The sequence below is a fragment of the Bos grunniens genome, chromosome 3 (assembly GCF_055505025.1).
Source record: "Bos grunniens cultivar Pamir isolate PY7600 chromosome 3, Bosgru_T2T1.0, whole genome shotgun sequence".
NCBI lineage: Eukaryota > Metazoa > Chordata > Mammalia > Artiodactyla > Bovidae > Bos > Bos grunniens.
This window is the reverse complement of record NC_141167.1, coordinates 30417650-30489738: the sequence shown is the minus strand read 5'-3', so window position 1 is coordinate 30489738 and position 72089 is coordinate 30417650. Positions and strand designations below refer to the sequence as shown.

The window sequence follows — 72089 nt, the reverse complement described above, 5'->3', positions numbered from 1 at the left end:
ATTGATTCTTTGAATTGTGGTGCTGGAGAAGACCCTTGAAAGTGCATTGAACTGCAAGATAAAACCAGTCAATACTAAAGGAAATCAACCTTGAATATTCATTGGAAGGACCAATGCTGAAGCTAAAGCTCCAATACTTTGGCCACCTGATGCGAAGAACTCACTGGACTCATTGGAAAAGACCCTGATGCTGGGAAAGATTAGGGCAGGAAGAGAAGGTGATGACAGAGGATGACATGGTTGGATAGCATCATCGACTCAATGGACATGAGTTTTCACAAACTCCAGGAAATAATGAAGGACAGGGAAGCCTGGTGCGCTGCAGTCCATGGGGTCACAATGAGTCAGACATGACTTAGTTACTGAACAACAACAACAAATGGTGCTTGCTAGATGACACACACACTTGAAAGGTTGGAGTACTGTTCCAAACTTCCAGTTCATGTCTGATGCCATTTTCCCATAGCCAGAATGTGGGTGTGAGGACCAAGAAGGAGGAGGAGCTTCCTTCAGCATGAACTCTAATGACCCATTCACAAAAAGCTCATTTCCTTTCCTACGTACATGGGGCTCTGCTGGTTCTGAGGCCTCGGTTCCCAAGGAAGGAAAATGTCTACTAGGGAACACAACAGTGCTTCATTGAATTAGAAATCAACAGCACCACCTGGCTGACTGGTGCTCCTGCAACATGAACTAATGGGACTAGTGGTGAAATTAGTGGAAGGCCCTAGCAACTCAACACACCCAAATCTACTACAGGATTTGACCTTCTAGCAACGAGGGTAGCAGTCACACAGTCAAGATCCATGATTAAGTAAGGTTGTGAATGAGGCAAAGGGAACACGAATTTAGCAGTGGAATAAGCAAGCTCTTACTATAACTATGCACTTGCAATATGTTACAGATATGAAGAAGGTTGTAGCTGTGCAACCAGTCATCCTCAGTATCCCCACTTCCTCCCTAGCTTCTAAAGAAAGTCTAGGTGATTTTGTCTGGCTGGCAAAAACTAGATGCAAAGAACACTGGGAAAGTGATTTGTCTTATCTTTTCATCTCCTCTGGTGGGAGCCAACTCTGCCATCTAAAGAATGGTAAGACAGAGAAGGAAGAAGATTAAAACCAAGAAAAATAATAAATATCTCCTATAAGGAAACACATCAAACACCACCATGAATCAGATATCGTTGGAACTGAGACTTGAAAATTAGGTTAGAATGGCCAGAGGGAAATAGCATTTCATAGAGAACCACATACGATTAAGGCTGTCTTGAGCACGGCAATCATTCCATGGATTAGGGATGTAGAGTAGGCGCGGAAGATCACTGTCTACGGCGAAGAAGTTAAGCGACTCGGCCAACATCACATATTCTGGTATACAGTGGGACAGTAACTCAAATTCAGTCACTCAGAGACCCTCCCCAGTTCCACCACTACCAGTACCCACCCTCCAACTCTCCCCTTTGCTCCTGGCTCATGAGATGTTAAACACACAACCAGAGGGCAAGGGATTGAATATTCTGGGCCAGGATCATCATCAACCTAAATAAGCCATGCTTATTTATTAATCTAGAGTTGAATGCTAAGGTTTTTCTCCAAGATGCAGGAACGGAAAGATCCCAGCATGCTCACTGGAAGGAAACTCTCAGTTCTACAAAAGCAGGTTTTCCAAAATATTCAGCCCCCATCTAAATGCAAGCAAGCCCATGCCACATTCCTCTGCTAAGTCCAGAACCAAAATTTTAATTTCTTTTGTGGGAATAAGGAGTAGCCCCTGTGAGAATAAAATACACTACTGACCAAAGGGGAGGGGATGAAAAGGGAGTCAATTTGGTCATTGCTAAAATAAAACCAGGGAGCAAGGCCCACAGCTGCCTCCCCAGGAAGTCCTATTACTACGGACAATGGCCCAACTGTTCTCCCCTGCCCAAAGAAACCATGCAGTCTCGAACCTGGGGGCCACTGACTGTCTTTTTCTATTTCTTTCCTTGAAACACAATTTATTGGAAATACTTCCAGATCTCCAGGGGGAAAACAAAAGGCTGGCAGTAAAATGAAACACCTAATTAACAGAGAGAACTGCTCCACTGTTTCCAGAGAACTTTCTGCAAGACTCCTGGCTTCCTGAAGAGAGAATTAGGGGAGGGGAACCCAAGCAGCACTGAGCCCCTCTTATTGTGCACACCATAGTGCCAGAAGGTAGCATAGAGTAATGATGATGAGCACTGGCTTTAGAGTCAGGCTGCCTGGGTTCAAATCCCACCTTTGCCACTTACTAGGACAAAGCCCATAACCTCCCTGGGCTTATGAAATGAGGATAATTGTTGTCCTTCTTAAGGTTATTGCAAAAGTCAAGTGAGCTAATTCATTGAAGTGATTAGCATACCTAGTACTGTGAGCTAAATATTAGCTATTATAGTTATATGTCAGGTGAGTTCATTATCTAAGTCTGGATGCTGCTGCTAAGTCGCTTCAGTCATATCCGACTCTGTGCGACCCCATAGACAGCAGCCCACCAGGCTCCTCCGTCCCTGGGACTCTCCAGGCAAGAACACTGGAGTGGGTTGCCATTTCCTTCTCCAATGCATGAAAGTGAAAAGTGAGGTCGTGTCTGACTCTCAGCAACCCCGTGGACTGCAGCCTACCGGGCTCCTCCGTGCATGGAATTTTCCAGCAAGAGTACTGAAGTGGGTTGCCATTGCCTTCTCCAAGTCTGGATGAGGGATCATTATATCCAATTCACAAGTTCATGGTGAGATTAGGCTGGAAAGTTAAGCTGTCTGCCTACATGGTCAAACTAGGACTAAATTCATAGTTGTGCAATTTTAAAGCTTGAGATATTTCCAGAATATCATGCTGCCTACTTCCCCTATGAGAGAGCTTTCTCGTCACTGCCTTCACTGGTAGCCTGAGAAGTTTCACCATTGGCCTCAGAGTCTCCTGCCTCTGCTCGTGAACAAATACCCACCATGGGGACTATGATCAGAGGACTCAGGGACAAACAACCCTCTGCAGACCATATCTGGACTGTTAGCATAAAGAGGGGATTAAAGACATGAGGAAAGCAAGAGGGGGGAAAAGGGGGCGATAACAGGAAACAATCTGCTCTGATTGCATGTTTGTTTCTATGCTTGTGTCCAGCCTTTATGTTCAGATACTAGATAGCAGGATAAAGCTGAGTCTCACTTGGGACAACAAATTTCTAATGAGTGTCCTTGAAGTCTCATCCCAGTGACTTTTTCAACTTTCATTTATCATTTTTCAAATCAATTTAAGGCCTTGGTAACCAGCCTACTTCCTTCTCCAGTATTCCCCCCACCTGCCTTCTGCAGAAAACCATCAAGTAAAGCATCTGACAAGATGCTTAGTGCTCAGTCGGTGTCCGGCATTGTAAGATGGCTCCAAGACCAGCAGGGCACTTCCAACCAGTCCCAATGGTTTTATCCAGCGTCCAAAACAGCTGTTCCCCTGGGGCTTGAGAAGAACGCATTTGGACAACCCTTTCCCGTCCTTCCTCACCTCCCCCTAGGAAGTCCTCTCCTCAGCCAAATTGGCCAGGACCACAGGCCTGCTGCATTTGCGTGTGTGTTTGTGTGTGTATGAGTGTCTTCCCACTGGGAAGCTGGCTCATGAAGTCTCACCCCTTCCCCCTGCCCCAAATTAAAACAAGCTGGTTGCAATTGTGAGCAAACTCAGCTCACACCAGCTGGGCCCTGCTTGCAGCATGAAAATGCTGTTTCATGTTCAGATGCAAATAACTATTTCCTCTCTAGAGCGTGCCTGGACTGTGTTCTAATCTGAATGGGGAGCAACAGGGAACAGAGGCTCTGGAAGAACATGAGGCTGGGACGGGTCAGCAGTGATTCTGCTGTCCTAAACTTTCTCTGAATTCAGGGAGTGGTCAATGCCCCACAGGAAGTGTGGAGGACAGAAGGGTGATGTTTCCAGCATTTCCCGCAGCTGTGCCTACCCATCCCATTGCCAGCCCCTGAGGACCAGCACTTGTGGCCTCTGAACAGGTTCTCCTGCCTCCTGGCATGTCCTCTAAAAATGCCTGCTGCCATAGTGATTCCATCACTCATTCACTCAAATGTCAGTTCCTGGACACTAAACTGTACCGGATACTGCTGCAGGCATGATCAGAATCACACAGCGGGTGGAAGGATCCGTCCTTAGGAGGCCTGTGTTCTAATGGTCATTCTCATGAGTAGTTCTTAACTTACCTCTATGCTCAAAAGTCCTCAATGGCTCCCTATGGCCAACTGAATGAAAATTAAACTTCTTAACACAGGCGGGGCCCTCCAGGCTCACACCCAAACCCATTTACCCAGTCCTGAATTTCATTGTTCACCAGTCCTGAGTGTTGACAGGCCTGCATTCAGGACAGAAGAGAGAGCCTGGAAACAGAAGAAAGAGTCTGGAGTGGGTGATAGAGACACCTACGGTTTAGTGGATGGGGAAGCTGAGCTGTCGGAAGCAAGGTCCTAGAGCAACACCCCACCATGTGTGGCAGATGGTGGCCATCTCCACTTCCGGGGGAGAGGGGGAGGTTACCAGTTATAGGGGAAATGACATCAGGTGGGCTCATTTGTTACCAGGAAAACTGGCGGAGAGGCATGGCCCTCATGGTCCCTTTGATAAGCTCTCATGGTGGAGATTTCTGATGAGACGTTCTGATATTCTGATCAGAACAACTAAAACAGTCCCCAGCTGGGGAAAGTGTGTGGGCTGGTCAATCAATGAAGGTGCACCAGGGAAGTACAGGGAGCAAGAGTCGAGTCATCCTGGGTGGCTGACCGTACAATGAGCCTGTTGAATATCCACCCACCCTGCAAGATCCAGCTCCAGTGTCATCTCCTTGAAACCATCCAGGATCCCCCAGTAGGAATGAACCCCTCCTTCCTCTACATCCTCACAGCAAGATCCCAGCAACTAACAGTAAGGGTAAATCGCGGAGATCATCCAAAACTCCAAGGCAACCCTTCAATAGTCCCTTCCTTCCCAAACCGAAGTGTGTGTTAAGACTAATTAATTCATATTGTGGTGAACATGACTCAGATTCCTTGATGTGTGACTTTACTAAAATCTACTGAGGGCCTGATATGAAGAGCTGACTCATTGGAAAAGATCCTGATGCTGGGAAAGATTGAAAGCAGGAGGAGACAAGGACAACAGAGAATGAGATAGTTGGATGGCACCACTGACTCAATGGATGTGAGTGAGCAAACTCCAGGAGATGGTGAAGGACAGGGAAACCTGGTGTGCTGCAGTCCATGGGATCACAAAGTGTCAGACACGACTGAGTGACTGAACAACAACAGTTGAGGGCCTAATGTGTGCCAGGGACTGTGCCACATGCTTTATTTCTTCTTGTCTTCTCTGCTTCTATATATGGATGAGGAAACCAAATTCAGACTGGAGAGGTTATTTACCTAATGTCACCCAGCTGGCATTTACCTCGCCATGTCTCCCACCTGTAGCACACACAGTCTCCAGGGCACAGAGGTGTATGGTACAGGGCAGAGGGCTGTGCAAAGTTACAGAATAAATACTGGACCTATACCTGGGGCATCCTTTTCACTTACTGGTAAGTAATTTGAATACTATTTGATTTAAGAATATCTTCAATTAATACAAGTGTTTCCCTGATACTTCAGTTGGTAAAGAATCTGCCTACAACGCAGGAGACCCTGGTTCGATTCCTGAGTCAGGCAGATCTGCTGGTGAAGGGATAGACTACCCACTCCATTATTCTTGGGCTTCCCTTGTGGCTCAGTTGGTAAAGAATCTGCCTGCAATGCAGGAGACCTGGGTTCAATCCCTGGGTTGGGAAGATTCCCTGGAAACAGGAAAAGCTACCCACTCCAGTATTCTGCCCTAGAGAATCCCATGGACTATATAGTCCATGGGGTCACAAAGAGTAGGACATGACTGAGCAACTCTCACTTGCTAATTAATACAAACCCAGATGTTGCATATTATAGAGTGGAATTTTAAGACTGCATAAATTTTAAGCATGAAATGCAAGTCTTCAGATCCATTTTGCACCAGAGAAGGGCACTTGGGGCTGCGCTCCAGGCCTCTCAGCTGGCACGCATTCAGGCTCCTGTGACATGAGGGCTACTTGGATGGAAAAGCTTTCTTTAATGTTACACTTTCCTGAAGGCAGAAACACTGATGGCAACAGATGAAGGCACATAGAAAGTGAAGAAGAAGGTGGGAGAAAGAAGCCTTTAAAAATACAGACATTCAAAGAAGTACTGAGGCCTGGGAGCACTGGGGCTGTGACCATGAGCCCTCCATGCATCTGAAGGAAGGACATGGTAAGAAATAATATTTCTGATAGTGGGCCATCCAAGAACAAAAAGGAGGGGCAGCTAATGATTTATTATATTCTGTATACTATTTTCAAAAGACAATGACATCAGGCATTTGAGGAAACGTTCCACTTAAAACAGTTCAAACTGTTAAAACACGGGTGCTTAAAATACTTAAGCATTTTCTTACTGAACAGTGCATGTCTTTGCCCCCCTAAGATGTGGGCCCTGCATGTGACGGGTAACTAACTGATGTGGCTGGCTGAATGATGTGCTCTTGATGAACTGATTCCTTTTACATAGCATCTTCTGTTCTGTAGAGACCTGAGCTGCCTGGCCCTAAAGAAAAGCATGATGGTGGAAATTCAGTCACTGTGTCAAGAAACAGGAGGAGTTTACATTGTGGAGGGCTGTGAAAAGGAGAGAGTCCTGTGTCCCTCAGGGACTCTACTTCTCATAATTTAGAATTGATTCTAGCAGCTATTGACTTGGCGCAATGCTGGGTTTCCTGAGTACAGGTGAGTTCTGAAAAACATGTGTTTTCATTTTCATTGTGCTAATTATCTGGAAAAAAACAACTCAAATTTAATATAGGCCACATGAGCCAACACATCCTCCCCTCCTACAGCTTCACGGCCATTCCTACCTTGGTTACCTAGTCACAAACTTCATTTCTCTATATCCCAGACTTGACTTCGGGATGTTCCTCAACACAGTACTCAGGCAGATGCTACTGATGGACCAGAGCTGGCAAGAGAAAAGAGCCTTTGTTTGACCTCCCTGATCTGGAGCCCAGACATTAGATGAAGGACGCTGATGGAGTGCCTTCTTTACATATGCCTTGCCTCACACTGACTGTAATGAGAAGTCTGACTATGCCTCTCCAAATGTCTTCTGTGGCTTCCCATCCCTACAATCCACACACCTCCATTGTCTGTACTGGCCAGACTCTGACGCTCCTCTGTGCCACAGTCACACAGTGGCCCTGCCGTCCAGCCCCTGAATGGTGTTCCCATCCATCATCCACCACCTCCCTGCCTTTGCACACCTGCTTCTTTGGCCTGGGACAACTTCCTCCTCTCTTACCTAGAGCAGTGGTTCTCAAATTTCATCAGACCTCAAGGACAGGTTAAAACACAGATGGTCAGGCTCCCATGGCCAGTTTCTGATTTTTTCTGACTGGGATGGGCCCTTAAGATAGACATGTCTCGTGATTTCCTAGGGAACGCTAGTGCTTCTAGACTAGAGAATACACTTGGAAAACTATGCAGGCCGATCAAGCTCAACTAAAGCTTCGCTTCTTCTAGGAAGCCCACCCTGACTGGCCTCCTCCCCAGCTGTTAGGTTCCCGCCTTGGACCCCCACATCCCCGTTACTTACTCTGTCCTTTCATAATGAAGCGTTATGAAGAAACCTGTTGATGTGTCCATATTCCCTCTCAACAGTAATCTCCCTGAGACTTGAGCTTAACCATGTCTTTGTCATCTCCATACCCCTAATGCCTCACACCTGAGTACACAGGACAGGCTCATTAAAAAATTTTAAATGAATACAAACCCTCAGGCAAGCAGATGGAGATATATTTAAGAAAAAGCATGATATAATCAGGAGGAATATTATCACTGTGGCTCATCCTCTCTTACCTGGAAGACTGCCTCAGTTTCCCCCCTGTTCTCTAGGCATCTAGTCTCAATACCTCCCTGTCATTGACCATACTAACTCTGCCACACTCCTGCCTAAAACTCTCTTATGACTCCACATGGCCATCAGGAAAGGGACCAAGTTCCTCATCCTAGCATTCAAAGTCCCCAGGTTTGGGCCCCAACATAATTTTCCAGCCTCATTCTCTTATACACTATGTTCTCAGTCTCCCAGACTTTATCCTTCTGTGCCATTTCCTCTCTAAATAATACTCTCCTCCTTTTTCTTCCTGGAAAACTCCTATTCATGCTTCAAGACTCAAATCAAATATTATCTTGTGTATGAAACCTTCATAGATTAGTCTGGGCCTAGTAACTTATTTTCATAACATGTAGTATTTAAAGCTAGGGCAGGTCTCCTTACAACCTGAAAAAAAATCTCATCCCTGCTTGTCCAATGCACAAGCCCAATGAGATCCAGAGCTCCTTTTCAGTGGGATCAAAACGTGTTTACATAATCAAATAATCAGAAAAGGAAAATCTTGCGAAATTGACTGAACAAATGGGGTGACTTCAGAGTCCCCTCATGGACTTGCATGAAAAGCAGAAATTCAAGAGGCCTTTGCAGCCTCCCACTTTGCGCATGCGCGCGAGCACGCACACACACACACACACACACACACACACACACACACACACAATCTGTAGAGAGAATCTGAGAGTAGATAGAGAAGGAGACAGACATACAAGCTCAGAGATGCAGGAAGAAACAAAGGTGAAACAGAGGGGGAAGCAAAAGACAGTGGAAAAATGAGAGAAACTAAACAGAAAAAGAAAGAGATGGACTTCCCTGGTAGTCCAGTGGTTAAGACTTAACCCTCCAATGCAGGGGCGTGACGGTTCAGTCCCTGGTCAGGGACCTAAGATCCCACATGCTTCGTGGCCAAAAAGCAAACACAAAACATAAAACAGAAGCAATATCCTAACAAATTCAATAAAGACTGTAAAAATGGTCCATATCCAAAATACCACAGAAAAGGAGAGAGCAAAAACAGCAAAAAATAAGGGAATGAAAACAGAGAAAGGTGTAGCAATACAAGAGAAGGAGGAAGAGGTGGGAAAGGAGAAGGAAAAAGGGGGAAGAAAAAGATAGACACTTTGACCAAAAAGCCCAGAGAGACACAAACACATGTGCAGATGAGAGCTGCAATGGGAAATGAAGACAAAGAAGTAGATTAAAGAAAGATGAAAGCCAACCATGTCTGCAAGACGCTACACTGTGATAAATGTTCCATAGGTACTAATAAGTATTTTGAATGAATATAGGATGGAATGGAGAGGAAAAGACCCAGATATGGCCAGGAAGGGAATAGGATCAAGCTCAAACTTGGTGCCTGCTGTTTTCCCACCACATACTCTATAAGCAATGGAAAAATTACAAGTCAGCCAAGATCACATATGAGTGTGAGATGTCCGATTTTGGCAATGGCCTCCAAAACCTTAAGGAAAGGACACAGTGTCTTCTAGCCCACTAAGGGCCAGGCCAGCTCTGGGAAGAGACTGAACAGATCATTAAAATTCTTCGCTGAGATCAACACAGTAATACGCTGTTTATCCCATCCTTGATTGATTCCATGGGGCATGAGGAAGCGGAACACGCAGGCAGTCTGGGCACCTGGCTTCTGGTCTGGGTCTTGCAGCTTGTTGGACAATCAGCTTGGACAGTCACCGTCCTTCTCTGGCCTCAGTCTTCCCAATTAGAAAGAGAATGTGGAGTTATAATTGGACCAGATCACTTTTTCCATCTTTTGCTTTTTTTTTTTTTTTTAGTAAAAGAAACTTTTGTTTCCTAATAAAATCATGGGCTAAAGTCCAATATAGAAAACTGATTAAAAATTTAAAATGAAATTTCTCTGGTTCGAGTTAGATGAAAGCTCAATAGCACACAGACAGCTCTGCTGAGCACAGAGAGAGCAAGGAATTTAGGAATCATCTTGACTGTTTTTTTTTTTAAGGGGCTGTACGGTTCTCTGTTTCTATATTTTCTGCTCTACAGAGCCTATGTGTGTACTGCTCGAGAGGCCTCAATGGGCTGGCTTGCCCAGAACCACCCTTAGTCCTGGTTAAGAGGGACCCTAGTCATGGGCTTGTGGGTTAGAGGATCTCTCTCTCTCACACACACACACACACACACACACTGAGGGTTGGGGCTTAGCACTGGCACAGTGCCACCTGTAACACTGCCGGTCCCTGCACTAACACTATACTAGGTCCAGGAAAAGGCATCCTCTCTTTCCTTCTGTCCCTGAATCAAAGAGCAGCTGGGTCCAAGTACTGTGAGAATTTGTGCTGCCAGTATCGGAAATGACCCTCCTTCTGAGAATGGAGAAAACTGAAGGGTCAAAGTGCCTAGAGAGGACAAAAAAACAGATTTAACTGTCATTCAGAGAGCCTGACTGCCGTCAATTCCTATATTGCAAAGTATTGGTTTCTAGGAATGCTGAGAGTTCATGTTCTTTTTTAACATTTGAATTCATAATTTCAAAGATATTTACAAATGAACACAATAGTCACAGTAGCTAAGGAAAACTTTGTAATATTAATTCAGTTGCTCATAAAAGTGTATCTTATACTTGTGTCTAGAAGAAACATGAGTGAAATGACAATAGCCCTAAAAAAGGGTAACTAAATGGCCATAGACTGTTCTATTTTTTGATAGTTTTGCTTTCATTAAAATATGTAAATATCCTTATTTAGAACTTCAAAAAATTTTACCTTTAAATATTTTATAGTTTGATATTCACTGAGTACAATTTGTAGTTTGCCTTTCAGTTTGACTATCTCACAAAAATAAATATTCTGAAAAACATATTGTTTTCATTTTTACATTTTAATGAGAATATTCAAATTATGTATACATTAAATACAATTACATTTTATTTTCAATCCTTTAGAATATATCATTGAGAATGAATAAAATTTGTGATCATGATAGAAATTTCAAAAAGCGAAATTCAGAAAATACAAAAGCTAAAAGGAACAAAGGAAAAGAAAAAAGAAAAACTCAAAGAGAAAGTCTTTCAGTTTTTTTATTGAAAATAGTGGGAAAAAACTGAAATTCCTAGATCTAAAAATAAGACTTAAACTCAATATCAGAAAAACAAACAACCTAATCAAAAACTGGGAAGAAGATCTAAAAAGACATTTCTTCAAAAAAGACATACAGGTGGCCCAAAAAGCACATGAAAAGATCCTCAACATTGCTAATTATTAGAAAAATACAAATCAAAACTACAGTGGGGTTATCACCTAACACCAGTCAGAATGGCCATCATTAAAAACGTCTACAAAAATAAATGCTCCTACACTGTTGGTACACATATGAATTAGTGCAGCCACATTGGAGAACAGTATGGAGGTTCCTTAAAAAATTAAAAACAGAGCTACCATATGATCCAGAATCCTACTCCTGGGCACACACCCAGAGAAAACCATAATTAGAAAAGATACACGCTCCCCAGTGTTCACTGCAGCACTATTTCCAATAGCCAAGATATGGAAGCAACCTAAGTGTCCATCAACAGAGGAATGGGTAAAGAAGATGCAGTATGTATATACAATGGAGTATTATCCAGTCGTGAAAAGAATGAAATAATGCCATTTGCAGCAATATGGATGGACCTAGAGGTTATCATACTTACGAAAGTAGGTCATACAAAGATAAATATCATATGATATCACTTACATGTAGAATCTCAAAAAATGATACAAATGAACTTAGTCATAAAACAGAATCAGACTCATAGACCTAGAAAACAAACTTATGGCTGCCAAAGGGGAAATGTTTGGGCAGAGGGATAAATTAAGAGTTTGGGATTAACATATACACACTACTGAGTATGAAATAATAAGAACCTACTGTACAGCACAAAGAATTCTACTCAATATTCTTTAATAACCTATATGGGAAAAAATTTGACAAAGAATGGACATATGAATATGTATAATTGAATCACTTTGCTGTACACGTGAAAATAATAGAAATTTTTAAAAACTCTGGCTTAGAAAATGTCCACACTTCTATGCTAATGCTAAATCACTTCAGTCGTTTCCGACTCTGTGCGACCCCATAGACGGCAGCCCACCAGGCTCCTCCGTCCCTGGGATTCTCCAGGCAAGAACACTTCTATAGCATCCATTAAAAAAAAAAGTGATCCTTTGTATTTCTGTCTTGCCTGTTGTGATCTCTCCATTTCATTTCTAATTTCATTGATTTGATTTTTCTCCCTTTGTTTCTTGATGAGTCTGGCTAATGGTTTGTCAATTTTATTTATCCTTTCAAAGAACCAGATTTTGGCTTTGTTGAGTTTTGCTATGGTCTCTTTTGTTTCTTTTACATTTATTTCTGCCCTAATTTTTAAGATTTCTTTCCTTCTACTAACCTTCTATCATATATGAAACGAGTCGCCAGTCCAGGTTCAATGCACGATACTGGATGTTTGGGGCTGGTGCACTGGGACGACCCAGAGAGATGGTACAGGGAGGGAGGAGGGAGGAGAGTTCAGGAAGGGGAACACGTGTATACCTGTGGCAGATTCATGTTGATATATGGCAAAACCAATACAATATTGTAAAGTTAAAAAATAAAATTCAAAAAAATAAAAATAAAAATTTCTGTTTATTAAAAAAATAATAAAAATTTTAAAAAAGTGACATTGGATATTTGAATGATATTTTGAAGAATAATATTCAATAACTGACTGCCTCCCTGGTGGCTCAAACCTAAAGTGTCTGCTTGCAATTCAGTAACTATCACTGCTTGGGTCACTCTTCTCTGGCTATATCTCTACTTGTGGGTTTCCTGCTTGTGTCACTCTTCTCTGGCTATATCTCTACTTGTGGGTTTCCTTCTAGACTCTGCTATGTTTCATTAACCCACATGTCTATCTTTGCAATAATACCACTCTGTCATGATTACCATGGTTTCATAATAAATCTTGGTATCAGGTTATGGCAACTTCTCCAACTTTGTTCTTTTTCCAGGGTCTCGGCTACTTTAGGTTTCTGCATTTACATGTAAGTTTTAGAATAATCTTGTCAATTTCTACAAAATATCTTCTGGAATTTTTATTGGGGTTTCATTACATCTATAGATTAATTTGAAAGAGAACTGATGTCTTGAAACTCATGAGTTTCTGATTCTTGAGCACAGTATATTACACTACTGGTTTAGGTCTTAATTTCTCTCACCAGTGTTTTACAGTTTTCACATATCTAAATAAACCTATTCTACTTCCTGTTTTTTGATGCTACTTTAAATTACAGTGGCTTTTTATTTCATTTTCAATTGTCTCTTGCTCTATATAGAAATACAATTGATTTTGGGCATATTGTACTTGTATCCAATGACCTTGCTAAATTAATTTAGTTCTAGGAGATTTTGTAGTTTTTGAGGGATTTTTCTACATGAATAATCATGTCATCCACAAATAAAATCAGTTTTACTTCTTTCTTTCCAATCTCCACTTTCCTGGTGGCTCAGACAGTAAAGAATCCACCTGCAATGTGGGAGACCCAGGTTCGATTCCTGGGTTGGGAAGATCCCCTGAAGAAAGGAACAGCTACCCACTCCAGTATTCTTACCTGGAGAATTTCATGGACAGAGGAGCCTGGCAGGCTACAGTCCATGGGGCCGCAAAAAGTCAGACACCCCTGAGTGACTTTCACTTTCCAATCTAAGTGCCTTTTTTCACCTTACATTATCGACTCTCTGGGGTCTCTGGTAAAATAATGAATATAACTGGTGAAAATGGACATCCTTGAGTGTATGGGACGGTATTCATTCTTAACTTCAAGTATGAGGTCTCAGTTGGAGGTTTTATTATAAATGACCTTCATCAGGTTAGGAAAGTTTCCTTCTGTTCCTAGTTTGCTGAGAAATTTTATCATGAATAGGTGTTGAATATTGTCAAATGCTTTTTCTGTGTCTATTGAAGTGCTCATATTCTTTTCTCCTTTATTTTATTAACATTATGAATTACATTAACTAAATTCAGATGTTGTACAAAATTTGTATTCCTGGAATAAATACAGGATATTGCTGGACATGATTTGCTAATTTTTTTGCTAATATTTTGCATCTGTATTCATAAGGGAAGTTAATATTGGATTTTCCTTTCTTGTAGTATCTATGGCTGGTTTTAGCGTCAGGGTAGGTAATGTTAGGTTCATAAAGTGGGTTGGAGAGTATTCCCTCTTCCTCTAGAAAGAATTTATGTAAGATTGCTACTATTTCTTTCTTAAATATTTGGTAGAACTTATCAGTGGAGCTATCTGGGCATTAAGATGTTTTTGTTGTTGTTGTTCTGTGGGGAAATTTATTTTCAACTTTTCATTTTAAGATAATTTTAGACTTACTGAATAATTGCAAAAAATAGTACAGTGAGTTCCTGTATATCCTTTACCCAGCATCTCCTAAGGTTAATAGGGGTACTGTCTTTTCCATTCAAGCATTTTTTTCCCTCTCTGTGCCTTAGTTTGGATACTGTTGTAGAATGAATTGTACCCCCTTAAAATGCATGTGTAGAAGCCCTAATCCCCAACATGACTTATTTGGAGATAAGGCCTTTAGTGGAGGGAATTAAGGTTAAATAAGGTCATAAGGATTGGTACTAATCCAAAGGACTCGTGTTCTTATAAGAAAGGAAGAGACATCACAGGTCATTTTCTCTTCCTCTCTTTCTCTCTCTGTCTCTTTTTCTTCTTCTGTGTGTACACAGAGAGAAGAGGGCATGCAAGGATACAGTAATAAAGCAGCTATCTGCAAGCTAGGAAGAGCAATTCTACCTAAAACCAACCTTGAAGGCACCTTGATCTTGGACTTCTATCCTCCAGGACTATGAGAAAATAAATTTCTGTTGTTTAAGCCACTTGGTCAATGATATTTCATTATGGCAGCCCACGTAAACTAAGGCAGATAATTTATTGTTTCAGAGATGTATCTTCCATAACATCCAATCTGTGTTATCCCACTAGATGTGGATTTTTTGTTTAAAACTCATTGTTTAACAAAATGTATTTTTCACCTATTTGTTCTATTTCACTGTTCTTTTAAAGTCTTCCATTTCCGTATTTATTGTGTCCATGTTTTTCCTTTAAATACCTAAACATAATTACAGCTCTTACAAAGATCTTGTCTGCTAATTCTTTTATCTGTCATTTTTGGACCTGTCTCTACTGGCTGATTTTTCTTTTTATTATCTCATTTTCTTCTTAACATGTCTAATAATTTCTAATTGAATCCTGTACATTGTTGTGAGCTGGATTTTGTTGTTGTCCTCCTATAAAGAGTGTCAGCTTTGTTCTGGTAGGCACCTAAATAACTTATGGATCACCCTGATCCTTTCAAGATTATACTTAAGCTTGTTAATTTGGGGCTTGTCTAGGACTTCTCATAGGAGATGATCCTTCTGGTGTTTACTGAATATCTTAGGCATTCAATGGGATCTCTCTGCTCTGGTTGCAGATCTCTCTTGGTACTATGAGAGCTTCGGGAATTGTTCTGCTTACAGCTCGCCAGTCATTCTTTTCATGGCTGCATAGTTTCCCCCTGTGTGCATGCAGCTTAATATTTAACAACAGACTCAAAAGAAACCCGTGCAGATTTCTGGAGCTTTTTCTCTGTGTAGGTCCTTCCCCTTTGGTCTTCTGCTCTGCAAATTCCAGCAAAGTCCACCTCCCTGAACTCTGACTCCTGAATTCAGTGAGACTATCATAGTCTGACTGGAATTCTCACCCCTTTATCATAGTACCAAAAGTTCCTCCGGGCAGAAAGCAAAATTATCATTGGCCTCATTTTATTTGTTTTCTTTCTCTTTTTTTCATTTATTTTGTGCATTTTTAAGCCATGCTATCAAAAGAAAGCAAGAGTAGCTATATTAATTTCAAATAGATCAGACTTGCAAGCAAGGAATATTATCAAAGATAAAAAAAGGCATTACATAATGAAGATTAAAAAGCATAATTGCTAATTTTGCAGAAGTAGAGGCAAGAAAATTAATTTTATGGAATAATAACATCAAAATTTATGAATTATGTATGTCTGTCACTCACCCAAACATTTTTGGCTCATCAACAGAACACTCAGATATATTCAATAACAATTAAATTCAGTCATATTTTATACTTTGCCAACTTTTACTCATTTAAAAACATTTTAAATGTAGTTTCAAGACTACATTCAAAAACATAACATATTGCTTTAATTTCAAAATATATTTTCAAAATATATTGCTTAATAGTTTATTGAGTTGATTTATAACTTTTAAATATTTAGACATATGGTGTACAGGTTCCATGTGAACTCCTGCTCCAGGCCCTGCAAGTGTGAGGGATGGGCCTGTCCTTGCCATTACACATTCTTCTGCCTCCAGGCTGCATCATCTGCCAAAGTCCCCACTCTCTATTGGCGGTGAACACTGATGCCCCCTATCCATCCTTGCAAAGGCCTGACTCTCTTCACAGTCTAAGAGGAGTCCTGTGTTCCTTTCATCCCTTGGATTGGTGGAATTCATATCCACCCCTTGAGGCTGCCATGGATATTGGCTGCTCCAGAATCCCCTTGCATCTCTGGACCCTTGGACCAGTGCTGCAATTGCCATCATCGCCACCAGTGAAGTTGGAGGTTTGGGACCTGCAAATGCGTGTCCTCTGCCTGGCCAAGGGCAGCTGACTATCCTCTAAGCCGCTGTATTAGTTTCTTATGGCTGTTATAACAAACTTTGTGGCTTTAGACCCACAGAATTGTATTTTCTCACAGTTCTGGAAGCCAGAAGTCCAAAATCAGTGTCACGGGACCAAAATGAAGGTGTAGGCAGAGCCATGTTCCCACCAGAGGTTTTTGGGGAGAAGGTGTTCCCCGTGATGTGTGGCTCCTTGAAGAAGGCCTCTTCCTTGATGTGCAGCTGCATCACTCCAGTCTCTGCCTTCCAGACCACGTTGCCTCCTCCTTTGCCGTTTGTCCTCAAATCTCCCTCTGCCTGCTCTTAGAAGAATACATGTTGTTGAATTTCAGAACCACCCTGATAATCCCAGATAATCTCCCCATCTCAAGAGATTTAGCTTAATCACAGCTGCAGAGACCCTTTTTCCAAGTAAGATAAGATCCACAGGTTAGAGGGATTAGGAATTGATATCTTTGGGGGCCATTATTCATCTTAATATGATCCCCCCCCCATTCTTGTTCATACCACTATCACAGTTGTCTCAATCCTCCATCCCCAGTTCAAGGTCTGAGCCAAAATCTTGACCCAGTTCAAAATTTTACCCATCTTCTCTCCCAGAAAAAACAATTCCCAGAATGACTGACAATGGAATCAATTATTCTCTTCAAAAGAAAACCCTACCCTGCTCACCAGAATATGGCCTTGCTTCTCCAAAACAAAATAACAAAATAACTTAATTTTGTATAATCAGATTTGGGGAAATACATGAGTCTTATCCATGCTCACTTTGTTATAATTTTACATTATAAAAGCCATTTGAATTTTTTTTAATTTTCTTTCTTCTGTTAATGTCCTCATGTACCACTAGACCTGGGGTCCTTTACAGACCGGCATGCGTCTAGCATGTTTCTCTCTCTTCCACACTCATCACCCCAACTTCTCATGGGATCTGATGTATTAGGCACTGAAGGGGTGCTTGTTAACTCAAATGCATCAAACAAATTGAAGAGTCTTGGGAAATGGAGGATGGAAATCCCCTTGCTTAAGACATATTCTACTGCACTTGACGGTTGTCATAATTACATTTAAGAGCAACAAAGTAGACGGAAGGAAGGAGGGCTGGGGCTAGTCCCAGCAGGGCTATTAACTAGTGATGTAGCCAGAGAGGCATTACTCACTCCCAGGCCTGGTTTTGCTCATGGGTCAGGTGGGGATTCACACCTTGACTGCTCAGGGCTCTTAGGGGATTTACAGTAACCATGTAGATGAAGGTCATGTGCAATACAAAGAGCTGGGCAAATGTGTGTTCTCCTTGTTAATAACTCTATGGAATGGATATTATTAGCACCATAAAATTGGTGTTATTACTTTTTCATAACAATTATTTCATTTTAAGGGCTTCCCTGGTGGCTCAGATGGTAAAGAATCTGCCTGCAAATATGAAAGACCCGGGTTCGATCCCTGGGTTGGGAAGATCCCCTGGAGAAGAGAATGGCAAACCAATCCAGTATTCTTGCCTAGAGAATTCCATGGATAGAGGAGCCAGGTGAGCTACAGTCCATGGGGTTGCAAAGAGTCAGACATGACTGAGCGACTACACTTTACTTCATTTTATTCTTTAAAATAAAAGAGGTTAGTGACATGCAACCCCAAATAACACTCTGCCAGTGAGGAGAAGAACCAGGGTCAAAGTCAGCTCTGATTCTACCATCAGCAGGAAGAGAACACTGATAACCTTTCAGTATCTGGCAGATAGAAATGCACAAACTTCTTCCTTTCCATATAGGAAGATTCTGTTACTTCTAATCCTCTGTGTATAACCTAAATGCTAAACATGTTGGAACCCTGTGTAACAGGAAAAAACAGGCTAGGAATGAGGGTCTAAAAGGATACACAATTTTTTAAAGTTGCTTTCTACTCACAGATTTTATTTGGTTTCTTTTTGGGGTGGGGGCCTACATTCCAATTTCTACCTATCCATTCTGAAAATACATATGCAATGAAAAAATATATATGCAATGAAAAAATATATATGCAATAATAAAAATACACATGCAATAATAATAATAATAACAATAGTAATTATTATTATTATTTTAACAATAACTCTCATTTATTGAACAGTTACTCTGTCCCAGGCATTATTATCTGTAGACCTCAGGGCAATAGAGAAAAATGTCATGGTTTCGCTAAAATTTTTGAAGGTAGAAATTACATTGTAGGCTATCAGATAATGACTGTCAAACAGGTCAGGAAGTAAATTAAATAAAAAGCAACACCTCTAAAAAACGAAGGCTGCCTATGTCCTAGATATTCACTTGTCACAAATTGCATAGGATAGAATCTTCAGAACCAGACTGTGGTCAGGGATCAAAGTTTATAAGCAACAGTCTCATCTAAAAGAAAAGGAGAGAGAAGTTTGGTTTGGAGAATTTAAAATACAGCACTCCCTGCTTTCAGTCTAGTGGATAAAATACCCAATGCTTGCTTTTTTCTTTTACTTGGTAAATAAAATACTTCTGTGATACACACGTTGTAAGGAAATGCTCACTGTAACTAGTAGAGGGTTGAAAAACTAGAAAACTAACTTAAATTTTATATAGATTGTAAATCTTTATATTTAACTTTTCCAATCTTATTTGGCTATTAATTTGCTTAAAGCCTCTGTTGCATATATTACGCAAAGAAAAATCTCACCCTGGCTATCACCCTCATACTATTTTGAATAATGCTCAGCTATCCATTGAAAAGGTTTAGACAGGTGATTGTTGGGGCTTTCCAGGGGGCACAGTGGTAAAAAATCCACCTGCCAATGCAGGAGATACAAGATACGCCAGTTCAATCCCTATGTCGGGAAGATCCCCTGGTGTAGGAAATGGCAAGCCACTCCAGTATTCTTGCTTGAAGAATCCTGTGGATAGAGAACCCATGGGGTTGCAAACAGTCAGACATGACTAAGCACACAGAACATGTTTGTTTGTTAATGAAAAACCAGCCTTTGGAGAGCTTCTTAATATTTATAAAGCCCTTCTTCATTCATGCTCTCAGCTGAGCCTCACATCAACCTCCTATTTTTACAGTTAAGGAAAATGAAACTTAGGGGGATTTTTTTAGTAGCAGTCCCTAGGAAGGCACCAGAATAAGGAGCATTATAAAACAAGGACACCACCAAAGCAGGAAAAGAAACCCAAAACAAGTCTGGGATTTGAAGGTTTCCACACTCTTGTTTCGGAGAAGGCAATGGCAACCCACTTCAGTACTCTTGCCTGGAAAATCCCATGGACAGAGGGGCCTGGTGGGCTGCAGTCCATGGGGTCGCCAAGGGTCAGACATGACTGAGTGACTTCCCTTTCGCTTTTCACTTTCATGCATTGGAGAAGGAAATGGCAACCCACACCAGTGTTCTTGCCTGGAGAATCCCAGGGATGGGGGAGCCTGGTGGGCTGTCATCTCTGGGGTCGCACAGAGTCGGACACGACTGAAGTGACTTAGCAGCAGCAGCAGCAGCAGCAGCACACTCTTGTTTAAATCCCAGCCCTGCCATTAGCAGCACAGAGTCACACTGCTTGGACATGTTTTATTTTCATCTACTTCATCCCTTTCTGCCTCAGCAGGGTATTAACTTCTCAAGGACCAACATCTATCACGCTTATCTACCTCTGAATTCTCAGCACGCAGCCCAGTGCCTGGCACATAGTAGCTGCTCACAAATATCTCTTGAATATGTTTCTCAAACATAGCGAGCTACTGCTCCTGTCTGAGACCCAGCTTCACCATTTGCAAAATGGTGTCCGAACTAACTTAAAGGGTAGTAAGGCTTCAGGTAAAACACAAATGTTGACTTCTCGGGACTTCCTTGGTGGTCCAGTGATTACGAATCCGCCTTGCAATGCAAGGGATGCAGATTCGAGCCCTGCTCAAGGAACTAAGATACCACACACCACCGAGGAACTGGGCCCATGCTCTGCAACCACTAAGCCAATGTGCTCCAGAGCCCAGAACTGCAATTAGAGAGTTAGAGTGCCACACAAAAGATCCCACATGACCCAGCTAAGACCCAACGCAGCCAAATAAATATTTTTTTAAAAAAGAAACAAATACTAACTTCTCAACAAAGGGTAATTTCCCCAGGCTGCCCTTTGCCTTTGTTCTCACACAGGTCCACTCCTAGAATGCCCATTCTCTGGAAGGCAGGCTGTCATACAGACGGGAATGGATATTTGGGTGCTGCCATCATTTCCGAGCTGTGTAAACACTATATGACACAGAAATGAAAAATGGCATTGCTGTTCAGAGCTAAAACCAACATCCCTCATTTCTAATGTTCTGCCAATGAACATCTCAGCCACTTTAAAGAACTGGGTCCCAATTTATATTGCCTCACTTAGCAGTTGTGTTTTTTAAAGGAATAAACATTTCTGCTTCCTGAGCAAAAGTGAAATGAGATTTAGTAAATACACAACTCATTTGATCAACATACTCCATGCAAGGCCCCGAGCTGATTGCTCAAGATAGATTTGTCAGGGCCAACAGCACAGCATACAGCTCATTCCTCATCTCTAACTGTCCAAAGTAAAGAGGCAGCAGATTGAAATGGAAGAGCCTAGGCTGTAGTGTCAGACCTAATTTCAATCCCAGTTAACTATGTGTACACATGTAACCTCAGAAAATATCCTCTCTCTGTTAGTCAGGGTTCTCCAGAGAAACAGAGCCAATAGGATACACATGAAGAGAGAGAGAGATTTAGTCTAAGGAACTGGTCCACATGACTGTGGAGGTTGGCAAGTCCAAAATCTGTAGAGCAGGTAGTAGGCTGTCAATTCAGTTAAAGGGGTTTCTCTGATGGCTCAAAGGTAAAGAATCCACCTGCAATGCAGGAAATACAGGAGACACACGTTCAATCTCTGGGTCAGAAAGAACCCCTGGAGAAGGAAATGGCAACCCACTCTAGTATTCTTGCATGGAATATCCCATGGACAGAGAAGCCTGGTGGGTTACAGTCCATGGGGTCGCAAAGAGTTAGGGTTAGAAGTTGTTGCTGCATTTGAGTCCAAAAGCCATCTAGAGGCAGAATTCCTTCTTCCTCAGGGGACTTCGGTCTTTTCTTTCTTTTTTTTTTTTTTTTTTTTTTTGAGGCCCTCAACTGATTGGATGAGGCCCACCCACATTATGGAGTTAAGCAGCTTTACTCAAAGTCAACTGATTTGTGTTAATTACATCTTTAAAAGCACCTTTATTATACATTGACTGATTTTTGACCAAGCAAACAGGCACAAAGCCTAGCCAAATGGACACATAAAATTAACCATCACACTCTCCAAGACTCACCTTCTTCATCCACAAATGAAAAACATACAAAGCTTGAAAAGTACCTAGCTTATAGTAAGCATCAGATCACGTCATGCTAAGGAACTGTACAGTTCTAGAAACATTGATAGGACATCTACCATGTACCAGGCATTGTTCTAGACCCTGGAGATGCAGAGGAAGACAGAACCTTGCCCTTCAGGATGTTATTATCTAGAAAGGGAAACAAATGCTTCAGCTATCTGTTATGATAATGTAGGAGTCCAAAGCAGGTGGACCCAACACAGCTGGGAGAGACAGGGGAGGTCTCCTGGAGAAAGTGATGCCCGAGGTGAATGTCTCAGAGTGACAAAACTTTAGTCAAGTCCAGTAAAGCAGAAAAGTTCTTCAAAACAATAAGAACATAGCCAAAGTCTTGGAAATATGAAAGACCATGGAATATGTGAGAACCAGAGCTTAAAGTGTGAGCTGGTGAGTGATGGGAGATGAATTCAGAAAGGTAGGTGCAGCCAGATCATGAAGAGCCTTGGTGCCATATCAGGAGGCAGGAGTTTTCTTAGGGCTGCCATAGAAATGAACCATAAACATGGTAGCTAAAACCAGTAGCTTATTCTCTCAGGGTTCTAGACTGCTGTGGCGGCTGCTGCTAAGTCGCTTCAGTCGTGTCCGACTCTGTGTGACCCCATAGATGGCAGCCCACCAGGCTCCCCGATCCCTGGGATTCTCCAGGCAAGAACACTGGAGTGGGTTGCCATTTCCTTCTCCAATGCATGAAAGTGAAAAGTGGAAGTGAAGTCGCTCAGTCGTGTCTGACTCCTAGCAACCCCATGGACTGCAGCCTACCAGGCTCCTCCATCCATGGGATTTGCCATGCCAGAGTACTGGAGTGGGGTGCCATTGCCTTCTCTGGGTTCTAGACTAGAAAGCTTAAATCAAGGCATCAGCCCTGTCAACAGGGTTGTTCTTTCTGGAGCCTCTGAGGGAGAATCTGTCCCAGATTCTAGAATCTATTCTAGTTTCTGGTGGTCGCACATCACCCCCACCTCTGCCTCCATCTTCACGTGGTGTGCCCCTGTGTGAGTTTCTGTGTCAGAAGTTCCCTCTTCCTACAAGGTCATCAGTCCCAGGGTAAGGGTGAGCCCGCCTTTTAATGCAGTTACCTCTGCAAAGACCCTCTTCCAAGTGAGGTCCCATTCATAGGTGTGAGGGGCTAGGACTTGAACTCACCTTTTGTGGGGACAAAATTCAATCCACAACACAAGTAATGGGAGTGATGGTGACTGTTTTATGAAGGAAGAGCCTTCAGGCTCTGGCATGAGGAAGAAATAGGACTAGAGGTCTCCTCCTCCAGTTCTTGCTTTGGTCACTGGGAAGGTCAGAGTCAAATGAGCCACACGTGTACACACGCACCTTTTGAGGGGAGCACATGTACAGGGCACCATGATTTGTACTTAATTTATGACCATTATTCCTGACTGCCTCTCATTTTCTACCTATCCTTATATATCAGCCAGAGTCCTAACAGGAAACAGATGGTCCACTGAAATTAGTGTAATTCAAGCAGGCTTTATTTACAGTGGGACTACTTACAGAGGTGTGGGCTGGAGGGAAGGGAAATACAGTGACCAGGGGCCAGTAAGAGTGGGGTTTCTCAGCCTTCCTCCTGAGGGACAGAGCAGTTACCTGTCTAGAAGCAGAAAGTCTTGTTGGAAAGGTTACCTTGAGAGGACTTGTGTCCCCCATGGAAGGATGCAGCCTGCCCAAAGAGCTCACCCTGTTCTCCTTCTGACCTCCTGCTGGTCATTCCCATGGCCAAACCCGTGGAGAATCTAGATACAGGTCACACAAGTCAGTTCCCAGAGCAGAAAGCAGGATGGAGAAGGGTGGAGAGTGGATCTGAAGGGTCAATATCCGCCCTCACCCCAAAAAACTTTATTTTTCCTTCATTCTGATTTCCTCATTTATTTTTCATTCTTTTACTACTCAGACTCTATGTTTAGGTCAGCTACTTCAAACCCTTTCTTTTTAGAGTCAAAAGAGAAATAACCATCATATATATATATATATATGTAAAGTTGGGACGGGCTTCCCCGATGGCTCTGACAATAAAAAGTCTGTGCAATGAGGGAGACCCGGGTTCTTTGATCTCTGGGTCAGAAAGATCCCCTGGAGAAGGAAATGGCAAACCAGCAGAATTTCCTGCCCTAGTCGCCAAGGTGCTCTGTCCTCTGGAGTTTTCATGCTGCATGAAGCCTGTTGTTGAGTCACCATGAGGGCTCTCAGAGCCCTTTGCTCACACTCTCCTGGCCACTCATTCAGTTACATAAACTCCCAGCAGACTCCCTATCGCCAGGGCTTTCCAAGGACATATTTGAGGCAAGAGTCATCTTGGCACCAAGTGCTTCTGACAGATGTTGCAGATTGCCATGCGAGAGAGGCCCAGATGGGGGTACATAGGGGGAGGAGCAAGCCCCAGAAGGGTCCACAGGCTCCTCATCTCACATGGAGAACACATCAAATAATCCTGGGCACAGGCTGGGAAGATCATCTTTCCTCCCTGAGCCCCAGCTCACTGCAGGAGTATTTAGACACAGGAACAGATGTCAGAGCTGGGAGGACTCTTGAGACCGACAATGCAAGCCCTTTGTTATACAGATGTGCAGACTAAGGGCCAGAGAAGGGCAGGCTAACAGGGTAACATGGCTAGGGCATGATGGGGCCCCGGCTCTTAGGCACATTGTGCTATGTGCCATGTTCATTCATTCATACTGTTATGCATCAAAGACCTGCTGTACCTGCTACGTGAAGGGCACCAGGCCAAAAAATGCAGGTCCATATGGGAACAAGGCTAGCATTACTCTGTCTTCGTGGAGTCTACAGAATAATCAGCTTTCTACCACCATCACTAATCCTCACACAAGCCTGCAAGGTGTGGGAAAGTCTGGGAAACCAAAAGCACCCAGCCCAGCATTGTTCATATGTGGAAAACTAAAGACAAGAAAGTCACCACCTGTAAGTTAAATATTAACCCTTTACAGAACATCACAGAGATGTGCACAGTCATAGAAGGAGGCAGAAAATGCTTCCAGACCTGGAGGCCTTGGCTTTAACCTAATTGAAGATACCGATATTCCTAAAGGAAGAGACTGTCCTTCTGCAGGGTATGGGTCAGGCATAGAGGCCTAGAAAATGAATAAACAGAAGCTTCTGTTTAGAAAAAGGTCAGGAAGTACTGCCTCCACTCTATTGTGGATTTTCTCCCTATTTTCCTTGAATAAAATAGAGAAAAACCTGTTTTCCTCAACTTCAGGGAAAATTGGATTTTCTCTTCAAATCAGTCTTCTGACTGCTAATTGATTCTAACAATCAAATGAGTTTGGACTCAGCATTGAGCCAACCCAAGACCGTGATTTATGTGGTCTTGTGATGCAGGCTCACTTTCGAAGGGCTGTCTTGTATTTCATGCTGTCCAGGAGGAAAGTGCCTTCACCAGTGGACTTCTAGTGAAGAAGAACAGGGTTCCTGGCATCAAACTAACTGATTTTAAGAGCTGGCTCCACCATTGAAAACTCTGTGACCCTGAGCAAGCCATTTACCCATTAGGAGTCTTGGTTTTCTCATCTATATAATGGGAAGGATTATAATCCTTCCTATAAGTCTGTTTTACAGGTAGCAATTGATACCATAAATAGAAATGTTTAAATGCTTTTCATGTAGTGAGTACTAAACAATTGCCATTATCAGTATTACTGCATATTAGTTTTATTAATTATTAGGGATTAAAAACAACCATTTACAAAGTTCACATGGTTCACAGTGGTAAAGTTGTGAAAGTTTTTGCTGGATAACATTTTTAAGTCAATTTTTTACTTTCTTTTTTTATTCTAAAGGGGAATACACATTCTTCATGGAAAAATAGAAAGTACAGAAAGATTTAAAAGAAAGTTTTATTTTTATCTACAATCCCACAATCTAGTGATAACCCCTCTTAAGTTGGTATATTTCTCTCCAATTTTCTTTTCTTCGCATATGTGTGTTAGAAAGAGAGGAATTTTACATAAATAAAACCATACTTTACGTATATGACTACTTTCCACAGAAAATGGTTCTGTGATATTACTTCTGTGCACTATAATTTACACAACCAGGCTCAGATGGTGAAGAATCTGCCCACAATGTGGGGGACCCAGGTTCTATTCCTGAGTCGGGAAGATCCTCTGGGAATGGCAATGCACTCCAGTATTCTTGCCTGGAGAATCCCATGGACAGAGGAGCCTTGTGGGCTACAGTCCATGGGGTCGCAGAGAGTCAGACACTATTGAGCGACTAACACTTTCACTTTCTCTCATTCTCTTACTGTTAGGCTTTTGAGGTTCCACCCCCCACCACAATATTTCGATTCTTATAGTTCATGCCGCAAAGAAATTGTTTGCATAGAAACCTTTTTATATCTCTCATAATTCCTTAGGAGAAGAATCTCTTGGAAATTTTGGATCAAAGGATATAAACTTTTTTAAGTCCATAACACCTTTTGTCAAGTTAATTTCTAACAGAATTATGTTAATCACTCTTTCAACAGAATATGAATATCCATTTTAAAATGTTTCATTTCATGAAAAAAAGTGAAAATACCTTTTCTTTATTTTCATTGCTTTGATTAGTAGTAAACTTGATAGTTATTGTTGGTTCTTTTACTAAGAAGTGTATGTTACACCTTTGACCCACTTTTCTACTATAGTTCATAATTTTTCTTATCACTAGCCATCATCTCTTTATATAATAAAGATACTTTAAAAATATGTGGCAAATAAATTGCACAGTCTATTTTTTGCCTTTTACTTCTTAATGATATTCTGACATGTATTTTTAATTTTACATAGTTTGAAATTTTACTATAAAATTTAATTTTGTTCCTATAAGTATAGTCAACTACAAACTCTTAAACCTCACAACAAGCAAAAATCTCAATATAGTTAGATCTTTTATATAATAATATAAAGCATATTATATTATATAATATATAATAATCATAAAGCATATGTGATATATGGTTTATATTATAAACATAAGTAATATATAGCATACTATATTCTTGTTGATTTGCTGGGGTGATGGGTGCACAGAGATTTATTACACTGTTCTCTTTCTGTGCATGTTTTAAATTTTCTCATGCATGCATGTTTAGTCATTCAGTCGTGTCTGACTCTTTGCAACCCCATGGACTGTAGCTGCCAGGCTCCTCTGTGTGCAGGATTATTCAAGCAAGAATATTGGAATGGGTTGCCATTTCCTCCTCCAAGAGATCTTCCCGACCCAGGGACCGAAACTGTGTCTCCTGAGTCTTCTTCATTGGCAGGTGGATTCTTGACCACTGAGCTACCTGGAAATTTTCTTACTGTTGTTCAGTCACCCAGTCGTGTCCAACTCTTTGTGACTCCATGGACTGCAGCACACCAGGCTACCCTGTCCTTCACCATCTCCCAGAGTGTGCTCAAACTGATGTCCCTTGAGTCAGTGATGACATCCAACCATCTCATCCTCTGTTGTCCCCTTCTCCTCCTGCCTTCAATCTTTCCCAGCATCAGGATCTTTTCTAATGAGTTGGCTCTTTGTATCAGGTGACCAAAGTATTGGAGCTTCAGCTTCAGCGTTGGTCCTTCCAATGAATATTCAGGACTGATTTCCTTTAGAATTGACTGGTTGGATCTCCTTGCAGTCCAAGGGACTCTCAAGAGTCCTCTACAACACCATAGTTCAAAAGCATCAGTACTTCAGCACTCAGCCTTCTTTCTGGTCCAATTCTCACAACCATACCTGACTACTGGAAAAACCATAGCTTTGACTACATAGACCTCTGTTGGAAAAGTGATGTCTCTGTTTTTTAAACAGAGCTAGGTTTGTCATAGCTTTTCTTCCAAGGAGCAAGCATCTTTTAATTTCATGGCTGCAGTCTCCATCTGCAGTGATTTTGGAGCCAAAGAAAATAAAATCTGTCACTGTTTCCATTGTTTCCCTACCTATTTGCCATGAAGTGATGGGACCAGATGCCATGATCTTTGTTTTTTGAATGTTGAGTTTTAAGCCAGCTTTTTCATTCTTCTCTTTCACCTTCAATCAAGAGGCTCTTTAGTTCCTCTTTGCTTTCTGCCAGAATGATGATGTCATCTGCATATCTGAGGTTATTAACGTTTCTCCTGGCAATCTTGATTCCAGCTTGTACTTCATCCAGCCTGGCATTTCACGTGATGTACTCTGTATATAAGTTAAATAAGCAGTGTGACAATATACAGACTTGACATGCTCCTTTCCCAATTTGGAACCAGTCCTGTTGTTCCATGCCCGGTTCTAACTGTTGCTTCTTGACCTGCATACAGGTTTCTCAGGTTTCTCATAACAAATCTTCTTATAACAAACCCTAAAACGTTATTTTCATAGTCTTGATTTATTTTCTGCTGCCATTCAAGTTTAATGAACATAAATTTCTAATTTGTCACTTCAGACAAATTTTGAAATCTCTCTAAGCTTTGGTTACCTCTGCTACTAAAAAGCAAAATCAAACAAGTAAAAATACACCAAAATGCTGAAAGGAGGAAATGAAATAATGCATTCCTAGTATATAATATTGGGCTTTACCAATAGTAAAGAATCCACCTAGCAATGCTGGAGACGTGGGTTTAATCCCTGGGTGAAGAAGATCCCCTGGAGAAGGAAATGGCTTCCCACTGTAGGCTTCCTATCTGGGAAAATCCCATGGACAGAGAAGCCTGGTGGGCTACAATTCATGGGGGTCACAAAGAGTCAGATACAACTTAGCGTCTGAACAGCAACAAAGTATAGGATACAGTGCCTGGATCCAGGAGTTTTTTTTTTTTTTAAATCCAAGGTTTTTTATTATTATTGTTATAGACTCTTTACCATCTGAGCCACCAGGGAAGCCCATTATTATGATTATTATGATTTTATTGTTATATTACTACTAATATTATTTCAATGTTTATGTCTCAGACTTCCTTGCTGCAAGAATCAGAAACTAAAGTTTATTTCAGAGATATTGGGAATGGCAGAGGACAAGTTCAAGGAAAGTTTAAGAGAGATGCTTAGAGACTTGGCCTCAGAAGAAACTTGCGGTGACTGCTGCAAGCCTGCCGAGCACAAGTGCAAACTACCCTGGCTACAGTTACCCTCATAGAACCGGTCCTGCCCCAGCCCGGGACGCCTACCCCGACATTGGCCCACGAATGTTTCTGAGCAAGCCCTGCTTCCTCTAGCTGCTCCTTTGGGTAGGTCTGACCAGTGAATCCTTGAGGAGTCAGACCCATAAAGCTTAAACTTCTGCAACCAGGAGTTCTAAAAATGCTGACAACCAGGCAGAAAACTTAATGATGTCCTATACAGTCTCCTTGCTAGCTGCCCAAATTTCACATAGATCTTCCTTCCATTCTGGAGCTTGACAATGGCAACAGTTATTATTACCCAACAACAAAAATCTAACACGACGAGGCTCTCCATACTTGGGAACATTCTCGCCCTCTGCATACAGGAAGCCAACCAAACACTCATCAATTATTATTCTGGGCAATGCATCTGGGGTCTCTAGGTAATGTTTCTCCTCCTCTAATTCCATCACAATTCTATCTGAATGTGCTACAGCCTGTAGACAAATCTGTAAAATTCACCACTGCCACTATGCACCAGTCAGACCATAAGAGAACAAAGGGAAAAAAGGGAAATTTATTATAATACAGCCAAAAAAAAAAAAACAAATCCTAGAGATATCTTCAATAACTTGTCATGAAATTATAGTTAGGAAGAGTGAGGGAGAAAGAGAAAATTAAATACTGTGTTTGTTCCGCTCTCAGCCAGCATCTCAGCTGGTCAGAACTCTTGACTTTGTGGGGTGACCCAAACCAAATCTTCATTCCTGAAGGATCTGAGCCATTGGTGGTCTTAGCAGTATGGAGACTTAGAAGTTGTGTTTGTTTGTTTTTTTTCAAACCCCTGAAGGTGAAAAAAAAAATTGTAGAATACTCCACAGAGGAACTTAATTCCAGATAGACCCTCCATGCCCAGTTTCATTAGCAGCAACCTATTTTCGCTTGGTCATCAAGACTAACTACCATAAAAGCACAGTAACCTCCTTTTCCACCTGTTCACTGAGGGTAAGAAGGAGTCTGAAAATATCCAGATGGTGATTCAGCTTCCAGCCCCAGGACCCATTGCTAAGCACCCTGATGAAAGAACACCTCCCTTGGCACAGAGACCTCTGAACACACAGAACCCAGACAGAGTCTCAGGGGTGGAGTACAATTCCATAATCAGAGTCATTAGGGATTGCTGCTCTGGCAGGTCCTGTCTGGGGAAACAGAAGCTCTACCAACTCAAACATCAGGGAACCTAATTCCAGACTGCTATGCATATAATTTAGAGTTTCAGGGTGGCTGGAGCTTGTCCCTTAAATCTAATTAATGTATGCCGTTGAGTTATCAAGGGTACACATGCCTCTAGAAAATGCTCTGGGTGGTCCTGCTTGATTTGGGGGAATCTGGGATTAAACAAAATGTGTTTGACCAGCAAATCCTCACCTGTTAACCTCAGGTGGAAATACATTCCAGGTAGAAAGGAATGTTGCAATAAATAGTTGGGGACATGCTGCTATAAAGAAATCCAGAGTTGGTTTTGCACCTCTCAGTGGCATGGAATTATTCTGAGGATTATATTAAATAACAGATGTAAAGTGTGTCACATAGTAGGTATTCCATAAAAATGAAAATGTGTCACCCCATGCTTCTAAACCATGCTAGGGGGGAGGAGGCTGGGTGTTCCATTTTATAGATTAAAAAGCTGGGACTCAGAAGAGATAGATTAATGAGGACACAGTTAGGAAGTGGGAGCAGCAATGGCAGGAACTGACCTTGGCCTCCTGGCTCCACTTGCAATTAATTAGACTCACCACTTCCCAAGACACACAGCCTCAATCTGGTCTTACTCACCCCACAAGTTAACGTTTCACAAATACTGAGTCACAGCTGCCCCTCCTCTTGGCTGCATGAGAATCCCAGCATGCTCCATCCCAGGCCTGGCAGCTTCCACCCTTTTCTGGGGCCTCTGATGGGGATGCTCGAGGCCCAGCCTGCCAGGAACTGAGGGAGTAAGTAAGGCATCTGTGCCTGGGGAGGGACTGACCTGTGTGAGCTGGCAGAATCTGAGATGCTGCCAAGGACCACATCAGAAAGATAATATTTGAAGAGTGAAATGTTCTCCAAAGAATGTAAAATCCTCCAAGCGAGTAAGAGCCTGAACTTCTCTGGGCATGACTCATGCTAGATGGGCCAGAACGTGAGCTGTAGACAGCAGGTGAAACAGGGCACGAGAGAGCAGGGTGTCCACACTGAAAGGGATTTAGGAGATTATCTGTCCCTTTAGCAAAGAAGAAACTGTGGTTCAAAGCAGACTGACATTTCCAAGGTCACACCACTGAGGCATAGCCCTAGAACCTAAAGCCAGACTTCCTCATTCATTTGTCCAATATTAACTGTGTGCTTCCAGGGTGCCTGGAGGGCTATTAGGTGGCACTAAGAATACAGAAGGAAACCAAACAAGCAGGATTTCTGTCTCCCCAGAACTGACTTTCTAGACACGAGGAGAAAGAATGTAACATGTCACTGTGGAGAATGAGAGGTGCTATGATGCTGGCAGGGAGAGGGGTACAGAATGCTGTGGGGGCACAGGGGAGGGTAGTCTCATCCAGTCTGTGGGGTCAAGAAAGGTCTCCTGGTCCAAACTGAGATCTAAGCCCTGAGGAGGCATGAATCAGGTGAATGGAGTTGGGGTGGAAGGAAGGAGAACACCCCAAGCAGGAGGGAGTTCTGCAAACAAGGCACAGAACTAGACCCTCGTTTTAAAGAAATGCATAAGCTATGGCTGCCCCACACTGAACAAGTACCCAGGCACAAAGAAAGCATGAGAAAAGACCACCTGTCTATCAAAAGGAGGCGATATTTGGATCTTGACGGATGGGTAGGACTTCAGCAGGTACAGAGAAAGCAGATGGCTAGTCCAAAGCCAAGGGATTAAGTGGGAAAAGGCACTGAAAGAGAACTTACAACAGGATATACCTGGCACAGGAACTGATCTTTATGTAGGAGGTCGATACATGTTTGTCAAATACTAAACCTCGGGACTAATGGTCATTGGTGGGGCTCAGAGAAGCACAGAGGGAGTCCTGGTCTCCCATGGCTGTGAGCAACCCCTCCCAGCCATAGACTTAGAACAGCTGCTGCTTACACACAACACAGACAAGGGGGTGGCCCAGCGTCACTGCCCACACCCAGGTCCCCATGCCGCTGCATGGTCTGTATGGCCACTGCAGCCCAACAAGCAGCTGGTGTCCATGGATCCCAGGCTTTCTCAGCCCCAAGGACCCCAGGTAGGCAAGGAGTAGTCAGAAGGAACAGTCTTTCAGCTAATCAGTTTTACTCTGATTATGGGATAAATCTTTTGTCTTTTCATACTTTCATGGGGTTCTCAAGGCAGGAGTGCTGAAGTGGTTTGCCATACCCTTTTCCAGTGGACCACGTTTTGCCACAGGATTGGAAAAGGTCAGTTTTCATTCCAGTCCCAAAGAAAGGCAATGCCAAAGAATGCTCAAACTACCAAACAATTACACTCATCTCACACACTAGCAAAGTAATGCTCAAAATTCTCCAAGCTAGGCTTCAACAGTTCATAAACCTAGAACTTCCAGATGTTAAAACTGGATTTTAAAAAGGTAGAGGAACTAAAGATCAAATTGCCAACATCCATTGGATCATAGAAACAACAAGAGAATTCCAGAAAAACGTCTACTTCTGTTTAATTAACTATACTGAAGCCTTCGACCCTGTGGATCACAACAAACTGTGGGAAATTTTTAAAGAGATGGGAATACCATCTTCTCTGGTAGCTCAGCTGGTAAAGAATCCACCTGCAATGCAGGAGACCCCAGTTCAATTCCTGGGTTGGGAAGATCCGCTGGAGAAGGGATAGGCTACCCACTCCAGTATTATTGGGTTTCCCTGGTGGCTCAGATGGTAAAGAATCCACCTGTAATGTGGGAGACCTGGGTTCGATCCCTGGGTTGGGAAGATCCACTGGAGAAGGGAACAGCTACCCACTCCAGTATTCTGGCCTGGAAAATTTCATGGACTGTATAGTCCATGGGGTCACAAAAAGTCGGACATGACTGAGCAAACTTTCACTTTCACTTTTTCACTTACCTGCCTCCTGAGAAACCTGTATGCAGGTCAAGAAGCAACAGTTAGAACTGGACATGAAACAACAGACTTGTTCCAAATTGCGAAAGGAGTACGTCAAGGCTGTATATTATTACCGCGCTTATTTAACTTGTATGCAGAGTACATCATGAGAAATGCCAGGCTGGATGAAGCACAAGCTGTCATCAATATTGTCAGGAGAAATGTCAATAACCTCAGATATGCAGATGACACCACCCTTATGGCAGAAAGTGAAGAGAAACTAAAGAGCCTCTTGATGAAGGTGGAAGAGGAGAGTGAAAAAGTTAGCTTAAAACTCAACATTCAAAAAACTAAGATCATGGCATCTGGTCCCAACACTTCATGCAAACAGATGAGGAAACAATGGAAACCATGACAGATTTTATTTTCTTTGGCTCCAAAATCACTGCAGATGGGGACTGCAGCCATGAAATTAAAAGACGCTTGCTCCTTGGAAGAAAAACTATGACAGAGACATTGATTTGCCAACAAGGGTCCATCTAGTCAAAGCTATGGTTTTTCCAGTAGTCAGGTATGAATGTAAGAGTTGGACTGTAAAGAAGGCTGAGTGCTGAAGAACTGATGCTTTTGAACTGTGGTGTTGGAAAAGACTCTTGAGAGTCCCTTGGACTGCAAAGAGATCAAACCAGTCAATCCTAAAGGAAATCAATCCTGAATATTCATAGGAAGAACTAATGCTGAAACTGAAGCTGCAGTATTTGGGCCACCTGATGCGAAGAGCCAACTCATTAGAAAAGACCCTAATGCTGGGAAAGATTGAAGGCAGGAGAAGGGGCCATGACAGAGGATGAGGTGGTTGGATGGCATTACCAACTCAATGGACATGAGTTTGAGCAAGCTCTGGGAGACAGTGAAGGACAGGGAAGCCTGGTGTGCTGCAGTGCCTGGGGTCGCAAAGAGTCAGACATGACCGAGTGACTGAACAACAACAATGGGATGAATGGAGCAGACAAAATGAAATAGAAAGACAAGAATCCCTAAGGTCCCATCCAAGAACACAGGTAGACACGTTAAAGAAAACAGTGCTAAAAATAGCCTCCCCATGCAAAATCTTTGTGGTGCAGGGTGGCAACGGAATAAAGATGGTGTTGCTTCCAGTTCATCACTTCACCACTTGCTTCCATGGGAACTGAGATGAAACAGCTGAGCTGGGTCACAGCTTCATCTTTGAGGTCTGGGGCATGGGAGCCTGGGACACAGCCCCTACACAACTCAGGCCTTTAAAAGGAACTCAGAAGGAGGACAGACTGCAGTGTCAGTACCCTGTGGCCTGTCCTTAAGTGCCTGACCCAGAAACAGAGTCTTTAAGGCTGTGCTTGACACAAGATATTGTGCCCAGATGCACTACCCGTGGGATGCTGAATGTTCAGACTTGTAAAAAACCTTTTCTAGATTGGTTTTCATGTATGATTCCCATGCATTTTTTGAATTTGAATGCCATGCTTATTTTACTGAAGGATTTACTTTAATTTTAAACAGAAATTGATGTTTTACTTTGAAAGTGAAAGTGAAGTCACTCAGTCGTGTCTGACTCTGCGACCCCATGAACTGTAGCCTACCAGGCTCCTCTGTCCATGGGATTTTCCAGGCAATAGTACTGGAGTGGATTGCCATTTCCTTCTCCAGGGGATCTTCCCAAACAAGGGATTGAACCCAGGTCTCCTGCATTGTAGACAGACACTTTACCATCTGAGCCAGCAAACAGTAATTACTAAGACGTTTGGAAGACTATGTTCGACTGATCTAGATGCAGCGTGACTACTGTTTACAATAACCCTGCAAGAGAGCCTCCCACATGTACAGGTGAGGCCTCGACAGGCGTGAGAACAGGTCTCTCTGACTCCAAAGCCCACGTTCTTTCCACGAGGCAGCACCAAACGAGGACACGTGGGTGGACTGCTTCCCAGGATCACAGTGGTCTGGTTAGTTGACATTTGAGGCACAGGATGGGGAGCAGTGAGGGATGCACTTAGGGAAACAGAGACTTGTCTCAGGCCTGCACAACCCCATGGAAGATACTGCAGGGACCAGAGAGAGAAAACACAGGGTCTCTCCCCAGGGAGCTCACAGACTCAAAGGAGATAGACAAGAAGACCAGCGTCGAGGCTGAGGCTGAAGGCTCCCTTCAGGAAGGACAAGCAGCCCTACTTCCTCAGCCAGGCAGAGCCAACCACAGTGCCAATGACTATGACCCACAGGCATTCCCTGTTCCATGCTGCTCATATCATCTGGAACCCTGGTCAAACCATACTGTAATCCTCTCTTTTCCTGTCCTGCAGGTCATTGCTCTTTCCCCCTGTCCCCACTCACCCAATATCAGGGAAAACCCAGGAAGCATGTGTGTGGTCCCATGGCCCTGACCACAGCTTCCACGTCAAATGTCAGCTGAGGACTTGCACACACCCCACCCCACCCCCAGTTCTGCAATAAGCACTTCAGCATGCTAAGCCTCTTGGTTTACATTTCTGCATCTGGTTCTGAGCGAACAGAACCTCTCTGTCTGGGATATAGGGGACAAGGCAGAGCAGCTGGTCCCAGTGGCCAGTCAACAGTCCCTAACCTGTGGAAAGTGACGATTTGAATTTTTTTTTTTTTGGGCCATACCAAGTGGCATGTGGAGTCTTAGTTCCCCAACCAGGACTGGAACCCACGCTCCCTACAGTGGAAGAGTGAAGTCTGAACCACTGGATCACCAGGGAAACCCTTAAAGGCACGGTGCACATCTTGTCTCTGCATGCTCAGTGACCAGTTCTAGGTTTGACATTCAGTAGGGGTCTAGAAAACATCTGTGGAATTGAATTAAAAATTCATCCTGGGACTTCCCTGGTGGTCCAGTGGTTAAGAATCCACCTGCCAATGCACAGGACATGGGTTTGATCCCTAGTCTGGGAAGATTCCACGTAGGGCAGAGCAACTAAGTCTGTGTACCACAGTCACTGAGTCCCTGAGCCACAACTACTGAAGCCCATGCTCTCAGAGTCTGTGCTCTGCAATGAGGGAAGCCACTGCAATGAGAAGCCTGTGTACCACAATTAGAGAGTAGTCCTCACTCACTGCAAATAGAGAAAGCCCATGCAACAACGAAGACCCAGCACAGACAAAAATGAATTAACATTTGTTTTTAATTTTTTTGTTTTTAATTTTTTTAATTAAAAAAAATTTTTTGAAGAGAAAATTCACCCTGACTCTCTTAAATCTCTAATTTTTAGACAGTAGGGACCACTTAACAAAATTGTTCCACATATCAGCTCTTTTTAGCAAAGGAAATGGGTGAGATGGGAATTAAGCATTTATTGAGCATTTGCTAAGTATCAGGACTACATGGTTTCCAAATGTGGCTTCATTTACTCCTCCAACAACTCTCTGAAGTAGTTGTTCTTTTTCTTTTTATAGAAGCAGGAATAAATCTTACAACAGCCCCCGGTTACGATCCTGACTCTACCATTTTTTAGCTGTGTGCCTCTGGGGATACTTCCAGCCTCTCTGGCCCTGTAATCATTCTAGTTCATCGCTTTGCCTCCTAGGGCTTTGAAGACAACAAGTGCATTCCCTCTGAGATTTTTCTTATCTCCAAGCAGCACATCACCAGCTATTTTCAATGTCTTTCATGGTACAGTGGTCAAGGGCATTGGCTCTAGCATTAGAAAAACCAGAGTTTGTCCCTAACCATGTCGTCTTGTGCACAAGAGACTTAACCTCTCTGAATGTTGGCTTTCCTATCTGTGTGACGTGGGATACTCATCATCCCACAGAGTTGTTGTGAAGATTAAATAATATCACAAGTGTAAGCACCTCACACCATGGCACACAGTAGGTCCTCATGAGATGCTGCTGCTTCTGGCTTTGAGTTCCTCCTCCCTCCACCATTTCAACTGAATTCAAGCCAGATTGCTGGTGTCTGATTCCCATCATGTGACATCAGAACTGGACATTCTCTGGACCACTTTGTTTTCCAGAGAACATCACAATCTGCCATGTCAGCCCAGATCCTGCCTCTTGAGGAGAAGGAAGGATCCGGAGCATGTGAATAGGACTAGGGTCATACCACTTCCAGGAACCCACACAAGATCTGCTGATAAATCATGACTCAAGAACTGGTGATAAATAAACTGATGTTTACTCTAAACACAAGAGCAAAGACAGTGATTTGATCTAAATAGTTGGATTTTTGTTACATTAACTGTTTAAGAGCAACCATTGGGGAAGCCTTCTCCATCCCAGGAGAATTAGTGAGCATAACACCAGGAAGCAGATCACCACCCTGGGGTACTTTCTTAAGTCTCAGAGGACATTTTTTCCCACATAAATGTTCTAAAATCACAATGCATCTGATAATCAATGGACAGTAATAATCATTTAAAATAGTGCCAAGTTCCTCCTTCCAAGAATTTATGATTAAATTGATGATGGGGCTCTCTTGGGCAGCACACATACTAAAATTGGAATGATATAGACAAGTTGACACAAGATTGCACAAGGATGGTATACAAATTTGTGAAATATTCCATATTTTTTAGAGAACAAACTTATGGTTGCCAAGGGGGTGGGGGGTGAGGGAGGAATAGATTGGGAGTTTGGGATTAGCAGGTGCAAACTATTTTGTGTAGAAAGGATCAATCACAAGATCCTACTGTATAGCACAGGGAATTATATTCAATATCCTACAACAGGCCATAATGGAAAAGAATATGAAAAAGAAGGTATAACTGAGTCACTTTGCTGTACACCAGAAACTAACACAACATTCTAAATCAACTGCACTTCAATAAAATAATTTTTAAAAAATAATAAAATAAATTGATGATGAACAGTAGAAGAGGCAACTGTTAACTGAGTACCCACTATCTACTAGATCCAATGCTGTGTTCCAGATCCTTTCATTTTCGTTGCTTTCTTTTATAAAATGCTCTTTCAGAATGTATTTTCCCTTTATAAAAATTAATAAACACTGAAGATAACTTTAAAAATACAGGCAACTCAAGTATCCTGGAGTTCCCCAGTAACGAGACATCTAAAGAGCTCCTTCAGAATCTAAGGGGCTGTAACACTGTGAAAATATCAACTTGCATAATTGTAGGAACAAAACCATACTCCACCCACATTACCACCAGCTATTTCTGAAGATCCCAGGATAACTTACATTCTTTTGGTAGTCCCCTCTCTCTGCAACCTCTGCTCCAAGCTTCTCTACCATTCAATTCTGCCCATTCAAGCTTCCCCAAGCTGCCACTGCACCTTCCCTGGCCTTCCCACACCTAAACATTGATCTTCCCTTAATTTCCCAAAGTACAGGTGATGCTATACCTGAGTGTTTGACCAACTCTACTCAAGCCCTGACGGGACTACAAGGGCACTACAACACTGAAAAGTAAAATAGAAAAATGAATCCCAGATGGCACTGAATCCAAAGACCAATGTCCTTAGTCTATATAAGGGACCACCATCCTCAACCAAAGCAGCGTGCCATTTTGCTCCATCTGGGCTAACCTCATGAAAGAGAATTCCCTCTTACCTCCTCTCCCCTGGGTTCCATGGCCCCAGTTCTCTCCCTCTGGATACTGCAGAAGAAGCCCAGAATATATTTCTATATTAGTTGAGATAACACTAGCTACTTTAATGGCAAAGCTCTGACATCCCAGGAGTTTAAAAGAAAAATTCTGTCTACCCTTACAAAGTCCAGCCAATGAGAGGCAGGGCTCACAGAGCTGTACTCCATAGAATCGTACACAGACCCAGGCTCAGAGGATCTGCTGTCTTCTACACAGCTTGCTCTGGACATCAACACCCAGTCTAAAGACAGGGCAAGCGAAGGAATCATGTGTAAATGATTTATTTATGTGGCCAGTGTTGCAAGTGGCATGTGAAATTTCCACCCATATTCCATTAACCAGAACACATGGCCGTGCTTTATTGCAAAAAAGGCTGGGAAACATAAAACAACTTGTGCCCAAAAGGAAAAGGAAGCAGATTTCTCAAACAATAGTCACTCTGCCACAGGCACTATTATCATGTGCCCCTTACCCAGAAAGCCAACAGCACCTTCTAGATGATGATGCAGAGCAATTTACCACCTATTCCTTTTGCTTCAGGGCTTCCCTGGTGGCTCAGACAGTAAAGAATCCATCTGCAATGTGAGAGACCTCGGTTCGATCCCCGGGTTGGGAAGATCCGCTAGAGGCGGGGCATGGCAACCCACTCCAGTATTCTTGCCTGGAGAGTCCCCATGGACAGAGGAGCCTGGCAGGTTACAGTCCATGGGGTCGCAGAGTCAGACACAACTGAGCAACTAAGCAGACACTCTACTTCAAGCTCTCCTGACAGACTGGTCTGGCCATGCTGCTCCAGAACCAAAAGCCGATTTCAGTGTTTTTCCTAAACAGTAAAGAAATCTCCCTCCTGAAAGAAATCAAAGAGGATACTAATAGATGGAGAAATACACCTTGTTCATGGATTGGAAGAATCAATATAGTGAAAATGAGTATACTACCCAAAGCAATTTATAGATTCAATGCAATCCCTATCAAGCTACCAAAGGTATTCTTCACAGAGCTAGAACAAATAATTTCACAATTTGTATGGAAATACAAAAAACCTCGAATAGCCAAAGCTATCTTGAGAAAGAAGAATGGAACTGGAGGAATCAACCTACCTGACTTCAGGCTCTACTACAAAGCCACAGTCATCAAGACAGTATGGTACTGGCACAAAGACAGAAATATAGATCAATGGAACAAAATAGAAAGCCCAGAGATAAATCCACACACATATGGACACCTTATCTTTGACAAAGGAGGCAAGAATATACAATGGATTAAAGACAATCTCTTTAACAAGTGGTGCTGGGGAAAATGGTCAACCACTTGTAAAAGAATGAAACTAGAACACTTTCTAACACCATACACAAAAATAAACTCAAAACGGATTAAAGATCTAAACATAAGACCAGAAACTATAAAACTCCTAGAGGAGAACATAGGCAAAACACTCTCCGACATACATCACAGCAGGATCCTTTATGACCCACCTCCCAGAATATTGGAAATAAATAAACAAATGGGACCTAATTACACTTAAAAGCTTCTGCACAACAAAGAAAACTATTAGCAAGGTGAAAAGGCAGCCTTCAGAATGGGAGAAAATAATAGCAAATGAAGCAACTGACAAACAACTAATCTCAAAAATATACAAGCAACTCCTACAGCTCAACTCCAGAAAAATAAATGACCCAATCAAAAAATGGGCCAAAGAACTAAATAGACATTTCTCCAAAGAAGACATACAGATGGCTAACAAACACATGAAAAGATGCTCAACATCACTCATTATCAGAGAAATGCAAATCAAAACCACTATGAGGTACCATTTCACGCCAGTCAGAATGGCTGTGATCCAAAAGTCTACAAGCAATAAATGCTGGAGAGGGTGTGGAGAAAAGGGAACCCTCTTACACTGTTGGTGGGAATGCAAACTAGTACAGCCACTATGGAGAACAGTGTGGAGATTCCTTAAGAATCTGGAAATAGAACTGCCTTATGATCCAGCAATCCCACTGCTGGGCATACACACTGAGGAAACCAGAAAGTAAAGAGACACGTGTACCCCAATGTTCATCGCAGCACAGTTTAAATAGCCAGAACATGGAAGCAACCTAGATGTCCATCAGCAGATGAATGGATAAGAAAGCTGTGGTACATATACACAATGGAGTATTACTCAGCCATTAAAAAGAATACATTTGAATCAGTTCTAATGAGGTGGATGAAACTGGAGCCTATTATACAGAGTGAAGTAAGCCAGAAAGAAAAACACCAATACAGTATACTAATGCATATATATGGAATTTAGAAAGATGGTAACAATAACCCTGTGTATGAGACAGCAAAAGAGACACTGATGTATAGAACAGTCTTATGGACTCTGTGGGAGAGGGAGAGGGTGGGAAGATTTGGGAGAATGGCATTGAAACATGTACAATATCATATATGAAACGAGTCGCCAGTCCAGGTTCGATGCACGATACTGGATGCTTGGGGCTGGTGCACTGGGATGACCCAGAGGGGTGGTATGGGGAGGGAGGAGGGAGGAGGGTTCAGGATGGGGAACACATGTATACCTGTGGCAGATTCATTTCAATATTTGGCAAAACTAATACAATATTGTAAAGTTTAAAAATAAAATAAAATTAAAAAAAAAAAAGAAATCTCCCTACAAAAATAAAAAATCAATTCTGCTGCCAACTCTAGAACTCAGAAATACTTCCTATTGTTTTCATGTGTGTTTGTCCCCCTACATAGAAAAAATGTTTAAAGAAATTACTCATAATCTTGTAACTCTAATAATTTTAATGTATTTCTTTCCTTAATATTTCTAGATGCTCAAATCTTGTATAAACTTCAAAGTCTTGTTCCAGTGATATATCTTTCTTGAGCCTGAGGCTCAGAGAGATTAAGTAACTTGCCAGAGGTCACACAGCTAGGAAACAGTAGAACCAGATTTTGAACCATGCTTTCACCCCAGAGTTGAGACTCTTGCCAATGCAGCATGCTGCCTCTGGATATTCCTTGTAACTGTCCCTGGCCTTTTACTCACTCATGTCTGCTGGATGGTAATTATCTGTGTCTAAAATTACCCCCAAATTTGTGAAGCATTCCATATATTATGGTTAGGGTTAGTGACTTCTGTAAAAAACCTTATCTTCCCAAATGTCACCTCCCAAAAGTACATAGCTGTATTTGATTCCTCTTTGCAACCACAGGCTTCCCTGATGGCTCAGTTGGTAAAGAATCCTCCTGCAATGCAGGAGACCCCAGTTCAATTCCTGGGTTGGGAAGATTCCCTGGAGAAGGGATAGGCTACCCACTCCAGTATTCTTGGACTTCCCTTGTGGCTGAGCTGGTAAAGAATCCTCCTGCAATGCGGGAAACCCGGGTTTGATCCCTGGGTTGGAAATATCCCCCAGAGAAGGGAAAGGCTACCCACTCCAGTATTATGGCATGGAGAATTCCATGGACTGTATGGGGTTGCAAAGAGTCGGACACGACTGAGTGACTTTCACAAGGCTTGGCTTATAATAGCTGTTTAATTCTCTACTGCCCAAAGAAGCAAACATCAAATTGGAAGCTACCTAAAAGGTTCTGCTCCAATCTACTGCCCAATTCACAGCCCTCCTTCTCATGTCACCCATGACCACAGCACAGACTTTGTTCATTTCCATCACCACAGATCCAATCCAAGTTCATTTTCCCCTCCACCACCGTGTGACTTTGGACAAGTTACTGAACTTCTCACTTTGTGAAACTCAAATGAGTTAACACACAGCACATTGATAAATGGTAATGATTGTATGATTGTTGTATTGGCCAAGAAGTTCATTCAGGTTTTCCATACATCTTATGGGAATAATATTACTTATTAATATTATTACTTGTTTTAATATTAATTTATTACTATTCATATTATTACTTATTATTAGCACCAGTATCCACCCTCTGATTTTTCCAAATTGCTTACCATAGAAAGAAGTGACTTAAAACTTTAAGGGTTGGCAACAAAAAGGAGGTGAGATTTTGAGTGGCTTCTCATGACCCTCGGAGAACAGAGTGGTGCAAGTACACTTTGGGGGAATTCTTGACCCTTCTAAAATCCCATTAAACCTAAACACACATCTGTTAGCACACACCAAGCATGCAGTATCTGCTTTCACCCAGCACTGAGTAGTACAAGAAGGAATATTATATCCAGTAACTCATATGGAACTATTTATCCCCAATCACTTTGTGCTTTTCCTTCAACTTTTCCATAGTCTTTAGTTTCAAAGGCCATTTTAGAATGACTAAATTTCCTTGCAAAGACCCCCCTGCCCCCACCAAAAAAAAAAAAAAAGAGAGAGAGAGATTGTTTTAGGAAAATCTCCTCGGGGTGTAGGGGCTATGAGTTTCCAAACTTGCTTTCTCCTGCTTTCCTTTTTTCTTTTAAATAAAAATTGCCCAGGAAACCAAGATTCATTAAGAGTGATGGGGAAAAATAAGACTGAACTGAAAGGCATCTGAGGCTTCGGGTTTAGCAGGGAACTCACAAGGCTCTTTTAGGAGAATCTTTTAAGACCAGAGGATATGGGGACAGGAAATGACTTCAGACATCGTATAGCTCCAACTCCTATTTTGGAAGTAGGAAAATTGAGGTCTAGAAGAGAAAAATTATCCAAAGTGACACAGCAAGTCAGCCAAACAACTGAGATTTGAACTCAGGTCTCCCATAATTCAGCCAAATTAGACCAACTTCTCTAGAAAGCAGAGCCTGATGCAAGGACTACATACAGGGTTGATGCTTTACTCAGGAGACACAAGTCCAGGCAGTGAAAGTGAAGAAAAAGGGAAATGAGACCAGAAAAGGTGGTCAGTCATGCAAGGTGATGCCGTGAGAAGCACTCTTGCGCCTGCACCAGTCAGTAGACTAGTTTACTCAGCACTCAGGACTTCTCAGGAGCTGTAAGGAGAAACCACCTCCCTGGGCTGGGCATCTAGAAACTGCATCATCCCTGACCAGTCAGATAGGAAATTGGTGGATTACGAACAGTTGGGTTTCCTCAACCTCAGTTGGGATAGTTTAGGCATATGTGCTACGCTGACTCCCAGACTGAGTGACTGATGTGTCTGAATTTGCCTGGGATTTCCCTGGATTCTGGTGGCTCAGAGAGTAAAGAATCTGCCTGCAATACAGGAGAGCCGGGTTCAATCCCTGGGTCAAGAATAGCCCCTGCAGAAGGTAATGGCAACCCACTCCAGTATTCTTGCCTGAAGAATTCCATGGACAGAGCAACCTGGTGGGCTACAGTCCATGGGGTCACAAAGAGTCAAAGAGCTGGACATAACACAACTGAGTGACTAACACTTTTCTCATACTTTCCCTCGATTTCTCACTGAAGGTTCCTCATCTTAGCAAACCCCTTAACCCCAGGTAAAGGGGGTCAGTCGTTCTCCTTCTCCCAGAGGATCCCTGTGTAACTTGGCTCCAGCTGTCCATAGTAACTCCCTACTGGTTTCCTTTCCTTTCCTATTCATTGTCCTGTGTGTGGTTCCTAGGATCATAACCCAGTTAAACTCTTTGCCTTTCAGTCTTCCTCTCAGGGGTGTCTGCTTCTAGGGGAACCCAAGTGTCTGGCACATAGCATGTGCTCAATAAATGTAATGAGAAATCATATTAAAGCAGCATACACTGTCTTCTCCCTTCCAGCTGCTGTGGGAACTCGAGCAATGCAGTCCTGTCACCCCTGGTCTGCTCCTCAGGCACCCCACAATAGTCTGCAGGAGAGCTTGACTCTGGTTTTGCCTGCTCCAGGCAGCAGAATGGTAATGGAGATTGTCAGGCAGGATCTAACCTGCCTGGGCACATATTTATATTCCACTGTAGTTGCACAACTGCTTTAACTAGGGACTTTTTATATAGCTAAGAATGACTAAACTAGGCTAGAACACTATATACAATTTATCATACAGTTAATTTAAGTCCCTTGTGTATATAATAATGCAGAATTCCCTACAGTGTGATCAGCAGTCCACTACCTACATCCTAAACATAGGGCTGGCTGGCTTGTTCAGAATGATGGTCCAAGGTCCTATGCAGACGTTCCCTACTGAATGCTGCCAGGTGCAGCCCGTCATCTCCAAGAGATACTGAGGCCCGGTAATCCTGGAGCTTCACCAGCCTGAACAACTAACTGATGGAGATTTTTTTCCTCCTCCTTGTGGGACCAGTGAACTTCCTCTCCAGGCTCAGTTTGGCCCCCATGGACTCCTCCCCTTGTACCACCTGATTTCTGAAGTTCCCCTTAGAGAAAGCCCCTTACTGCTCTTGACCAGTGATCCAGGCTGACACTGCCACTTCCTAGGGGATCTGTGTTTTCAATCTCTCCCTCAGAGCTTGTTCAAAGTTGACTGTAAGCACAAGCCTTTATCCATCATGGTGTCCAGAGTAAACGCCTACATCTTATGATGAATTAACCCAGCTGGTACTTGGCCAGTCCTTCCTGACCTGGGCCTCTGTGTCTTCCTGGCCTCAGGTGCAGAAAAGCATCAGCATACTTTGAGCCTCAGTTGTCATCATCAAAGAATGTTTTATTCTACTCCGTTTGCTGGCAAAATAATCTCATCTCTGGGACCCAAGATGGAAATGGATTTTCCCTGTTGGGTAGAGCCCAAAGATCCTGATATCCCCACATGATACCAAGGAGTATCCCACCACTGCCCACCCGCTCTCTCCCAGTTGAAACAGTGCCAATGTTCCTGATGAGCCACTTAGCTCCCATGGTGGGGTCTCCTTATATGTTTTCTTGTGTGTACATAGGTTCCCTCTACTACATTATGAATTTCTCAAGGGCAAGGATCATGCCTGAGGGAACTTGCAACAGATCTAAATGATCCCCAGCAAAATGCCTAAATCTTGGTTCAGATAAGGTGTTCCAAAAACATTTGCTGGAAAAAAAAATATTTATATATTTGTTAAAATATAGAGATAATACATAATGAGTGGCCAATTTCTATGCCATTATCTTGTTTTTATTTTCTTTACAATACTTATCATCTAAAATTACCAAGTTTGGGGACTTTCCTGGCAGTCTAGTGATTAAGAAGCTGCCTTTCAATGCAGAGGACATGAGTTTGATCCCTGGTTAGGGAACTAAGACCCCTCATGCTGCTGGGAAGCCCATGAGCTGCAACTACTGAGCCTCTGCACCACAGCGAAAGATCCTGCGTACTGCGACCAAGATCCAACGCAGCCAAAAATAAATAATAAATAAATAAATATTTTAAAATATTTTAAATAACATTACCTAGTTTGTTTATTTGTTTATTGGTATAGTCATTTGTTGCCCCTCAAACCTGACACAGTCTGTAAAGAATCTGTATTGCTTGTAATGCAGGAGACTTGGGTTCAATCCCCAGGTTCAATCCCTGGACAGGAAGATCCACTGGAGAAGGAAATGGCAACCCACTCCAGTATTCTTGCCTGGGAAATCCCATGGGCAGAGGAGCCTGTTGGGCTACAGTTTATGGGGTCTCAAGAGTTGGACACGACCAAACCACCCACCACCAAACCTGACACACACTAAAATGCAAATCCCCAGCAAGTGTAAGGGGCCAAATGGTGTAGCCCCCAAAATTCACATGTTGAATTCTACCACCAACAATTCTGAACGTGACTGTATTTGGAGACAGAATTCTGAAAGACATAATTAAGTTAAAATGAGGTCATTACAGTGGGCCCTAATGAGGCATGATGGTGTCTTTATAAGAGGAGTAATTAGGGTAAAGATAAATACTGAGAGAAGACCATAGGAGGATACAGAGGAAAAATGGCCATCTACTAGCCAAGGAGAGAGGCTGGAGAAGAAGCCAATCCTGGGACTTCCCTGATGGCTCAGTGATAAAGAATCCATCTGCCGTTCAGGAGACACGGGTTCAATCCCTGATCCAAGATGACCCCACATGCAAAGGAGCAACTAAGCCCCTGCATCACAAACGTTGAGCCTGTGCTCTAGAGTCTCGGAACCACAACTACGGAGCCCGTGTGCCACAACTTCTGAAGTCCGCACACCCGAGAGCCTGTGCTCGGCAGCAAGAGAAGCCGCCACAATGAGAAGCCTGCACACCGCAACTCGAGAGTAGCCCCACTCACCACAGCTAGAGAAAGCCCACACAGCAACAGACGCAGCACAGCCAAAAAAAGAAACCAATCCGCCTACACTTCCGTCTCAGACTTCTAGCCTCCAGATGTCAAGAAAATAATTTTTGTTTTTCAAGCCACCAGTCTATTGTACCTTATTGTGGCAGCCCTAACAAACTAGCACAGCAAGAAAGAAAGAAACCTGCCTTGATTACTCCTGCATCCTGAGCACCTGGAACAGTTTCTGCCACATAGTAGGTGCTTAAAAATAATCAGTGGGGACTTCCCTTCCAATGCAGGTGGTTAGGGTTCGATCCCTGGTCAGGGAACTAAGATCCCACATGCCTCAAGGCCAAAAAACCAAAACATAAAACAGAAGCAATATTGCAATATTGTAATAGATCGAGTAAAGACTTTAAAAATGGCCCACATCAAAAAAAAAGAAAACATTTTTTAAAAAAACAATAATCGTTGAACAAACACTCTGAAAAATACAAACTATTCAGTGTTCCCCCTCAAATGTACACACTCTTTCATACATCTGTGTCTTTGTTGTTCCTCAACCTAAAACCCCTTCTCCATCCAGCCAAAGAAGTCCTATTCTTTCTTCTAAATTCACTTCAGATTCATGTTCTCCTTGACCCCACCAGACAGAACTGACTACTCTCTTCTCTGCTTTTCTGAACTTTTTAGACATACATCTACATCACTGTAGCTGCCAGGCTGCGAGCCTGACTTCAGAAACCGTACTCAGTTCTGATCCCTGCCATCCACTTTGGGGCGTGGTCCAGAGGACATGATCCTTCATTAAACCCCCAAACCCTTTGAATCCTTCTTATCTGACTGCAAAGCAAACAGTCCTTGTCTGCTAGTAACTTTCTGCCTGATGTGGGACAGACCCATAAACTCACATGTCTGGCACATCAGATCAGATCAGTCGCTCAGTCGTGTCCGACTCTTTGCGACCCCATGAATCGCAGCACGCCAGGCCTCCCTGTCCATCACCAACTCCCGGAGTTCACTCAGACTCACATCCATCGAGTCAGTGATGCCATCCAGCCATCTCATCCTCTGTCGTCCCCTTCTCCTCTTGCCCCCAATCCCTCCCAGCATCAGAGTCTTTTCCAATGAGTCAACTCTTCGCGTGAGGTGGCCCAAGTACTGGTATAGAAATAACTTTCTAGGCCCAAGATGGAGCCCCTCCTGCCCAGGGTGCCACATCAGGAAACCAAAATGTGGATAGCTTTCATGTTCCTACAAATGCTCCACTTGCCAAGAAACACAGTATACCCGGTCAGCCTGTCCCCAGGTGCCAAGCCAGCTCTGGGCTCCCTACTTACTTCCTTGTTCCTTCTCACCACAAACAAGGTTGACAGGTGACCCCAGCCAATGAGATATTTTCTATTTTTCTCTTCCTTGTTCTTTATTCTTTACCCTATAAGCTTCCTGCCTACTGCCCCCATGTTGCAGTACTATGATTGGAGACTGTCCTGCTTCGTGAAGTTTGTTTATCACCTACATTGTCTTCTTGAATCACGTTTAACACTAGTGAGTAAAGTGAAAGTCGCTTAGTCAGGTCCAACTCTTGGTGACCCCATGGACTATAGTCCCTCAGTCTCCTCTGTCCATGGAATTCTCCAGGCAAGAATACTGGAGTGGGTAGCTGTTGGCAGATTCTTTACAGTCTGAGCTACCCGGGAAGCCCAAGAGTACTACAGTGGGTAGCCATTCCCTTCTCCAGGGAATCTTCCTGACCTAGGGACTGAACCTTTGTCTCCCATATTGGAGGCAGATTCTTCACCAGCTGAGATACCAGGGAAGCCCCATTTAACACTACATACTCAACAAATATTTGTTGGATTGAAATGTACCAAGTTGTTGGTAAATTTCACATTCCCCCTATGGTGTTTGCTTAGGATGTCCACCTTTATCCTCTCCTTCTGAACAAATCACCCCAATTTTTCAAGTCCTAACTCTTTGAGAGTTCCCTACCTGGCTTTTCTCGAATTTGCTGAGTTCTAAGAATTAGTTCTGAACATGATTCACGGTAAGAAACATGAACACAGCCCAGCTGTGAGGGAAGCACAATGCTTCCATCCTGGATCCCAGAGCACTTCTTAACTCTGAAGGCAGCAACAGGCAGGTCTCTTCCTGCCCTGCACTGACCCAGCCTGGGGTGGGGCCCCTCCATCCCCCAGGGACTGAGGCAAAACCAGCCTGGGTTGCACAGCCTGAGTTTTGCCTTAAGGAACAAAATCTGCATGGAAAGAAAACACTGACAGGAACCATCTGCCCTCCCCCAAAGCTTGAAAGAAGTTGCATGTGGACCCCTTAATCCTTCCTCTCTCTCCTCAGCCAGGAATGAATTTCATTTGGAAGGAAAATGAGGGGGGCTGTGAGGGAGAGGGAGCAGAGAGGTAGGCCAGACACATCTGGACAGCTTTGCTCTGTAAATTCAGAAGACTGCAGGGAATCACTTTCTCCCCTTGACAAAGGAAATGGGCCATGATCAGAAATTGATGACTTGCAAAATTCATGCAGGCGAAGAGGTTATTGTGCCTCAAGGTCTTTGGGGCTTAGAAAAAAAAAGGAAAGAGCAAATAATTTAAATGGGGCGGCTGTTTGTGTGACCAGAAACCCCACCACCAGCACCAGTCAGCAGAGAAAGTAGTCTAGGGTCCCCAGGGTCATTCCTCTGTTGATTTGTTCAGTTATTCAGCAAAAATATCTTAAAATATACTTGAGGTTTTTTGTTTTTTCTTTTTTCTTTTGCCAGGCAGGATGCTTGGTATTAGGGAAATAGTCACGGGCTGAGATTCATCTTCATCTCTAATACCCTCACAGGGGAAACAGTCATGTAAACAATGATACTCAGACCAACAGTCACAGGTGATCATCCAGAAACCAGGACAGACTGGGTGTGAAGTATTATAAACAAAATATCTGAAAAGATGATTCCCTTAACTAGTACCTATACTTGGGGAAAGTGAAAGAAAGTGAAAGTGAAGTCCCTCAGTCATGTCCGACTCTTTGCGACTCCATGTACTGTAGTCTACCAGGCTCTCCGTCCATGGGATTTTCCAGGCAAGAATACTGGAGTGGGTTGCCATTTCCTTCTCCAGGAGATCTTCCCAACCCAGGGATTGAACCCAGGTCTCCCGCATTGCAGGCAGATGCTTTACCGCCTGAGCCATCAGGGAAGTCATACTTGGGGAAGCGGTGACAAAGCTCTGGAAAACAGGGCACAAAGCTGGATTCTGAAGGCAATTCAGAAAGAAAAAAATTTACAAATGAGAGGGCAAAAAGCATAGTACTGTGAAAGTCAGTGCAAACTTGGGGAACAGGAGCAGTTGGGTATTGGGTGTGATCACAGCTGGGAACTGTTGTGGAAAGTGGTGGGAGACATGCCTGTAGAAGGAAGCAAGGACAACTTCCTGGGAGCCAGGCCGTACATCAGTACATCAATGCCGTGCAACCTTACTCATGAAAGTAATGATACATACTCCAGAAGAGAGACTGAAGGAAACAAGGAAGAGCTGAAATCCAAAGCAGCTTTTTATAAACATAAAATTTATTTGGAGCTATCATTTCTCCTTTCAAAAAAAAGCATCTGCATTTTGCAATCTGCTTCATAATTTTGGCTTTAATTGTTTTTAAATGTTTTCCTAATTCTTCAAGTAGAATGAATACCCAGCAGATGGTTTCATGTCTTCCAGCACATGGCCACGTAGCCCTAGGCATATGTAAACCCTAATCTGGGAAGCAGAGCTGGTTGAAGGTGGAGCCCCAGTCAAAGTTTTAATCAAAAGAAGATGAAAGAAGAAAATGAAGCCTCCATCCCTAGCTCTACCTTGCTCAATCCCAGAGCCCGCTCCTCCAACAAGCAAGAAAATAGCAGTAAAAGATACAGTTCTCTCTTCTGTGCACGTGTGCTAAGCCGCTTCAGTCGTGTCTGACTCTTTGTGACCCTGTGGACTATAGCCCCTCAGGCTCCTCTGTCCATGGGGATTCTCCAGGAAAGACTACTGGAGTGGATTGCCATGCTCCCTCCAGGTCTCTCTTCTGTAAGTGAACATAAATCCAGAGCAACATAAAGGAGGACCCCTATCCACCACGCAATGCACATTTCCCCTCTTCTGCCAGTACCACAACTTATGAGGGATCTTCTCTAACAAAGTGACCCAACTCTTCAGTCTCGAAACATCTCAGTCCTTGGTGGTCCTGTTCCTGTAAAGGTCTAACAGTCTAACAAGGGGGCATGGTAACACAACAAGAACAGAGGAATCATCAGAGTTCCCTCCATATTCCTCTCTGCCCTCTACTTTGTATTCAAATACAGTTTCTTTTCATTGGTCAAGATCAACCACATAAACCAAACTCTGTTTGTTTGTTTGTTTTCTGCATGGCTCCTAGAGTCCAAGTGGCCAGGGAACCCCCCCATAACTTCTAATTTAGTAGAAGAATGAGTGTTTTCCCAATGAGATTATTCCTTCCTTGGGTACTTTCTAAGGTTTAGCAAACCACAGAACCCCAAATTAAGAAGCAACATTCTGATCATGAATCATTCCTTTCAGTTATAAAAGGTACCACCCCATCTCCACCTCTCAGTTCCTGAGTCTATAGTCACCCATTCAGAATACGTATTACATTCTAAAAAAAAGCATCCTAAACTTGTCGTCGGTTAACTCCCACCTGTTGTCATATCCAAATCTTCAATATAATATTCACTGTCCTTTAAGTTCATCCAGAAAAGGAGATTATGATAAAACCAGTGATTGTCATAATAATCAGTCTACTGCCTTATTTCTTTCACCGTACATATCAGGGGCTTAGAGTTGGTCTGTGGGGCTGTAAAACTAGCTACTAGCAGTGGCAAGAGACATGGAGTGGAGAAGACATGAACCCTTGCACAGTATATCCATCATCTCTTTTGCTTGCTTCACATCCTCTCAGTTTATCTTCATCTCCACCTATTACTTTATTTTTCTGGGCTCCAAAATCACTGCAAATGGTGATTGCAGCCATGAAATTAAAAGACGCTTACTCCTTGGAAGAAAAGTTATGACCAAATTAGACAGCATATTAAAGAGCAGAGACATTACTTTGTCAACAAAGGTCCGCCTAGTCAAGGCTATGGTTTTTCCAGTGGTCATGTATGGATGTGAAAGTTGGACTATAAAGAAAGCTGACCACCGAAGAATTGATGCTTGTGAACTATGGTGTTGGAGAAGACTCTTGAGAGTCCCTTGGACTGCAAGGAGATCCAACCAGTCCATCGTAAAGGACATCAGTCCTGGGTGTTCATTGGAAGGACTGATGCTGAAGCTGAAACTCTAATACTTTGGCCACCTGATGCAAAGAGCTGACTCATTTAAAAAGACCCTGATGCTGGGAAAGATTGAGGGCAGGAGGAGAGGTTGGATGGCATCACCGGCTCAATGGACATGGGTTTGGGTGGACTCCAGGAGTTGGTGATGGACAGGGAGGCCTGGCATACTGCAGTTCATGGGATCACAAAGAGCTGGACACAACTGAGCAATTGAACTGAGCTGAACTGAACCACCTATTACTGCAGCAATAAGCCTGCAGACTTAGCCTGACAGATAATGGCCTCAACCCTGCCACTTACCTCAGGCATTTGCCCTGGCATTCTCTGACACTGTGGTGTAAGATGCCTACAGGGGCCCTTTCAGTTGGCAGGCATAGGCAAACCTAGAAATAAGAGGGTAGCAGCACTCCATGGAAGCAATAGACAAATGCTTCCTTTTTTTCATCACTTGGGTGGACAATTCTGAAGTTCTTAGAGGGTCCCAATGGAAAAGCCCCAATCACCCACCATGGTGATCAGCTCAATAACACAACCTGACATTGACCTTCCTTTCATCCCTGTTTTCCTCTTCCCAGACCCCCACCTATGTTTTCTGGAGCCACATCCCAATATCAATAACCTGCCCATAAACACTTGTCTCTAGATCTACTTTCAGGGATAACTTACTCTATGAAAGTTGCGATTAAGAAGCGGTCTTGGGGGCCTTCCCTGGTGGTCCAGTGGTTAAGACTTCACCTTCCAATGCAGAGGGTGCAGGTTTGATCCCTGGTCAGGGAGCTAAGATTCCACATGTTTTGTGGTCAAAAAAAAAAAAAAACATAAAAACAGAAGCAATATTGTAACAAATTCAATAAAGACTTTAAAAATGGTCTACAACAACAACCAAAAAAGTCTTCAAAAAAAAAATAAGATGTGGCCCTGGAAAGCAGGACTTCCAGGTGGGATTCTGGAACTGTAATACTCACTGGCCAGATGGTAAGAACCCACTGCTGGTGGTGGGTGGGGTGGTGATAATCCCCAGAAGTACAAAGTACCAAGACAGAGGTAGGTTGGAAGGAGTTAAAGAAAGCATGGGGACATTGAATGACATGACAGTGGTGGTAACTGTAAGGACTGTAGCTATGGCTACTTGTGGTCAACAGTTTTTGAAGCCCTGACAAAAAGAAAATGACAGCTCCATTAGCCAACCATCTATCCAAGACTTGCTATAAATAGTCAGGAGGCCTCGAAGGCAGTTGCGATGGCTCTTTGAAGCTTGGGCACAAATTTGGCCTATAGTATCAATACATGAGGAGGAGGTACCAAAACTGCCCCTGAAGAATACTGAAAGGGCTGGAGGCTCAGGAAGGTAAGAATATCAGAATGGTGTTCTCATACGAGACCATTTAGCACCTTTATTCACAGTAGACGCATGAAGCCCGTTGTATCCCCAGGTCAGAAGAGTTGATCAGAGAGCCACTCAGACTGCACTTTGGAAGAGCTCAGAGATCCTTTTTTCAATCTGGGCCCCTTTAAGGCTTCTAGTTTTTTCAGGTCACTTGGCAAATGGGTAAGAACAATATACCCAAATGTGACACTAACTGAATTCCAAATTTTTCAGAGACTCAGTTACCATCATGCCTCCTTCATAGTGGAAAGGAGACCAGGAAAGACCATTTTCTCCTTGGAGGAGCTATCTGACATGTCACAGATCAGGGAGGGGTCTGCAAACTAAGATCTACAAGCCAAATCAAGCCTGTTTTTGTAAATAAAGTTTGTGGGAACCCAGTCTTGCTTATTGTTTGCATATTGTCCATGGCTGCTTTATTACAATAGCAGAAACAAGTGGTTGCAAGAGACACTATGTGCCCAAAGCTAAAATTATTTCCTATCTGACCTTGTACAGATTACTGGAAATGTACAGGCACTCGGTTTCACAGAATGTACAACTCACCCTCTGCACAAATGGATCTTGCCAAACATCTAAGGAATCTGTTAGTTCGAGGTCTTACCCTCTGTAGGAGAGGAAAAAGTTTTCCTTGACCCTTTTAAGGTCCCTGACCGGGTCTGAAAATTAAACTGGCAAAGACAGATAACAGGAGAAAAGCATACAAGTTTTATTGAACTTCTTACATGTGCAAGGGAGCCTTCACAAGAAAATCAAGGCCCAAAGAAGTAACCATGGAAGGAAGCTTTTAAATCTTTTAAACAGAGGAACAATAAATTTGTGAAGAACTGAGAAGACAAAGGAAGTCCAAAAGTTAGGGGATATATGTATGGTTCATTTTGCTGCATGGCAGAAACGAACACAACATTGTAAAGCAACCAATAAAAATTAATTTTAAAAAGTTTTAACATTTAAATCTACAAAAGGGGAGGTGGTGCTGCGCTGGGGTAATAAATAGTGAAGAAGTAACTGGGAAAATAAGAGTGAGTTTAACAAGGTTTGACTGCACAGTTTTGTACAAATTTCTTCGCATCAAATCCCTCATCTCTTATGAATGTCTTCCTACCTTCTGGTATAGGAAGGGTACCTTTCACAGGAGAGCTTTATGACCTGTTTCAGGGAGAAGTAAGGGCAGGGGCGGGGGAAGAGGTCAGAATGGCCTTCCTGCTTCTGCCATTTTCTCAAACTCCTTCAGCTTAAGATATTCAATGTGCCAAGGTGCCATACTGTCACCAAGCTACTGGACAAACATGATGTTCTGTAAGATAATGAAGCCATCAAGATCCAGTAGAATAAACTGTAGAATGGCTTGGGAGAATTTACACATTCCTGAATCAGGATAGTAAACATGAGTGCTCTCCCTACTACTAAGTCGCTTCAATCGTGTCCGACTCTGTGCGACCCCAGAGATGGCAGCCCACCAGGCTCCCCCGTCCCTGGGATTCTCCAGGCAAGAACACTGGAGTGGGTTGCCATTTCCTTCTCCAATGTATCAAAGTGAAAAGTGAAAGTGAAGTCGCTCAGTCGTGTCCAACTCCTAGCGACCCCATGGACTGCAGCCTACCCGGCTCCTCCGTCCATGGGATTTTCCAGGCAAGAGGACTGGAGTGGGGTGCCATTGCCTTCTCCCTACTAGATGCAAGCAAATTGCCTCTGATGTTCACTGTGACTCAGAATGGGGGGAAATGTATCTGCCTGTTCACTGGCTGCACATCCAATGTCAGGGGTTGTATTCCTTAGTTCCAGGAGAAGACCACATCTGAAACAGCAGTTCAGTTGGGTTCTCCACCTAATCACATGTATAATAAACCATTATCAACTCAAGGATCCTTTAACCCTGGCAAATGGAAAAATTAAGTGGGGATGAGCTAGGAGGCAACTTGCCTGTATCTTTCAAGCCTCTGATAGTTCTGATAGTGTCTTCAGCTCTGCTCAAAAATGCGGTATGACTGAATTTGATGTCTCTCTTTTTTGTGTAACTGGTGAATATTAATGTCTTCTCTGTGATCCTTGCTCCATAGTAGGCCTTCCCATGGTTCAGGAAGCAGTGTGCAACTGCTGTCAGTTGCTGAAAATATCCATTCCAGCTATGTATCCAGATGTGGGTAATCATAACAAAGAGATTTAGTGCTCAGCTTTCCTCCTATGAAGAGAACTCAAGTGAGACCTCGATTTATCTCTTGGCCTGCAAAAGTCCTCCTCCACCCCCCAGTTTAAATGATAAACCACGGTACAGTTCTGAATTCCTAAGTTTAGCCTGGAATCAGTATCAAATAAAATTCCAGAAGGTTGGCTATATCTTTTTCCTTGGGATACAGTTACTGGGCTTAAATGGCAGCAGCTTCCTTTGGGAAAGACTGAGATGTTCACAGGGATATTATGTGCCTATGGAACAAGGGTCCATTGTCAATGGTTCAAGTGTTCCAGGCCTCCTGTTCAGCCCTGGAATTCAGGGACTGTCTACTGGGTCAGGTTCAGGGTTGGAGAGACATGTAGGCTGTGTTGGGAAGTGTTCATCTGCCTAAGTCATAGTCCAGCAGGAGAGCCAAAAATTATACTTGGAAATGTTTAATACCTAATTGCACTGTGATACAGCATGATATGAGCACGGGGTGCTGTCAGAGCATGCGCCCTGCTCCGGTCAAGAAAGCTGCCAAGGTAATAACATGTAAGCCAAAATCTGAAGGATAAATAGCTAAAGAATCAGAGTACAAAAAGCATGACATTATACTCCCAATTTTTGTCCCAATTATCTCTTATTTTAAAAGTTAGATGTTTAAATATATGATTGGAGTACCCCACTACTCAGTTTGGGGAACATCATTTCTATTCTGAGAACTGACCAAGTACAACGTGAATCTTTATATGCAACATATACACACACATGGGCTTCCGTGGGGCTCAGATGGTAAAGAATCTGCCTGCAATGCAAGAGACCCAGTTTAGATCCCTGGGTTGGGAAGATCCCCTGGAGAAGGGAATGGCCACCCCAGTATTCTTGGGGCTTCCCTGGTGGCTCAGATGGTAAAGAATCTACCTGCAATGCGGGAGTCCTGATAGCTGGATCAGGAAGATCCCTGGGAGAAGGGAATGACTACCCACCCCAGTATTCTTACATGGAGAATTTCATGGACAGAGGAGCCTGGCAGGCTACAGTCCATGGGGTTGCAAAGTCAGACACAACTGAGCAACTAACACTTTGACTTACCTTCACCAGAAATCAAATTGCCAACAGCCGCTGGATCATCAAAAAAGCAAGAGAGTTCCAGAAAAACATCTATTTCTGCTTTATTGACTATGCCAAATCCTTTGACTGTGTGGATCACAGTAAACTGTGGAAAATTCTGAAAGAGATGGGTATACCAGACCACCTGACCTGCCTCCTGAGAAATCTGTATACAGGTCAGGAAGCAACAGTTAGAACTGGACATGGAACAACAGACTGGTTCCAAATAGGAAAAGGAGTACGTCAAGGCTATATATTGTCACCCTGCTTATTTAACTTATATGCAGAGTACATCATGAGAAACGCTGGGCTGGAAGAAGCACAAGCTGGAATCAAGATTGCTGGGAGAAATATCAATAACCTCAGATATACAGATGACACCACCCTTATGGCAGAAAGTGAAGAACTAAAGAGCCTCTTGATGAAAGTGAAAGTGGAGAGTAAAAAAATTGGCTTAAAGCTCAACATTCAGAAAACTAAGATCATGGCATCCAGTCCCATCACTTCATGGGAAATAGATGGGGAAACAGTGGAAACAGTGGCTAACTTAATTTTTCTGAGCTCCAAAATTGCTGCAGATGGTGACTGCAGCCATGAAATTAAAAGACGCTTACTTCTTGGAAGGAAAATTATGACCAACCTAGACAGCAAATTAAAAAACAGAGACATTACTTTGCCAACAAAGGTCCATCTAGTCAAGGTTATGGTTTTTCCTGTGGTCATGTATGGATGTGAGAGTTGAACTATAAAGAAACCTGAGTGCAGAAGAATTGATGCTTTTCAACTGTGGTGTTGAACAAGACTCTTGAGAGTCCCTTGGACTGCAAGGAGATCCAACCAATCTATCCTAAAGGAGATCAATCCTGGGTGTTCATTGGAAGGACTGATGTTGAAGCTGAAACTCCAATACTTTGTCCACCTCATGCAAAGAGCCGACTCATTGGAAAAGACCCTGATGCCGGGAAAGATTGAGGGCATGAGGAGAAGGGGACGACAGAGAATGAGATGGTTGGATGGCATCACTGACTCAACTGACATAGGTTTGGGTGGGCTCTGGGAGTTGGTGATGGACAGGGAGGCCTGGCGTGCTGCGATTCATGGGTCGCAAAGAGTCGGACACGACTGAGTGACTGAACTGAACTGAACATACATACACATGCATAGAAAATGTCTAGAAAGCTATGTAATAAAGTGCTAATGTGGGTATCTCTGCAAGGTGGAATTATAAGCGGATTTCTTTCCCAAATAAATCGTTCTATGATTATTTTTCACATAACAGAAAAGCAGTTACTGTTTTTGTTATAAGAAAAAAAGAAATTCATTTGTTTTCTTAGTGAGAAGGCTGTGCATCAATTTTTAAGTCATGTGACCTCTTGACTCTCTCATCCAGCTGGGCCTGGCTGTACACCTGTCATCATGAACTTCCAGAACTGAAATATAAACCCTGGGAGCAGTGAGTGGTATCAGATTTGTCCCAAACTGCAGCATTTGGGATTCCAGTCCTGAGCCAAGGGCAGAAGCTCTGACGCTGGAAAGATGCTCAACATTCTGACTTTCTGGTCCATCTGGTACTGACTACTGCCCAGGCAGTGTGAATCCTGGGGTTAAGAAGAGACAAAACCTCAGTGTCCCTCTATGCATCTCCCACTTCACCTAGGAGACTGGGCAGGCTGCTGTGGTCCAAAACTTCACTGACTTCAGATACAATAAATGCCTAGGCCAACGGCTTAACCATTTTTGCATTGAGGATCATCAAAACATCTTGAACTCTTTCTCTAGTATTTTGAGTTTGTCAAAACTCTCAGTCATGCTTGGCTGATTAATTCTAAATGCATGCAGGTTAAAAAGAAGCAGGGAGAGAGCAAATGGGATCCTTATGGTTTTCATTCATTCACACCTAATACAGCCAGATGTGGGAGAATGGTGGGGGAGGGGCACCAGATGCCCTGGGTTTGTTCAGTCATGGAGTATTCTATCAAGGCAGGAGGCTGACAGGGGCCCCGTGGGCCAACAGGGAGCCAGAAAACCTGTATTCTTGTCCAGTCTTTTCTAAGTGCCTCCTCTTGTGCCAGGCCCTGTGCTGGATACTGCAGATACAAGGTGAGTCAGGCACATTTCCTGCTCTCCAAGGATTCAAAGTTCGATGTCAGAGATGAATATATAAGCAGCTAATTCCCTTAAAGAGTGTCAGAGATGCACAGGGTATAGTGGGACTTCAAGGAAGAGGCAGTCTGTTCTTCCCAGAGTTTAAAGAAAGGCTTCAGAGAGTATAATAAGGCTAAATTGTTGTATAGTCACTAAGTCATGTAATGTCTGACTCTTTGCAACCCCACCAGGCTCCTCTGTAGCCCACAAGGCTTCTCTGTCCATGAGATTTCCCAGGCAAGACTACTGGAGTGGCTAACCATTTCTTTCTCCAGGGGATCTTCCCAACCCAGGGATCGAACCCATGTCTCTTGCATTGGCAGGCAGTTCTTTACCACTGAGCCACCAGAGAAGCCCCGATAATGCTGATGCTTACCCTGTATTGAGTACTTATGTGTATTAGTTTCCCGGGGCTGCCTTCACAGACTGCCACCAACTGCATAGCTTAAAAGAACAGAAAAGTATTCTTGCAAGTTCAAGATTCTGGATATCAAGGTGTCAGCTGAGCTGGCTCCTCCTGAAGGGTCTAAGGAGAATCTGTTCCACACTTTCTTCTAGCTTCAGGTGGCTCCAAGCAACCTGGGTGTTCCTTAGCTTCTAACTGCTTCACTCCAACTACTGCCTCCTTCATCACACAGCTATCCGCTCTGATCTGTGTGTCTTTTGTTTCTATAAGATGCCAGTCTTCAGATCTAGAACATACCCTCAATCTGACATGATTTCATCTCAAAAGTCTTATTTCCAAATACATTGAAATTCACAGTATAGGGAGGTTAGGGCTTGAACGGCTTTTGGAGGACACAGGTATATTACACCACATTGCATCCCCTTACGTACATTATATGATTTCATTCTCACAACAGCCCTGTGAGACAGGTACTATCATTGGTTCCGTTTTATACGTGAGGAAACAGACATGCAAAGGTAAAGAACTGGGCATTCAGTAAACATGCTAAGTGAAACAAAAATTTGTTCAATCGACCAACCATATGACTTGCCCCAGCACACACAGCTGACCTGCTGCAGGGAGAGTATATGATACACACTGAGCTACCTATGTATGAAGATCAGAGGTTTAATCTGTATTTTGGAGGTGACATAATACTAATAAAACAATAATGCATTCCTGTAAAAAAAAAAAAACATATAACCAGTAAGACAAAAAGCATGGTTTGAACACAGGTCCGGCAGATCCCAAAGCCCTATCCTTAGTCAATGTGTTACTCTCTTAAGTTGAATCTTGAGTGGTGGCTAGATGTTTATCAGGGAGATGACAAAGTACCTGGGAGTTACTCTTTTCAAGGAGACAGAGCAGCTAGGGGGAACCAGCAACCTCAGGCTTCCAAAAGCAGGGCCAGAAACATGTGAGGTAATGAAGAAACATACAGCCTGAGCTCCCCTCCGGTCCAGTACACAGCTAAGGGGAGAGGCTTGCAAGGTCAGTGTGGAGCTCTGGGCTGGGCCAGGTGCCTGGATGCAAGTGATAATGAAGTTCCTTCAGCCTGGGTGTTTCTGACAGTGTTTTCTCCCAAAGCCATGGCTGCTGTGGACTCTGCTCATGGGGACCTCCATCTTTGCTCAGAGCCAGGACAATGGACCTCAGGTACACAGAGCCTGACATCCTCGTGGGTTCCCTTCTCCCTGCCCTCACTGCCCTCCTCCCTCTTTCCTTTATCTAGGCTTCTTGGAGAGCTTTTTATCAGCTCTCACTCAGAGGAAGCAGGGGCAGCACCAAGGAGAGGCATTGCTTCCAAAGCTCTTGGTTCCCATTCTAATTGAAGCCCATGCTTGGTCCTTCTATAATGAGACTCTGTTATCCCCAGTATGGCAGCCCTGTGGGCTCTTGCACTACACTGGCCACATCTTCCATACCTATACAATCCAGCTTCTTCCACTGACTACTGGGCTCCTCTGTGGTTGGCTGACAGAACCAATCATGCGAAGAAGCAAAAATCGCCTACTCCCATCAGGGGTTAGTATCTGCTGTTTCACAGCAGACAATGTGCTTGTGACTCTGCAAAAGGTAAATTCAGGTGCTGAGTCACCTGTCACTGTGTCTTCCTTTCCTTCTACCCCACGCCCCAAGAGTGCCCTATGTTCTTGACCCAATGAACCAACTTGACTTTGTTTTCTAGACAGGACATATCCAAGCATTCCTCTGGGCCTTTGCTTTTGCGATTTCTTCTGCCAGAAACACCTTGCTTCACCTTCAAGTTCCTCTGGTCCTTTAAGACCGAGCTGAAATGTTATCTCTCTGCAAATCTCTCCTAGATTTCCCAAAGTGACTCACCCAGGTTCTGGGTTTTAAGTCTTCCTTCTTATGTAAAGCACTTGCGTCACATCTGTTTCCATTCTCTTCTCCCCCAGATAGACTCATTCCTCCATTTCTATTTTCCCAGAAGAGAGCAGAGTGACTGGCACATAGTTGGTGCTCGGTACAAGTTTATGGTATGGGTGAACAGGCAGGAGGGAGTTAAATGTGATTTCACTCCAAGAGTATGGACACTGGCAGAGCAGATGGAAACCATTTAGGAAATGCAGCTCTTCCTCTCCAGCCCCACCCTCTCCAGCCTGGGCTCCACCTCCCCAGGGTCTCACCTGAGCTTGAAACACCCAACAAGGGCAGTGCCCACTTTAAAGCAGATGCTGTGGCCTCTCTCCTAGCAGCATGTTCTCTGAGCTCTTCTGCATGTTTCCCACTGTTGATCTCATTTCCAGCATGGACTGCCTCTAGGCTCATGACAGCCATTTAACTCCTGAATATCCGAGGCTGCTATCCCTCCAATAGAGATGGAAAATGGGGTGTTCACTTATCATCAGCCAACATCAGGGGGTGCTGGGCTGGACTGGACACAGAGATGAATGGGACTCGAGCTCTAGTTTTGGGGAGCTCTCCTTCAAGAGGGGTTGACAGCCTAGTGAACAAATATACATAACACAGTGTGGTTCACAGTGAAAAAGAAGAACCACCAGGGCAGGGAGCAGGGATGGGAAGGTGTATGTGGGAGAAACAAAGGAAAGAAAGGGCATCAGGCTTGAAGTGTTCAAGGAAGGCTTCTTGGCAGAGGCAATACCTAAGCTACAATTTTAACCACGCGCAAACACCGGACCTTAAATAATTTTAGATCCAGACTCTTGTGATGTCTAGAGAGTCCCCAAGGCAGTGTTAGGAATGGAAATATGATGCTGTCATCTACAGACCCTGGAGTCTGCCATTTCTACAGGTAGGGGAGACCCATGGCATAAAATTCTTCAACAGTTGCATGGGCTTATCTGTCCCCGCCACTGGTGTCCCTCAGGCCCCACAGCACAGAGCCTCAGGATTCAAAGCTTTCTAGTTCTTGGTCACAGGTCTCACTTTTAGTCTCTGTAAAAGGTCTTACCTTTTATCTGACAGAGGCCTTGTAAGATATGCTATTTTAGATTCAACATAGGCAGGGGAGTCAATTCACTGGGTTTAATTCATTGCTGGGTGTGTGACCTTGGGCAACCTGCTGAACCTAGCTCAGTTTCATGCTCTGTTAAAGAAAGGTAATAATTAATAATATCTCCCTTATGGTTGTTGAGGGGATGAAATGGAATAGAGGATGGAAACCTCGTCTTCCATGCCTCTTTGCTCCCTTGATCACATCACGCTCTTTTCTGCCCTTTTACCTGTTTCCCTCGGCGGGAAGGTTCTACCTCAGTTTAGTTGTTTAGCCCCTCCTGTCTTCTAGGACCCCCTTGAGGTCACTCCTCAGGACAGCTCTCCCTGACACCTCAGACCCAAGTACCTTATATCACAAAAGCTCATAGTCGTTGGCATTTCTTTTACACCAGACTCAATGACCTTGAACATCAAGCAGGTCATGACATCTTTGCCAGCCAACTGTAAGATCAAGGACATCGATCTCTCTTGTTCAATGCTGTATCTCCAACTAACTCACAGGGTCTGGCACACAGCAGGTACTCAGTAAACATCTACTGAATGAATGCATAGATAAACAAAAAATGAGAACTCAGTGATGATGGATATTACTAGTGATACTATAACCTCAGCCCACCACTTACTACCTATATGACTTAGTTGCATCACCTGTAAAATGAGCAGAGTGAATATTCAGAATGACCCTGCAAAATAGCTATTGACTTAATGTAGATAAAATGTTTATCTCATAGTGTTAAAAATGGAGTTAAACATGTCCAAAATGGAGTCATCTGTGCGAAGCCCCATGTCTTGATTTGGTGCACCAAACCAAGACTTAACTTACAGTTTTGGTTCTCCCAGAAGTAGAACCTCAGTCAATCAGAAATTACCTGACCAGCTCTAAGTAGGTAATCTGCCTGATATGCCCCTACCAGGTATAACTTCCTTGTTCCTGCTCCCTTCTACCTGTAAGTCTTTCGTTTCATACAACTCTTGGAGTTCATTTCCATCTGCCAGATTGGATGCTGTCTGGTTCAAAATGATTTTCGCTTAAATAAATTCAAAAGTTTTAACATGCCTCAGTTTATATTTAAACAGGAGGGAATCACCAACTGACAGTGACTCTTCTCATCATAAGGACAAAGGGGAACTAGGGCCTCTTCTTCAGAACCCAAAAGGATCCTTTCCCCATGTTTCCAAAGGTCAGAAGAATGCTGTGATCCTCACCCCTGTATAACCTAGCACTCTCCAGGAGAGCTTGAAAGGAAAAAGATGCCCATGGCCATGCCTAGTCTGCTGCCTTGACAACCGAGGCTGCCTCAGCATGGGGGCTACTGCAAATCTGCATGCTCCTGCTCCCGACCAGAGCAGAGAGGCAGACAGGGGATCATTGCCAATGGCTTCGTGCAGATTCATCATTTCAAATCCTCATTCTTAACATGTGTTTTCGATCGCACGCAAAACATGGCTTTCTGGTTTCCATTACCTTTGTTTCATTTTAGAATATAATGTTTTTTATAGCCTTGGGAAGGGAGGGAGTTGCAAGCAAGCCAGTAAGAGTGTGAGTATATGCTTTTTATGTTTCCATCAGAAGAAAGAGGGATGAGAGAGCCAAGAAACCAGCGATGGCAGGCTTGCCTCTGACTCCTTCAAGTCAATCACTGATTCCCCAGACATTTATTCAGCACCTACTCTGTGCTCAGAGAGAGAGGATAAAAAGATGACCCCCGTGTGGTCCCTGCAGTCTAGTAATTTGCAACTGAATGAAGCAAACTGGCTCACAGCACCACAATAGGAGACAGATTTTTCTTCTGGAAGGGAAGGGGAGGAAGTGGAGAGGGAGGAGAGGAAGGGAAAAAAAAAAAAAAGAAGAAGAATGAAGGAAGGGAGAGGTAGGAAGGGAAGGAGAGAAGAAAGGATGAAGGCAGAGTGCAGTAGGGGAAGGAAAGAAACTAACATGTATTTATGACTTCCTGTGTTCCAGGCACTGGGCTAAGTACCTTACATCTTGTATTCTATTTACTCCTCATAACAGCCTTCTAAAGTAAGTTCATTTACCATTTTACAGAAGAGAAAACAGAGACTGAGGTGATGCCCAAGGTTTCATAGCTGGTAGAACAATCTGAAGGTGTTTCACAGGCTCTGGAGCTGGTGGTGCCAGCCCAGCTCTGCTGTACAGACTGGAGCCTCCTTGAGTGCACAAGGCGCCCACAGCCTGAGAACCTCTGGCTCCTTGAAGTTCTCCCAGAAACACAGAAGGCTAGAATCGATGGAACTTAGAAATCATTAATCCAACCCACAGGAGGAGAAGCCGAGATCCAGAAACAGGTGGTGGTCACTTGCCTGGGGTCCTGTGGAAGGTTCATAGAAGATCTGGGGTCCGGTCCTTCCCACCAGAGCCCACGGGGAAGTCAGCAATGCCAACAGCATGGCATTTAACTGTTTCCAGACCATGGAAGATTGCAGTCCACCCTCCTCACTCTGTCCCATTCTGGCTCAAGCATTCCCAGGTCTGCTGAGCAGAAAGGTTTGTTTTGGCAGAAAGCTGGGTGCTGTCCAGCTCGATAATCACCCGTGTTAACACACCATTATGTGTGTCGTTAACAGACTTGGCAACTGGGATTTCACTTTTTTTTTCATTTTCTTTTTATTTTCAAAAAATAAAAAAATAAAATGCAACCCCCATGTGTGAATCAGAAGGACCAGTCACACAGGTGCATGTTGACTCTGCCTGGAAAAGGAGGCTTTTCCAAAAGCAGGTCTTTCTGCCTAGGACAGAGATTACAGCTTTGCTTTTGAAGGAGGCGCTGTCTGTCATCAGGAGTGGGATTTGCCACTCATAGCCGGGGCCCCCACGTCCAGTCTTTCCTCCCATGCCTTACCAGCACCTTCTCTATACCAGCCTAGCTGATAGAATGGAAAAGGTAAGGACTATGAGCTCAGACAGACTTGAGATTAAAGACTGGCTTCATTACCTTGTGGCTTGTGAGGACTTAATTGAGATTTAACCTCTCTGAACTTCAGTTTCCCCATCTAGAAAATGGAGTAACAATAAGATATCATATATCGTCCTTCCCTCCATTTATGTCGCGCTCAGAAACTCACCGATTTTAAAAAAGAAAGAAAAACATTTAAAAATAATATTGTACTCCTATGATTTGGCAGGCCTTGTTCTAAGTACTTCAAATAGAAAGATAAATCAGATACAGATCTTGCCTTCCAAAAGTTTACAAAAGGCTCACAGGGGAGCTAAAGAAATTTAATCATTATTCCACAAATACACACTAAGCCAATGTTAACCCATTTCCAATGCTAACACCCTGGTCCAAATCACATGTTCACTCACCTTGACCCCTGCAGTCACCCAACCAGCCTCGGGTTTCCTCCCTTGCTCCTTTACAGTCTGTTCTCAACAGAGCAGCCAGCATGAGCCCTTAAAATACCAGTAAGATCATGTCACTCTGCTGTTCACAACCTCTCAGTGGCTTCCTTAAATTCAGGGAGAAAACAACTTAAGTACTTAGACTGACCTAGAATGTCCTAGGATCCAGGCCCCTCATGTCTCACTGCCCACCTCGTTCACTCTGCCTCTGCCCCACCGGTCTGTCTGCTTGCTATTCACTGAGCGCTCTTGGAAGCTCCCACTTCCAATTCTTCATTCTTCCCAGAGATCGGAGGTCCCCTAGGTATCTGCACCTTCCATCACTTCACTCAGGCTGCCGCTCAAATGTCACCTCATCAGAGAGACACTAGATTCACACGAGCATCCGGGTGTCTGCCTTGTCCTTACTCTGTTTTACTTTCCTCCATAGACTTATCGCTTCCTGAATGATTGTGTTTATCAATTTGTTTGTTTTCTGCTCTTCTCATCAGAACACAAACTCGCAAAGGGCAGAGATTTCGGAGCAGCACCCTTCTCATACTATGTCCTTGATAAACATCTATTGGGTAGAAAAATGATACAAAACAAAACATACTACCTAACAGACAACTGCACCAAGCAGTAGAGAGACCAGATGGACAGACAGACGCCACCTTTCCTAGTCTGAGTGGGGAGGACGACAGAGGGAGCTCCATGGGTCTTCTGAGGAGGTACTTGACCCAGCTGTGGAAGGTCGGAATCAGGGAATTCTTTCAGAAGGAAAATATCTCTAAACCTGGCCTTGAAGAATGAGTTAGGGTACAGAGAAAAATAGGAAAGTTGGAGATAGGGGAAGGGTATTTCAGATAGAGGAAACAATATGAGAAAAGGAATACAGGAAAGAAACAGGTTGGCATGTTTTGAGACCCACAAAGATTTCAGTTTTGCAGAAGCTAAACCTGTGTGTGTGTGTGTGTGTGTGTGTGTTGGAGGAGGTGTAGAATAAAAAGAGATGGAGCTGGAGATACAGAAAGGAATGGTTCGTGGAAGGATGTCTATGTCAGTTGAAGATATGTGATCTTATCTTACCCGCTAGGGAAAGCCATTGAAGAAGAGTGTCAGGGTCAGATTTGGGTTTTAGAAAGATCTTCTGACCAGAGGATAGAAGACAGAATCAGGGGATCTCAGGGTGAGAATAACAGAGGTGAATTAGCTAGAATTAAAAAAATTGTTTTGCTTTCTGTAACTTCAGCTATCATCTAAAGAGGACAGATCCCACTAAATGGGAACAAGATCTTATTTCAGCTAAGACTTTCTATAAGTTGGGTTATATAGTTTTGCGGACAAGATCTGGAGAGAGCTAAATTCTCTGTATCATATGAGGAAAGAATTTGGAGTTTCCCCAAAGGATCTCAATGGGAAAAAATAGGAGCAAAGGAAAGAGGAACCAGTAAGACAATGTGATGTTAACTACTGAGCAGAGTAAATTTTCTATAGAAAAACCCAGTAGCGATGGAGAGTTTTAAAAAACAAGAGCTTGTAATTTGTGGTTTTAAGTTGCTTGCTAATTAATGAGGGTAGTAGTATAAGTATGCCTGCCATCAGTGAAATAAAACAAACAAAATGGACAAAGCACAGAAGGCAACAGTTTTCTGGCACTGGAAAAAAGGCAGCACAAGGCCAGGATGCCAGCAAGGAGGGGAGTTCACAAGGTGAGCCCCGAAAGTGCCCAGCTCTCTGTCTGGGGGGATTCCCCCACTGCAGAGCAGAGAGCCAGCGTGTGCCCACAACATGATAGTTCTAATGAGCTGAGGAGGTCAAAATCAGAGCTCAGAACAGCTGGAACGGCTGGAACTGTGAGGAAAAGCAGAGAGGAGTGAACTGCACAGACAGGGGTCTCCAGAAGGTGTGGAGGGAGGCCTATAAAGTCCTGAGCTGAAAGCTAGGCTATACTCAGAGACAGAGTAGCTACAACAGAGCGGAGAACAAGACAGATACTGAAAGTTAAGCAGTGCTAGAGAACAGTTCAGCCAGGGGAGGGAAATCTTGTTCACACCCAGGTCTCCAGCTGAGACATGAAGATCATGACAGTGTAAGAGTCAGGACCACACCCTAGAGTCAGGCATGCTCTTGATAGTCACTGGCCATTAGAACTTCTGCAATGATGTTAATGTTACTTGACTGGTCCAAAATGATAACCATGAGCTGCAGGCAGTTATCAAGCACTCAAAATATGACTAGTACAACTAAGGAAATGAGTTTGTAATTTATTTCATTTCACTTTATAAATTTAAACAGCTACATGTGGCTGTCATATTTTGCAGGACACCTTTGGTCCCACCAAAATAAAAAGCCCTAAATCCAAGCCCTCACAATATCCACAATAGACAAAGATTTGGAGGTTGGCCCCATCAAGTCAGAGTTGCTTGAGAAAAACGGGCTTTCCACAGATTCTCCATATCAAAACCTACAGTCAAGGTGATGCTGCTGCTTCTGCTGCTAAGTTGCTTCAGTCGTGTCTGACTCTGTGCAACCCCATAGATGGCAGCCCACCAGGCTCCCTCGTCCCTGGGATTCTCCAGGCAAGAACACTGGAGCGGGTTGCCATTTCCTTCTCCAATGCATGAAAGCGAAAAGTGAAAGTGAAGTCGCTCAGTCATGTCCAACTCTTAGCGACCCCATAGACTGCAGCCCACCAGGCTCCTCCGTCCATGGGATTTTCCAGGCAAGAGTACTGGAGTGGGGTGCCATTGACAGTCAAGGTGATGAGCCAGTCTAAATAGATTTATTCTGACAAGCTAAAGAGGCATATTGTTAGCTTTAGAGCAACAACTAAGAAGCAATAAGAAGTACTGATGAGAAGCCAAATAGAGGAAATAAAATGGAATTCCAAAAATATGTATAATTAGGAAAGGAAAGTATCATTAGAGAAACAATCCCCAAAAAAACAAATGAAAACAAATAGCAAAATAATCATCTTAAACCTAAAATATTTATAATCTTACTAAATGTAAAACTCCTCAATTAAAAAAAAAAAAAAAACCAGAATGACAGACTAGATTAAAAAGCAAGATTCAAGAATATTCTCTCTATAAGTGATGCACTTTAAATTTCAAAACACAAATATGTTGAAAGTATATAGATGAAAAACACATATTATGAGTTATGGGCTGAATTGTAGCCTCCCCCACAAATATGTGTTTCCCTGGTAGCTCAGATGGTAAAGAATCTGCCTGCAATGAAGGAGATCTAAGTTCTATCCCTGGGTCGGGAAGGTCCCTTGGAGAAGGAAATGGCTACCCACTCCAATATTCTTGACCGGAGAATTCCATGAACAGAGGAGCCTGGAGAGCTACAGTCCACGGGGTCACAAAGAGTCGGACACGACTGAGTGACTGACACATATACACACACAGCACAAATATACATGTTTCAGCCCTAATGCCCAGTGTGGCTATCTTTGGAGATAGCAATTTTAGGAGGGTGGGGGTGGCTATTAAGGCTAAATAAGGTCCTAATCCAATAGGACTGGTATCTCTGTTTTCACCTTTTTTATCCTTTTCTTATGTGGAAAGGAACTATTAATACTTAATCAAGGGGCGGCTCTGACGCAGCACGCGAAGGACACAGTCCGGCTCCCAACCAGTGTCTTCCAGGTTGCAGAAAGGTTGCAAGAAAGGATATGTGCACTCTGCCCCGAAGACCTCAAGTGTAATGTCCTGTACTTCGCACAGTCAGAGAATATAGCTGCTCATGAAAACTGTTTGCTGTATTCCTTGGCAGTTGTGGAAAGTGAGGACCATGACCCATATAATAATGATAGAAATTTTGACGTGGAATCAGTAAAGAAAGAAATCAAGACAGGAAGGAAGTTGAAATGCATGCTTTGTGAGAAAGCAGGAGCCACGGTGGGATGTGACTTAAAATCCTATTTCAAGAATTACCACTTTTTCTATGCCAAGAATGACCACACTATTCTAGCTGATGGACTTAAAGGAATTTATAAAGTGTTTTGCCAACAACATGCTGACCCTCAAAATGATCTACCATCAGTAAAGCCTTTGTCTGATGTCTTCCATTCTCACTACAGTGAGCGGACCAAACCAAGACAAGCCTACTTTTCAGGAGTGAAAACAAAGAGGAAGGAGATCACCTCTCTCAACAGGCAGTCCTGTACAGCCACCTGAAGAATGGCCCTGAAGAAGGAAATGGATGGCAGACACACCGGCGCAATTGTGAACGCTGCTTTTCTTAAGAAATGTAAAGAAACAGGACTTCTTGACGCTTTACTTGAAGAAATATTAGACAAACTTCATTTGATTCAGGAAAGACTCACGGATGAGACTACTTCAAAATCAGACTGTGAAGAAATCAGACTTCACTTTTTGACTGGAGATTGTTTGAAGACACACTTGCAAATTTTCAAGCAGCAATAGAGAGTCAAATTTGTGAATCTGAAGAGAGGTGGCGGCAGCTGATGGAAGAGATTGAGCTACCCCAGGACTTAAACCTTGTACTCCCAGCTTCAGTCAAGTTCCACTTCAGATTCTTCTCTGTCTTCTTAAGAAGGACCATTTCCTGAGCCAGGAATCGAGCATAGCTGCAAACAGGGTGAAATCTGGAGAATAGTCTGTGAGAGCCACACACCTTCAGCACCAGGCCCCTGAGGTCTCTGTGATCCCTGCCTGCTCTTACCTGTTCTTGCTGATGGGCATCCGATGCTGTTTACTGACTTCCCCTCCTTACTGTCATCTCACTTCTACCTCTCCCCTGCTAGTAAAATGTTTCTCCGAGTCTACTTCAATAAATTAGACCATGCCTCCCATGGCTCTAAAAATCCTTTGGTGGCCTCCTCCCCTCCCCCACTCCAGTGAGCTAAGTGGATTCCAGGTGCTCCCACCCCAGGGCCTTTGCTTGTCCTGCTGTGAGGTCGTCATCGAAATCTGCTCATACCTTTTCCACCCGAGAGTCCTTTCCCCTCGCACCTCTTCTTGGTGTAAGCCACTGTATCACACATCAAACCACTGGAGTATAAGCAGCCTGAGGGCAGAAACTCCCTTGCTGTGTTTTCCTCCCTGTCACATTTCCAGCAGCTAGCATGTTCAGTAAATGTTAAATGCATAAACTGTTTTTATCTTTTGAGACAAGTTCCAGCCCATAATGCCTCTTTGATATAATGAATTTTAATATCATGCATTACCAAAAAAAATACTTAATCAGGGATTATAGCATGCACACAACCAACCACTCTAGTAGTTGGAAAGGTTAACTGACATAATAGAGGATTCTTTTAAAATGTAAGCAACAATCTCATTGCCTTTCAGCACAAAACCCTCAGATGGGAAGACGAACATGGAGAGATGAGAGGGGAAGAGGGAGTGCTGGGGTTTGGGGTTGGAAAAGGAAAAGGCTTCATTGTTGGAGCTCCCTGGGAGAGCTGTAAGAAAGCTTCTTAAGAAAGGTAAAGATAAGAAAATTTTGTGGAATAAAAATCTGGTTAAAGTAAAAAAGAAAGGAATCAAGAGTGAGTGAAGGAGGGAGGGAAGAAGAAAAGAAAAAGAAAGAAATGCACATCACTGGCTTCCCATCTCAGAGAAAAAGCACAAGCTCTTGAATTGGCCAACCAGGCACCACGGAGTCACCAAGCCTGTGCTCTACTGGCAGCCCCACACCCTCTGTTCGCCCCCCTGTAGACGCATGGCTCCTGGTTGGTCCTTGAGTCCAGCAGGCACATCCCCACATCATCAGGGCCTTTGCACTAGCACTTCTCCCTGCTGCCAAGCCGCCACCCACCCCCAAGCAGATGCTTGCTCCCTCACCTCCTTCATATCTGTGTGAAAAGTCACCCTTCAACAGGCCTTACCTGATCCCCCTTCTCTACTTAAAATCCCACGTGCAGATGCTATGCCCTTCCAGTTTTTATTTTTCTCTACAGCACTCGCCATCCAACATAATATAAACATTACTTACATATTTTATTTATTTCCTGACTGCTCTGCAAGGATATAAATGTAAGAACATCTGATTTTTTCTATTATGTTCACTGCCATATCATGGTGCCTGATATGTGCATAGCACATAGTAGGTGCTCAATATATATACAATTCTCCCTCGGTATCCAGGGAATTGATTCCAGGACCAAACTCTGAGGATGCTCTAGTCCCTTATATTAATAAAGTGGAGTCATATTTGTGTATAAGCTATGAACATCCTCTAGATTACTTATAGTAATCAATATATCATCTCTAGATTACTTA

General features: G+C 43.3%; 2 long non-coding RNA genes, 1 other non-coding gene and 1 pseudogene across 3 annotated transcripts; 3 read left to right on the top strand and 1 right to left on the bottom strand.

Annotated features, from left to right (window-relative positions):
• The first annotated feature begins 4557 nt into the window (after window positions 1–4557).
• Window positions 4558–9171, top strand: LOC147375412 (uncharacterized). Its single transcript, XR_015161533.1, has 4 exons — window positions 4558–5583; window positions 6162–6319; window positions 6634–6831; window positions 7001–9171. It is a non-coding gene; the product is annotated as an uncharacterized LOC147375412 (long non-coding RNA).
• Window positions 9172–15807: 6636 nt separating this feature from the next.
• LOC147375410 (uncharacterized) lies at window positions 15808–64964 on the bottom strand. The gene is made up of 2 exons (XR_015160043.1): window positions 64811–64964; window positions 15808–16987 (listed from the first exon to the last, which is right to left on the bottom strand). It is a non-coding gene; the product is annotated as an uncharacterized LOC147375410 (long non-coding RNA).
• On the top strand, window positions 37687–37791 carry LOC147375411 (U6 spliceosomal RNA). The gene has a single exon (XR_015161702.1). It is a non-coding gene; the product is annotated as a U6 spliceosomal RNA (small nuclear RNA).
• Window positions 64965–67517: 2553 nt separating the features above from the next.
• LOC147375409 (PHD finger protein 11 pseudogene) lies at window positions 67518–70634 on the top strand (annotated as a pseudogene).
• The last annotated feature ends 1455 nt before the right edge of the window (window positions 70635–72089 follow it).